General features: G+C 39.4%; 2 protein-coding genes across 3 annotated transcripts; both read left to right on the top strand.

Moving 5' to 3' along the window:
* Positions 1-29,537: 29,537 nt before the first annotated feature.
* Positions 29,538-37,636, top strand: LOC121863483. 2 transcript variants are annotated; one of them, XM_042362158.1, is made up of 6 exons: positions 29,538-29,823; positions 32,027-32,135; positions 32,732-32,946; positions 33,486-33,710; positions 34,450-34,597; positions 34,930-37,636. In XM_042362158.1, the coding sequence occupies exons 2-6, from the start codon at positions 32,035-32,037 to the stop codon at positions 37,175-37,177; spliced, it is 2,937 nt and encodes a 978-aa protein (XP_042218092.1). In that variant the 5' UTR covers positions 29,538-29,823; positions 32,027-32,034; the 3' UTR covers positions 37,178-37,636. The 2 variants fall into 2 exon arrangements, with proteins under 2 accessions (XP_042218092.1, XP_042218091.1); XM_042362157.1 differs by lacking the exon at positions 29,538-29,823 and adding an exon at positions 31,075-31,440.
* A 3,637-nt stretch (positions 37,637-41,273) lies between these two features.
* On the top strand, positions 41,274-49,477 carry LOC121863488. Its single transcript, XM_042362162.1, has 6 exons — positions 41,274-41,334; positions 43,795-43,955; positions 44,929-45,134; positions 45,354-45,578; positions 46,128-46,275; positions 46,626-49,477. Exons 2-6 carry the CDS (start codon positions 43,858-43,860, stop codon positions 48,919-48,921), a joined length of 2,973 nt encoding a protein of 990 aa, XP_042218096.1. The 5' UTR covers positions 41,274-41,334; positions 43,795-43,857; the 3' UTR covers positions 48,922-49,477.
* The last annotated feature ends 22,612 nt before the right edge of the window (positions 49,478-72,089 follow it).

Genomic DNA, 72,089 nt, shown 5'->3' with positions numbered 1-72,089 from the left:
GACAATATTGTTTTCTGGTTGATATTGTTACGTTTAATGATGTTTTGATTGGGTATAGTTCTGTCTATCCGTCTGTCCATCCCCTATCCATTAAGTTTTATATTACTGATGTTAATATAATGTCACCTTATTTGAGAACCATCTTACTACAGACGAGTCATGTGAAACATATCTGAGACATAACTCGCGTGTATTGACTACCATACTAACACAAAGGCTCACGTTGATCTCTTAATTACACCTCGTGAGCACCGTAATAGCTGGCAAACCTCTTCTTACCCGAACACACTCTCCTCCCCCTTCTCACTTGTATATGCGCGCTTTTCCTCATTCCCACACAGTCCTCTCTACCCACACACCGACACACTCCTCTCTCCACTACCCTACACCCATACACACTCACACGCTTACATCTCATCCTAATACCTCTACCTTCCCCTCCACCCCCCTCCCTCCCGACACTTCCCTTCGTCACCACTAAATTACTTCTCTAGTTCCCCACACGCATTTACCCCTTTCCCCACCTCTTCTTCCCTCTGCCCCTGACACCTCCCCCCATCTCTCTCTCTCACATACAGATACAAGGCCCGTGTTATTCCTCAAGTAAACACCACCATTTATAGACACGCGACCACCTATTGCTTTGTTAAGTTTGGAGCCTGACTGGTACAGGATAGTGTGGCCAGTGTAGTGTGGCTAGCGTAGTGTGGCTTGAATGATGTGGCCAAGGTAGTACGGTTAAAGTATAGTGACCAATAAATTATGGCCACAGTGGTATAGTAAAAAATAATGTGTATACAGTCATGACCGGAAGCGGATGTGACTTACCACACACACACACACACACACACACACACACACACACACACACACACACACACACATTAACCAACACCTTCCGACTAAGGGTCATTGGACAATATATATCACCAACAACAAACTATGACACGAGTAAACACCATCACTTATCCAGAGACTTTCAGGTATTGATGACCAAGACGCTGAACACACACACACACAACACCCAAGGTAAGTCTTCTCTCTTGTTTATCGGTTTATGGAGGTGTAAATATCCCCTTGAATGCAATTTCGGGGTGCAGTCTTATCTATTGCGAGTCGTAGGAAGACAAAGGAGATGGAGGGAAATTTAGTTCTAGGTTGAGGTCATGTTTGGTCACAGGGTATCAATTTTATACCTGGTTACAATTATTAGATCCATACTACATAATAACTGGTACAGCACAGTCCACCTTGCGCCCGACGTTATCTACTCATCGCCCACTCTAGACTGGTCAAAGGATTACCGCCAGCACGAGCTAACAACAACGCCCGACGTTTCACACTCCAGCTTTTCATGGAAGACTACACAGAAGCTACATCACACGATCGTTGTCCAGACTTGTGTTTGCAATGGTGGGATTTTATGACTTAAGCATACTGCAATACATCCAATCACGGCTGGCGGAACTCTGGGAGGGGGATGGAGGGACAGAGGAAAAGGGGAGGGAGGGGAGTGGGAGGGAGGGGAGTGGAAGGGAGGGGAGGGAGGAATGAAAGGGAGGGAAGAGGGAGGGAGGGAGGGAGGGAGGGAGGGAGGAGGGAGGGGTGGTATTGGATGTACCAAAAGGTTGTGTCTCACTGTCAAAGTTGCTCCCTCAAAATTGTTTTTATTTTCCCGGTGAGTGACATGGGCCGTTTGTTTTTCATCTGAATATGGCATAGTGTACCATAGTGTCTGCACCATAGTGTGTACCATAGTGTCTGCACCATAGTGTGTACCACAGTGTGTACCAGAGCATAGCGTGTACCAGAGCATAGCGTGTACCAGGGTATAGTGTGTACCAGGGTATAGTGTGTACCAGGGTATAGTGTGTACCAGAGCATAGCGTGTACCAGGGTATAGTGTGTATCAGGGTATAGTGTGTACCAGGGTATAGTGTGGCCAAGGTTTAGGGTGGCCAGCCTTTAGTGTGAGTAACGTGTATGGATTTGTATAACTATTACGGTTGATTTATATCTTAGTTGTGACAGTGAGCGTTACTATGACCTGTGCCTTCTGCTCAGACGAAACGCCAGGAGCAGGGGGTCTTGTTGGCATCTTCCACCTGCTTCTTTGAATCCCAATAATTCATGTTGTCTGCTCGCGCCTGGAGGATCTCGTATACAGTATTCCTTCTCCCAGGTCATGCATTTTCGGTCAAAAGTATCACCTTTACTGCAGAAGCTCTTGACAGCCATACACTTGCCCTCGTGTACACCAACATGGTCACATCGGTGACATACAGCAGTATTCCTGCACGCCCTCCCCTGTGTCTGTATTGTTGACACTCCAAGCTTCGTATGTCTTCCAAAGGGTTAATTGTCACACTCCTTGGTCAGTCCGCCAGCGACCTAGGTGAATCGTAATGTTCAGTTTCTATAGCATCCTCTTCTCTACCAGATGAAAAGGGCGTAGTGTCTACAACAGTGCCTCTCCACAGACGAGTGGAGAACTTAGCAGCAGACGTTGGAGCGACCCCACATGGGGGCTAAAGGTGGGGTGGTGAAAAACCACCTCTCTAAAAACGACTGAACTGTGCCTGACGAGGAAAACAAGACCTTTGAATCTGTAAACAAGTGTCACCGTGAGGGCCAGCAATCGGACCCCTCCCTGGTTTGTTTATTCACTCACAGGTTAACCCCTATATGTGACTCACATAAAAGGGGCGTCTGTGTGCAGGAGGAGGGACACCAACCGTGTACCCTCCAACCGTCTACCCTAGCTACACTACCTCACTACTGAAGTCCACCTTCTGGTACCTCCCGAAAGGGTTCAGTTTCATTAATTAAGTATACGGTTAGTGGTACTGAAGACGGCCCGGGGCAAGAATGCTCCTTTTTGTCCCTCTCTCTCCACGGTGGCGAAACGGCGGATCTGTTTGTGTCTTTGATGGATGAGCCACTCGGAGAGCTTCACTAAGTCAACTCAGGGCGGCAGTCACGTAGGCCTTGGAGATGAGTAAATACTTCTTTCTTTATTAACCAATTATTTGTGTGACCACTCTTGGGCATATGGTTGAAATACTACTCAAAAATTTATGCAAATCACACACAAGCACGTAGATATCAACACTGATCACTGACTCCACGAAGAGAGGATGGGAGTGACTTAAAGAGGGGGGCTGGCATCAGTTTTAGTTCATCTCGGTTAATTTTCTTATTGCTGTGTTAATTAAGTTGCTCTCATTAACGTACACGTCAGTAAAAGACACTGAACTTATGAAGTCAGTTTTAGGGAAGTTTAGGTCATTAATTTAACTCTGTCAGGCTGTAATAGCGGATGAGCCAGGTGGAATTAGGTCAAATTAACCACTTTAATTTTCTCAAAAAGTCATATCTAGGGCTGGTCATGCCATTCCAACTGTATAACTTAACAATATTCCAACAACCGGTCACCTGCCGGATACCAGTAACATTCCAGGGAAAGTCCTATGACTAAATGATCTCACTTAACCTAACCTAACCTAACCTAACCTAACCTCACCTCACCTCGTAATGAATAATGCACAGAACAATGTTAACCCTGACCTGAAAATGTGATCTCATTAAAGAATTATGGCCACTGAGAGATGATCTACTCCCAAGTAATCTAGCTTTGGGGGATATTAATTAAACTTGGTATGTACTTTGTGTTCGAGACGATTATGAAGCAGAGTGATTCTATCCCTGTGTATATATAACTACGCTAAGTGGTCATTAGATAAATGTTTATTCCTATTGAGATTACGACACCGTGTGGGAATTGCTGTGGATGTCATTTATTATATGGGATCTGTACTCGAGTATGTTTTTCTAAATGAGCGTTCATACTGTAAATCCGTGTGTATTTTCTTTTAGGACATTTTACACACACACACATCTATTTTAAAATAAAGTTCAAGATAAAATTCTCAAATGTTCGTGCGATTAATTTTCCTCGTAAATACCAAACTAAAGTAAAAAAAAAAATTAATAAAAATTCACTTGTAATCTACCTTAAGGAGATACGTTTTCTTGGTATCATTTAAAAGTCAAATTTAACGTAGAAAATTCTTGTGTTGTCCGGAACGTGACTAACGACAGTGCACCAGCCCTGGCCGCCTGGTGTTGTATTTCCAGTTATAAAACACTTTCAGCGTCACGTGTCCGTTTTCATTTATGTAAACAAATAAAAACTGGCAGGGAGAGTCATGACAATGTCTACATACAGTGTTGATATATGACCGCTGCCAACCTCCGCTTGAGGCTATGCTATGCCAAAATGTTCCCTCACTGGGCATGACTTCACTCTATCTGACGTTTCTTCGCCTGACTTTATTTAGCCAGACCTAACCCCAAAAGATGTAACTCTACTTAACGAAACCCGAGCCAGATGTCACTCCGCCAAAATGGTATTTCACTTGGCGTTGTGCATCTCCACCAGCGTTACCTGACCTGACGCTCTGCAGGACTGCAATTCTCTTGACTCTACTTCACCAGACGCTCTACAGCCCACCTAACGTCACAAAAATTTCACAGCCTACGATGGTTTAGAACTTTAGGTAAAGTATCGAGGTTCAAAAAGCTATTTCAAGCTGCTGTGAAAAATTGTCTTGAAATAATTCCTCGAAATAACACGTAAATATTAATGGTAACAACCTCTACCTGCCTCTTCGTTTCCCTTCAATGAAATTATTCATTGAAAGTTGTTACGTCTGTATGTGTAACTAACAGAGGTAATAGAAGGGGAAAATGGAAACATTTCATTTACGTAAAAGTAAAGGAAGGAAATGAACGAGATAACATGAAAAATATTTCTTCACTTTGACTAGAAATAATATACATATTCCATGGATTTACTATTTTCCACATTTAATTGTATATATTTTGTTAAATTAATGGTTTCAACGGGGAATATACACTCACCCACAACCGTGTATATACAGCATATATAATCTCATACGTCAAAACACATCCTTGAATAAAATATGATTCTCGTGGCTTTGGTGACTGGCAATGTTTATGTTAAAATCACACCAAAACATATATCTACTGTGTTCTCTCTTTCCAATGTAGGCTTATGTATAAGTTTAAGCCGTGAGTCGATTAGTTGTTGCTGAACACGTTCTTGTTATTATTATTATTATTATTATTATTATTATTATTATTATTATTATTATTATTATTATTATTATTATTATCATTATTATTATTATTATTATTATTATTATTATTATTATTATTATTATTATTATTATTATTATTATTATTATTATTATTATTATTATTTAACACACGTCCAAAACATTATCACTATGCACAAATATTACAAAAAAGAAATTCGTCTCTCTAACATCGTGTGTGAGGTTGGGAGCAGACATTAACGCGTTCATGAATAATGAATTAACACCTAAACCCCATTAAGTAAATCTCACGGTACACAGAGCGTCGACTGTGAACCTGAAATATTTCCTCGCGTGGTAGAGTATTCATGTTTCGCTCTTCGAGGTCACTGTTAAAGCTCGAAGCCTCGATTCAAAAGGTTTACGTTGCGTCATTACCACCAGGCTAAAATTTAGTTCTATTAATGTCTTAGCGGCAACCTTCTGGGACGGTTACCAGTCGGGCTCCTTTCACACTATGCGGTTTCTCGCCGCATCTACTGTAGATGCCGGACATAGCAGTCGACTCATACTTCTTATGTACCTCTTCACACTATGCGGTTGCGGCGAATTCGCCGGTCCGACGCCGATTGCATGTGCGGCGTCCCACTGGACATTCCCGGTACCGTGCCCGTACGCTGCAAACTGTGGATAAGAGTCCAAAGTTGGGTCGCTGTACGCGGCAGCCGAAGGAATGTGCGGCAGAAAACCGTGGTCTCTCAGGTGCGGCGACCGCATCTAGGTGCGGCGAAGAATCGCATAGCGTGAAAGAGGCCTTAGTGTTGTCTGGTCGTCCGGGACAAATAAGATGATGACGTCTAGAACGGTTTTGTTTTGAAGTGCATCTCCTCTCAACAAGTTAATTCACTGCTGTACTGTTACTTGCACTAACAGACTAAAGAAACTCCAGACGGCATCATTCTAACGACAGTTACTCATTACACAATTTATTTTTCTGGTACGTTTGCTAATTGTATTCAACTGCATCACCCTCGAAAAATTTCAAAATTATCCTTAATTGAGAACCGTTTGTATAATTGGAATTGAAATCTGTACATAAACGGAATGGCGCCCAAGAACTTAATTTATTCACATAGAACATTGTTTGTATGAATCCTGTCAGCAGGGTCAAGTTCTAGTCTCTTTAGCACCTTGGTGAGACACGCTCATCTCTGCTGTTTGAAGAAACTAAGATGCACATATAACCCACAGTGGTGTAACATATAAACACAAACTTGTCATCATAACAAATGTAAACACTACTGACAAAATCTGACTTTTCCAGACAATCGAAACTAAAATAATATTTTTGTTTACGACACAAAAATCTAGAAATAGAAACCAAACCCACTTGTGCACAAAACCTCATAAAAAAGGGGGGGACAGCATGACCTGGTAATAGGTCATGTCATTTAACCCACATTTACGATTTACAAAGCAAAACGGATTGTAGGATTAAGCTGGCCCGCTGACCCGCCATCTCACAAACAAGCGATCGTTCTCAAAATGTTTCATAAACCGAGACTACATCAGGTAAATGGTTTATTGAGGTTCGTAGAGGTAAAGTAAGTATATGGGTGAGTCCTAAACGAAAACTTTAGCATACATGGTACATCAACAGCGGCTAAAATAAAATGGTTACATATCAGTGTCCCAGAATATTCTAACAGGCATCTGGTGTTAATGTGTTTGTTTGTATTGGCAGAACGAGATACAACACGTTCCAGCCTCCCACACATATACACACACACACACACACACACACACACACACACAGTTCAACCATAAATAATATTAATAATAAAATATTTAAATTCAAATCCATTAACCGCATTTTTAATTATATTGTTCTTTATCTCTTTATTTTGTTCCTTTTTAATTACTTTAGGTTCAAAGTCTCATGAATTATTTTCTGAAGAATGTGTATGTCAAAAAGTATACTGAAGTAAAGTGATGATGGTGATTATAGTGATGCAAATACGTCAGGAGAGACTTACGTGTGTGTAGAAAGTATATGGTGGGGCGTAGACTGTGATGGCCCCGACACCTTCAATGCTGTGGTTTTCTGTCACAACACGGTATAGTGTGAATTATGATGCAACAGTAGAATAACTTCAAGGCTTATAAGAAAATTTTTTAACTAATTAAAAATATGCACAATCTCCTCCCAACGCCCACCCCCCCCTCTCCACCTCTGTACATGACTCCTCCCGTCTCGTGTCTCGGCAGCGACTTCCGCCTCCGCTTGATACCATCAGGCCCCAGGCAAGTTATCCCTAGTTATGATACAAATTAATTTGCGTCTGGGAGGTAATCAAGGCGAGGGAACCTGCTGGTCTTGGACGAGGATTCCCAAATATCCTTACGTTAAATCCTACCTCCTGTTCTCCCGCTCCCGTAACTAGGGATTAGGGAACATAGTTACGGTCGAGTCTTACAATTTGGACATCATTTTGACCGCCAGATGTGTCGTAACCTAAAAGAGGAAATTAGGTGTGTTGTTACATCGCCATCTAGGGGTAAAAATGAACGTGCGATTCCCTGAGCATCTAACGTGAGATGGTCCAGGGGGTTCTGGTCGGTTTGGGTGGGTTCTGGGTAGGCAATCTGGTGGTGCTTCTATTAACAAAGTTATAATTACCCGCAGCGTCTGTGTTAAGCCTAATGCCCACATGTCACACTCATTCTCATCTCTAATCAGCATCATTATCTTATCTGATGTTGTGTAGTGTAGCGAGGAACCTGCCCTGGCGAGGCGGGTAATTAGCGAGCAGTGTCACGCTTTCCGTCACCATCTCAACCCACAGCTCCTTCGTACCTCACCTCAGTAATGTTTTCTCCTAACTCGTGACGTGAAAAACTCTGATCACCATTTTTTTTGTCACAAGTTTAAGTAATTAATGTATACAACTTTTTCGTTTCTCAGGACGACACAAATATTGGTTATGTGAGCCAGACAGATACCGTGTTAGCATCCCGGTAAATTAGAAAAAATGTTGCGTGGGTATTTTCTGGTTTGTTCCACGAGCCTTTGTTTATCCCGGAGTTAATACTACTGTGGGCGAGAGATGACGTTGAACAAGGATTATTCTCACACACACACACGCACACACACACACACACACACACACACACACACACACACACACACACACACACACACACACACACACACACACACACACACACAGACACACACACACACACAGACACACACAAATAGTTTTTTATGCTTTTTAACACAAAACTATTTCATATAATAATAATACTAATAATAATTAATAATATAGCAAGAAGACCTGCAGGAGACACCCAGGTAGACAAGACGCCTCACAGGGGTTGAGGAGTCGCTCACAGACACAACTGACCAGAGTAATTGCCCACTTTCCCTCCCCTTCACTCCTAGTTGACCGCGCGCTAACGACTTGTGATCACTCCCCTGGGTGGTGGCGCAGGTGGTAGTGTAGGGCCCCTCGCCTCAGCTGGTGCAAGTGGTAGTCCCTTCCAGCTGATGCAAGTGTGTCATCTCTTTCATGTGGTGCAAGTGTGTAACATTCCTCTCAGGTGGTACAAGTGTGTAGTCATCCCTCTCAGTTGGTGAACGTGTCTCCCTCTCAGCTGGTGCAAGTGTGTCATCATCACTCTCAGATGTTGCAAGTGCTCATCCCTCCCAGTTGATTCTGGTTGATCTATTTGTGTTTTAATTTTTCTCCACCAAACTTTTCACTCGTTAAAGTTCCCTGTTGCTTGCCCCTATTTCGTATTGTATAGATGGTAAATTATTAAAAACGAATATTTCATCTTTAAATCACTAAGTCTAAGCTTACATTCATCGCCTTTTACCATTAATCTGTGCAAAAAAACAAACATTTAATTGAAGTAGAACGAGTTGTCGGATAATTAAAAAAAGAAAATAATGATAAATTAAAATCGTAAAAATCACAAATTTATATAATTTGATCAATTTCCATCCGCCCTCATTTTACAAACCCACAATTTTCCCACTATTGACCTTTTAACCTTTGCACAATCGTAACAAAACCCCAGAAAAATCTATATTTGTCCTCGTCTGTGGGAGGGAGTTGCCAGGGGGTATTTTTAACATTATTTCTCGTCTAAATCGGCTAAAAATTGAATGAAAGTTAAGCCAAAAATCCTCTCAACTTGATAGTCTTCTCGTGACCTTTTACCCAATGCAACAAAATCATATAAATTGTAAAATATGTTTGTGTCAGAGCCAGAGAGCAGTCACCAGTGTTTGGGTCAGTGAAGAATACAGAGGAACGGTGGGAGTAAAATAAAAAACACACTATACTATTTTGAGTGTTTACGACCCCGAAGAAACATCTGAATAAAATAAAATTCACAGCCGTATGTCCAGACTGAAGGAAAATGAGTCTCTAAGCCAGGTAGTGTTAAGAGTAGTCGACAGAAAAGCAAAAATTAGGTGAAAAAAAAATAGTTTTCATTTTTGGTCACAATAGATTTAATTAAAAATATCGCAGGTCTCAAATATGTTTTTCCTCGAGAAACACTTGAACCAGAAAGTATCATTGTGAACTTTTTCCTTAACTGGGAAATAAGCGAGGGAACTGAAGGCAAGATACGGTTTTAATGGTCTTTTACCTTTGACCTTTCACGATTTGACTGTCAGCATATGAAAGACAAAAATAAATAAGTGCTGTTAAAAGGTATTTAACTAAGGCATCACACTATTTCTTATATTATAATTATTGTTATTATTAATGATTTTATTTTTAGATTTTTTTCGTACCATTAACAAAATCTAATATGTATAATTCCTTCGCTCTCCTTTCTTTTGCAATGCCTGCGAGGTTTAATATGCTTAACATCTCTATTAAAAAAGATTTATATGTCGCTGCTACAACAAGTGACCTTCAGCTGCAAGTTTTAAAGTAAAAATTATGAGACAAATACTGCATCATGGAATCATATCTGTTACCTCTCTCTCTCTCTCTCTCTCTCTCTCTCTCTCTCTCTCTCTCTCTCTCTCTCTCTCTCTCTCTCTCTAGCTCTAGCTCTAACTCAATTGACAAAATATAAATAGCTAAACGATATCCCAGAGACATGATAAAAATCAAAGAGAAAATTAACATATTTATTTTCCAAGCCAAAGTAAATATGCAACCGAAGTTAGACAAGAGCACTGCAAGCAAACACCATAATATCGCCACATACACGATGCAGTTATGCAGACTCTACATTAATACCATACATAAACATATTTAACCCATTATCTTTTACTTTCGTTCAGTACTAATCACTAAATATCAAATATACACTATCCCAAGTTATCTGTTTATCTTATTCATTTACCCGTGAATAAACCTTTCCTCTCATTCCTTCTCATTTTTCCACCTTCTGTATAAACTCTCGTCTTTCCCGGAACCTGAAACTCTGTACCAGTGAAAAGAAACCACTCAAGCACTGACCCACTCACGTGTTACGGAGATATGACACAGGATCTATTTCTTTACGCCCAAGAAAACGTTAATATCATCAGTTGAGTTGTGTCGAGTGTCCAGCAGTCTCACACCCTTCACTTTATTGCCAACAGTTTTACAGACCTAGAAATGTTGGCCTCTCTTTCATCATCCCTGGTCATTCTTCAACATTTCTCTCCCTCCTCCCCCCCGCCGCTACATTATTTCCTGGCAACACACAGTCAGTAGTAGTAACTTGGTGGCCGCTGTAAATCATTCCTCTCTGGCCCAAACTTCCCTCACTTACCGTCTAATTAATCTTCACACCTTAACCAACCTGTCTTTACATTTTCTCAGGTCTTACACTTTTTAATTATACTTTTATATTTGCCTGTGAGTAAAATGAAAAGTATTTGATTTAATAGTTTATTAGTTTTGGTACGGGGATTTAAAGGACCTTCCAAACCCTCTTATATTTTACAAGACATTCTCTGAGTGACCTGTTAGCGTCATCTTTCATACCTGACGACGATGTTTCCAGCGTGATACAAGTGTATCAAAGTATTAATTGAGTTATCCACACCTGTCATTATTTAAGTCTTTTAAAATGGTATAGGAAGGGAGACATTATTACTCTTTTAATAAACGCACACAATCACACAAGGGGGAGGACTTGTTGATGTTATCTCAAACTTAAGGAAGAGGAAGACGGGGGAGGGGGGGGGAGGGAAAGGGGAGGGGGAGGGAGGCGTCTGGCGGCTATATGTCTCTCACCTGGAGTTGGTCGATTGCCTAATTGACTCAAATTTATCACCTGGCGTCACAACAGCTGGACCAATGATATACACCTGTGTTCAAGTTCCAGAAGGTGTTGCCTCAAACACAAGTATGTAACTCAGCTACTGCAGCTCCAGGAATAAAAACAACAGACACAGGTACAGCAAATTCAACATTAGACCAACGCAACGCTCCCAAACAATACCATCAAAAGCAAAAATGAATAAAGAAACACCAAAAGACAACAAGAAGAACAGTAAAAGTCCTCGCAGAAAGAGCAGCAGTAGGAAACGGGGCATGAGAACACAGCAATAAAAAAAGAGAGACAGCAAAAGAAAGTAACAAAAGAAAACAAACCAAAAGCAGCACAAACAGCAACAGTTGGCCAGGGTTTAAGACCAGAGGATAGGACAATGATAAGCCGTTTATATGTATAAGCCCCTTTATACTGAGTTGATCTGCAGGGCGGTGCTGGCAGGTAGGGGAGCCGCCTCTACTGCCTCCCTCCCTAAGGTCACACTACCTCAAACTGTGTCAAAAGTTCTTGGATACACATTTTGTTACTTTACTCTTGTTTGTGAGCTTGTGATGGTTATATGATGTGGCACCGTAGTTATTTGTCTTCATGTCTATAGTAGATATGAAAGTATATTTAGGTTTTTAATGGGTTTGTGTGTGTGTGTGTGTGTGTGTGTGTGTGTGTGTGTGTGTGTGTGTGTGTGTGTGTGTGTGTGTGTGTGTGTGTGTGTGTGTGTGTGTGTGTGTGTGTGTGTGTCTCAGCGACGGTAACTTGTTAAAGGACCACAGATAAGAGCAGGGAAGAGGTCGATGTTAAATTTTTAAAAGTTCTTATTCCAAACTAAACCCAATGAATTTCTCCTTGCCTGTATGTCTGTACCTAAGTGAAGGATACAATTTTCACTCTGTATCGATTAAACAATGATTATACCCAGAGAGGGAAATAGAAAACTGACCCACCGTGAGGAACTGAGAGTAATAAGACCTAGGAAGAGAGGAAGAAAGGAAGACAAACGGAGTGGATGGAGGGAAGGAAGGAGAAAGAGGGAATAGAACGACCCTCTCTCTCTCTCTCTCTCTCTCTCTACGCCTCACAACAACCATTATAGCCACTAAGAATCACAATGGCTCCGTGTAAGGCAATTAGCTTATGGCTGTTGATGGATGAAGCGGCAGGGTGTCTCTGTGACCAAAGCGACACGTCCAAGGAACCACATAGACGGAGAGAGAGAGAGAGAGAGAGAAGACTCATAAATAGGACAAATAGGATGATGAAGAACAGAGAAAGGAATAAGAGAGATCAAGAATGATTAAGATGAACATAGAATCACATTATTTCTAACCTAACCTGACGACTTTGATGGAGATAAATCAAAGAATCAATAATCAACAAGATGATTTTAGGAGAATTTAATACTATATGAAATAAATCTAAAACCATTACTGAAAATACAAAAAAAAAACTAATTTAACCAATGCTATTAACTCAAGAGAATTTATTTGATTTTTAACTGTTTATACAATGTTTTCAGAATGCAAAAAAAATAATCCACAGAGAAATATTTTCCTTTTTTATAATTTTGGGAGTAATTTAACATCCCATTAGTGTACCCATTAATTTAACATCCCATTAGTGTACCCATTAATTTAACATCCCATTAGTGTACCCATTAATTTAACATCCCATTAGTGCACCCATTAATTTAGCATCCCATTAGTGCACCCATTAATAAGCCAAGGGAAGTAAGTGTGTTCCAGGAAATGATGGACTTTATGGCGTGAATTAAGAAACGAAGGGTTTAGTCTTGACATGTCTAAATAAATCTCAAGTCAGTTTGTAATATGTATCTTTCTCCTACACCCTGAGGACATTAATATTTTATAGGATGCAAATGTGACTAAGAAAAGGGGAGACCAAAGGAGGAAGAGAGAGAGAGAGAGAGAGAGAGAGAGAGAGAGAGAGAGAGAGAGAGAGAGAGAGAGAGAGAGAGAGAGAGAGAGAGAGAGAGAGATGGAAATGGAAACTAGTGACATAAAGAAAAGGGCAAAAAATTAAAACTTAAAGAGAGTGCAAGGCGTGGATAAAATAAATAGGGAAGGGAGGGAAGGAAGAGAAGAGGTAGCCAGGGAAAAGGAAGAGGAGTAGATATAAAATGGAAAGGAGGAAGTGACATACGGGAAATAAAACCTGGAATCAGAGAAGAATGATGAGATGGAAGAAAATAAATAATGTTTTGAGTTAATACAGTATATTTCTTCTCTTTTGTTATGCCTTATGTTGAGAGTTGTAATGTTGATGCCATGTGTTAAGTGATGTTCCTCTCTTCATTTTACAACAGAATGAATCACACTGTTTTTATTCGAATATTTTCATGACCATATCTTGGAAATGTTTACACAAGCATAACATTATTAGAAAATACTGTCCCAAGGAATGTTTATAGTTATATACCGCATATATCATCCAGGGTATGTTTATACACTAATGTTTATGAATGCTGTACCTAGAGACAATTTTATACTGTGTAAATGTAACATCTCTTCCCTTATCTCAACTCTGCAGACCGGGAAGAGAAAGAGAAATTATAGTGTAAAACAGAACACTCGCGAAAACCCATTGAAAAGCTGGTATATGTAATTTAATAGGAAAGCTAAGGCCCAGGGGAGCGGTAAAGATAATTGGAAACCACAAACATCTTCACGACATTTATAGTTGTTGAGGGGATTGGAGGGAATTAGTAGATTCTTTATAGCCTGACCAATACAGGAGGCAAATTGTTCCAAGAAATAGTTACACGGGGTTGAAATCTTTTAAAACAATTCTCCACACGTGAATTTTTTATTTTCATCTTACCTCCCCTATAAATTCTTGGAGATTATTGTGAGTATTTATTATTGTAAAGAGATATCGTACTCCAGAAATGCTCAGAACTGTATACTTTCTCTTCTATAATAATATATATATATATATATATATATATATATATATATATATATATATATATATATATATATATATATATATATATATATATATATAATTTTTGTTTTTTTGTTTTTAAAGTAACAATATGCTTCATCAGCCAGTGAGGTCTTCAAGTCGTAAGGTTAGTTTTGGAAGATGTATAGATATTGTTTTTATGTTAGCTGATATAGTAGACAATATTAGTTAATGTATTAATAATTAGTTTTTTTAATATGATGTTAAGTGTTGTTGTATTGTATTTGTCTACTGTTAACGATTAATTAAAGTATTTAAACATGTGTACTCGGCAATTATATCCTAGACGATCATACCCTAGACGATCATACCCTAGACGATCATACCCTAGACGATCATACTCTAGACGATCATACCCTAGACGATCATACCCTAGACCAGGGGTCACCAAACTTTTTTCACAGTGGGCCGGATAACTGAAAGAATGACGAGCGCGGGCCGCATAATTCATTCTGTTCAATACTTGCAAGCCAGAACGAAAGCTCTGGTAACGTCAGAGCGTAGGCGGAGCTACCAAGAGCCGGGGAAGGACTTGGGATCCGGGCCGCGGGCCGTAGTTTGGTGACCCCTGCCCTAGACGATCATACCCAAGACGATTTGACTAACAAGTGATAAAAATACACCAAAAGAAACCGAACCGAACCGAACTTTGACGAGTGAAAAACAAAGCAGGTGACAAAATGGTTTCATATGTTTCTACTATTATACTTATCTTAATATAGCAAAATTTTAACTGTATTTGTGAATTATTTTTGTCTGTCTTTGTCCCTAATCTATTTGTTAACCTAGCGTCTCATATCAGTAAACAGTGAGGCAAAATACACGTGTAGGTGTTGTAGTGACCAAAGGCTCCAGCTTACATACATCTCCATACGCCTCTCATAGTAAATTCTACCGCGATATTTCTTGCAAGTTTGAGCTGTAAATCGCGAGGTTGGTATAAAAGTGGCAGTGAGCGCGTGAGAAGTGGACCAAGTAGGCGACACCTGCACCACCCAAGAATTCATTACTACTCGCTGTCCACCCAACTTTCTTGTGCCGCTCACTGAGTTACTGTGGCTAGGTGTAGGTGTGTGTGTGTGTGTGTGTGTGTGTGTGTGTGTGTGTGTGTGTCACTGAACAGAAGCATCGTATATTTCGACCACAACCTCGGGTGGTCTTCAGGGAGAGCGACAAGAACAAGAGAGGGAGGATAAGTGAGAGCATCTAATCTGTTTTGATTGAAAGAATACTTGAGCGCTTAGGACCAGACCTTAGCCTCTTTCATTTCACCTGACGCTCCCATTGACCCTCCTTCTATAATGTTCTTATCCCTCTGCTGAAGAATAATGCATAAATAAATAACTCAAAACAAGTAACTGATTACAGCAGACTCTGATTCCTGTTTACAAAATGAACTGGCAGCAGGTCAAGGAGGGGGTACTTTGGTAGCAAAGTTAAGGCAGTATTTTGCAATTCAAGCAAGGCTCCCGACATTCACCAAGTTTAAAGAGTTGTAGGCATTTTCGTAGCTGAAGTGAAGGAGGATGCAGGGGACACCAGGCCGGAGGAATAGCAACGAGGGTCACTTGTGTATTCCGGAATGTTTTCACAGGGACTACCAAAATAAAGTTGATTTGAGAGTCTTCCTCGAGCTACACGCCTTGTGCACCTGAATTTTTCCAGGAAAGGTTGACGATTTTCTAGATAAATTATGGATAAGAGATACCATGAAATAGTACAAGCTGGGAATTGTGTATTAAATGTACGAAACACAAACACATCAATAGCAGACATGCATCGAGTCACAATTAATATCGATCACATTGCCTCCGTTTACACTTCTTGGTGATCCTCGATATTCTAACTCGCGTTGCAGTTAAGTCCTTTGAGTGATTTTTTACTTTTCCATACTCCAGTTCTTGTGGAGGCATGTCAAGGATCGTGTCTAACCAGATCTCAGTTACTGTTATTCAGGCACTTAATACAATACGTGGTTTGTAGTGGAGTTCCGGGTGAATAACCACGGTTCAGATTTTGAGGTGCATTGAACAACATATAAAATTCGATTTATGTGTCAACAAAATACCAAAAAAAGATACATTATTTTTTATGTAATTTGACATTATTGTAAAAAGTTTTTAAAGGCGGAAAAGTACCTTGTGGATACCTGTATAGTACCCACAAAAAAATAACCAAATTGTACTTATGTATCTGTGCAATGACTTAAACCTGGTGTTGATATTTGAAAGTTTAATCCCTGTGAACACCGACTGAGTATCATTAGCAGTAACTGGTGTAGTTTTTAATGAGATTCAGTCTTATGTACACAAAGTTATCAAAGCCTGCATTCCCCAGTTCAAAAATAAAGTATGGAGATACACAATGGCACACAAAGTACACCGAATTATACTACTAAGAGCGAGACTTTCCCAAGAAGGACCTCCCGTAGATCTCCCAGCGTGCACAGTACACGAAATAAAATGATGTGAGAGGGAGTAAAATAACTCACTCGCTGTGTTCATGATTTTCCTTAACAATGACAAACTCATTCATTGCTTTACGTTTGTGTTTGTAAGCTTATGAACCAACAAGAAAACAAAAACATTCATTGGGTGAGAATGAGAACGCAGAGGAAGTAAGAAGAAGAAAAGAAATTAAAACAGAAAGGAATAAGAACAGCAGTAGTAAGAGAGTCTAGGGAAATCAATATTATGAAAAATCTAGATGAAGATGTAGGATGTGTGACAGACCACCAAGATGAACTGCAGTGTAGATGCTCTTGTTATCTCAGTGTTGCATTACCGATAACAACACACTAACCACCCTATCTACCTACAAATTCACAACACAAAATACACAAGTGAAATAAAGAATAAAACATTGAATTTATAATTTGTCTTGAGGGTAAAAAAAAAACACAACAAAAACACGAGAATAAGAAGAAAATCTAATTTATCTTTAATCCGTGTGCGAGTTTCCCTCTGGACTCTGAAGCTTGAATACTAAAACGCGGTCACCTCCCAGGACGCCCTGCAACTCGTCTAAGATTATATACCCAGTGGCCATATTGATCCCTGATGAACCCACTAGCACATTATATCAAAGGGGAAAAAAATTTACGCGAAAATAAGAGGAAATACTTTGATGGTTGGTGGTATCATTATCTCAACATCGCCAATATGCAGATATGAGAGAGAGAGAGAATCATTTCATCGAGTAAAGTGGACAGAGATACGTAATGGAGTGAGGAATAATGCTGACGTGGTGTGAGGGAGTGGAGACGTGACACGAGAGGGTCACCTACGGGAAGACCACCTACGGGAAGACCACCTATGGGAGGACCAACTAACTTAACCTGATGAGAGATACTGATTAAGGAATAGATTATTAGAGGAGAGACAAAGGAAGAATCGTTCAGGTGAGGAACTCTGTATCTCACTGAGGAAATGCTAGGAAATGTAAGACGCAGAGCAGGAGGTGGAGGAGGAAGAGGGGAAGGGGGAGGAAGATCGTAGACTAAACAACTCCTTCCAACTTTAAACCGATGTTGATGAAACGAGGAGGAAGAGGAGAAAGAGAAGGATGAGGAAGAGGAGAAGAAGAGAAGAGAAGGAGGGGAAGAAGAGAGAGAGGGTTACGTAGGCTAGTTCCCAGGGGGCAGCCCACATTAATATATAATCCTGAGGCTCTGGGCGTGTAGGAGCTGCTCTCTCCCTCCCTCCTTCCATTCCATCCCTCCCTCCCTCCTTTCCCTCCCTCCCTCTATTCCATCACTCCCTCCCTCCCTCTCCCCATATAAGGTCGTAGTTAGAAGAAAGACAGTAATTAAAGTATGTAAAGGAGGAAGTAAATTAAACAAAACAAAACAAAAAGGTTAATGCGAGTGAAAAGGTAGTTAATGTTAAGTGTAATGAGGACATTGAATAAATAAGAACATGAATTAATGAAGAAATGATACATAAATTCAAAGAGTGAAATCTTATACAGGCGAATGAATAATTAAGAGCTAAATGAAGTAAGGAAATGAATAAGTCATTAATTTATTATGTAACTGGGATGTGTGTGTGTGTGTGTGTGTGTGTGTGTGTGTGTGTGTGTTATTTTCTATACTCTCTTCAATGTACATAAGGAATACCGTGATTAATGACATAAACAGTAATATATGTTGCCGCAATGAAACTCTCTCTCTCTCTCTTCTTCGCCATCCATCCACATACTTACAGTTCTTTCACAAACCCGAAAGCCTCACAAACGACATCAATCTTCATAACAGCCTCTCGTGTCGTTCTTTTCATCCTGTTTCCTCCATTCTCTGATAACCGCCTAAACATCACTCCCACTGTCAACTTTAATTTCACTCAAGTCGCTCAACGGAGAAACTCAAATCGTATTATGTTTAATGCTTCTAAAATTCAAGCATTAACCATCCCTAACACACAGTCATCTGTCCTTTTCAGTGCCACTCAGACAAATCTTCTTCCCATACCAGTATTCTAATATTTAGCAGGAGTTAAATATTCCAACTTTGATTAAACAAATTTGTAAATCTGTAAAAAAAAATATATATATATATATATTATCAGAAAATGGCTTTATACGTCTTCACTCTTATCTTGATTTATCCATGTACAGTATCCTTGACCATCCTTAGGTGTGGTGTTATTCTCAAATACGAGAGAGAGAGAGAGAGAGAGAGAGAGAGAGAGAGAGAGAGAGAGAGAGAGTTCTCAACAGAAGGTCGTGAGGCATCATCATCTACAGGGACCACCAACTTCTTTAACTGCATCAACACTCGCGAAAGAAACCACTGTCAAGTTTTAGACATGTTGAATTCTTTTTTCACCTTCTGTCTTTTTCTTTCACTCTCTGCCAGTAGTTTTGTTGTAGTTTTTCTCTGCCAATTTCAAGTTTCGCAACACAACTTCCCCGACTTACGGAGGAAAAAACACACACACACACACACACACACGCAGAAAGCAATTTGACTTCCCATCCTCTCCACCGGGAATTAACGAGTTTCGCTTTGTAAATTTTTGATGAAAAAGAGCTCTTGTTGGGAGCCTCTGTTTTCCTCCCATTGGCTTCTGGTGCATTGTTTATTTCAACTGGGTGTCTTGTTGACTTTTTTTTTCGACGGGATTTTATTGTTTTCAAGCGTTATCTCCTTCGAGGTTTGGGTGATTCTCTCTGTCACTCCCTCTCTCTCTTTCCTTCTCTCTCTCTCTCTCTCGTTACCTCTTCCACTGCCCCTCACCCATCCACCATTCGTTGCTCCGTGCCAATATAGTCCGTGTGTTGAAAGCAGACGCTGACACTTACGAACCTTGAACACTATGTCAAGTATTTCTTAAGAGTTTGTCAACCCAGCAATACTCTTTTCTCTGTAACTGACTAACTGGAGAAAGAACGTCAGGAATACTGGTATGAGACAATTGCCTGGCAACACTGTCCAACCATCCACTGGAAACTGCGACAAGACGCACTCTGTAAACACACACAGTCCCTCCCACGTTAGCGGCCAGCTGGATATGTAAATGACCTCTTAGGCGTGTTGTCAGCGCTGTTTGAATACTAAATTATTCCGTGGTAAATCGATTTTAGAGAAGATGGGCAATGTTGCAGATTTAACCGGCTCGCAAAGTGCTCGAAACATGTATGCCAGATGGGTTAGGTGTCATGGTGCGGTGATACAGTATGTTTAAGTGGGGGAGACTTGTGGTGTAGAGGCATTAAGGACGGACGGGCAATAATTTGGTCATCTGGTGGGAATTCTGTCTCGTTTTATATCTGGAATTTTATTATAATTGTACCTTTTGCAGAAGTAAAAATGCAATAAACAGTTGAAATCCTGCGATAATTATGACATAAATGGAACACAAAACAGAAGCCATAAAACATCGCAGGGTTTAAACGGGAGAGGTATTTCTGGAGGTCAATGGTAGAGGTAGAGATGTTCCTAGCTGACTCGCCCCGCCGTTCCTAGGTTATATTTTCCTCTCTGATGGATGTGAGAAATGATTAACTATTATTATTAGGATTTTTTCTGGTAGTTTATTAGTTAACTTTATAAAATGGTTACCTAAAATCGACCAACTACTTAATTATTAATGGCGATGAAATGTTAATATTGCATACCAGGGCAAGGCTCCTCCCTGAACCAGTCCTCGACACAATGGGACGTATTCAGGACTTCCTCTAGAACCCTCTCCTGCCACCGACTGCGTAGCCCAATTGTTCCAAATATTCATGACACGTGGACAACATCAGTTCTTGGTACAAATAGCATGCAGACAAAATTATCATATAAATTGTGGTTAACAAATTCCTGAACTGACGAATATACAGAGTGGTGTTGGTGAGTCTTCGAATACTTTAATACCAATATTTCCTCCAGATTTGTCTAATTATGATAATATGTATTTCTTACAATTCAAATAATCATATCGTATTAAATATGTCGACATCATTGAAGATTCCGTCTTGCAAAAGTCAGCTGTCGTGTTGCTGTGACGTAAACAACTTGAGGCTGTCACTGTAGGCAACCTTAAGCTTTTATGTTTACGGTGATACATCTTGGTAGCTTGACTGTTCCGGAAAAATAGAAATGTTATTCATCAAAACTACAGTACACAATAATGCAACTATATAATACTGACAAAGAATATTTTCGTTATATATGATTCTAAACGGCATAAAAATAGGTCTTGTTAAATATGCTTTCGTCGCTCCGCTTTCTGGCAATCCATTAAAATAATATCTATGTTAATGAGAGCCCATACAGGAATAATTATCACATCAATATAATCATCAAAATCTTATATAAATTAAAATAAATTTGTATCAAACTTTAAACGGAAGAAACTTTTTATGAAAATTCGACTGCTAACGCCGGAACCTTTTAGAATACAGGACACTAATCCTCGAGCCCGGAACAACAGCTAAACCCAGTGTCGCGTTAAATTTGTTCCCGAGTTAAGTAAGTTAGTTGGTCTGTGTGAGGACTAACGTTCACTATAAGTGTAAATGAAGTAAATGGCGTCACAGATAATCAAGAACTCTCTCTTTAAGTCTGTTATGTGTTGTATAAACTAGATATACTTAAAACAGCACACAGTAGACAGTACGTGGTAATAAATGAACAGTCTAACGTGAATAATTAAGAGTTTGAGATGAATGAAATTAATGGAAAGACTTAAACAAGAACTTTATTTTGTTAGCTGGTGAACTCAACACTTAGAAATCCTATCTGTCTTCATCTTAGCTGTTGTCTTTTCCTTTTATAGCTTTTCTACTTTTATTGGTTCTGCCTCACTTTTTTTGGTCTAAATCCTAAATATGGACACCACCTCAAAGCTTAATGTGATTAGAAATATGTAAATCTTTTAATTAATATTTCCCACAATATTTAAACCTTTTTATGATCTTTGATTATATCCAAATGCTCTCTTTCTCTCTGTCTGTCTGTCTGTCTGTCTGTCTGTCTGTCTGTCTGTCTATAAGTATATTTAGTTTTGCTACAAGAGACACAGGCCATAACAATATATCCGTTTGATTAAAAAACGGAGGAGTTGCGTAACTGTATACCTGAGTGATGAAGAAAGGTAAAAGATAAACGCCTACCACTACAGACCTACATGCTGGCCACACTGGTAACTCTCAACCCGAGGTACACTATCTGTCTACGATGGTCAGTCTCAGTATACTCTCAAGACCAATTAGCCGTCATCTGTGTGTGTGTGTGTGTGTGTGTGTGTGTGTGTGTGTGTGTGTAGGGTTGTGGTAAATAGTTCATTGAATAAATTATACAGGAAAATCTGTTGTCGTGGTGATGTACAGTATACGGGTGACTTCTATCGCTATAAACAACTTCACTACTGGAGTTTCCTTCACCTGTCTCTGGTATTAGTGAAGTGGTTGATAATGGCTTCATTCTGTAAAAAAAAAATATATATATATTCCTGGTTGTTTAGGCTTTAATTCTGATGTCAAATGTCCAATCTTTTCCATTAAATCTGATAATAACCATTTTAGATCCATTTATTTTCGCTGTAGGGAGGCTAAACCATAAGAAACTGCTGATATTTACCCAGCATCACTCTGGTCTTCATCTCGCCAGCCTCTTGAGCTGAAATTTTAAGCACTGGCTCATGAAATATATAAAGGCAATTTTATGAGGCCTTTCATATCACGATGAGAGCAAACCCTTCCAAGGTATTTTTCACAGGAGTTTGTTTACCGGCCCAAACACTCCTCTACCTGACGCATTTTTCTCCTCCCTGGGCTATATCTGATGCTACCAGTGCCGAAAATTCCCAGTAACTTTTCGTGGGGATATTAAATGGAGAGTGGAGGTGAAACTGTTCACTCTGGCCAAGTAAACGCCAGTGTTTATCTGTAAGTATTTTTTTGATCGATTGAAATTTGGTAGGATGAAGGATCAGGGAGTAAATGGTGTATACCTGTTTTGTTTATAGTAATCATGGCTGAGATTGACTGAAGGCTTCAGCACGGGTTAGATTAATTCAGTGTGTTTACATAAATTAGTTGATGTGAACTCCTTAGACCCCCCCCCCAAAAAAAAACAACAACAACAACATCTACAGATTAAAAAGCAAAATATAAATATTGCCATTTACCTAAATCTGGTAGGTCAGTGAGCCAGTAATGCAGAATAGGAAACTAGTGGTTTAGATAAGTGAAATTCGTGATATATATAAGCAGGTTAGGTTAGGTTAGGAACTAGTGGTGTAAATAAGTAAAATTTGTGATATAGGTAAGTGGGTGTGGTAAGGAAGATTAAATAATGTTATTGTGGTAACGAGCGTGTGTGGTAGTCTAGGTGTGGTGATGATGAGGAATTACGTGTAGTAATTGATCCTATTTCATTACAACATCTCAAAACAACTTAATTTCATATCTCTTATTTGCTATCTTTATTTATTTCTTCCTTCTTTATCTTTGCTTGCTTCTCGTAAGTTATTCGCTCTCTCTCTCTCTCTCTCTCTCTCTCTCTCTCGTCCCCGTAAGAATAACAGAACGACAGTTTTTACCTGCCGAAGGCCTCGTACAAAACACACCCAGGTGTTTCACTCTCTGGACCCTGCACATGTGTCCCTGCCTCCCAATCTGTCAATCTTCCTACCTGCCTGCATGCCTGTCTGTGTGTGTGTCTGTCTCTCCGTCTGACTGTCTGCCTGCCTACCTACCTGTCTGCCTGCCAGTGATCGTAACATCTGGTAGCTTGTGTAATCATTCCCCTGGTATAATCACACACACACACACACACACACGTTGCTCTGCCTCATCTGCCACACTCCTTTGTTCCTGTGTGCTCCCTGAATGCCACACAAAGAGCTACAATATAGTACATGACATCTGATATACCTGAACATATAGAGTATATGACTGATATACTATTGACTACCTGGACTGTTTGGTGTGATGGTTGATGAACGCAGACATCAAAGCCTTCCTTCCTTCCTTCCTTGACCTCCCAGAGGCCTCATACTCAATTAACATCACCACCTCCAAGAACCACAGCCCTATCTGATGCAGTGTTGCCAGCCCTCTCTCTATATATAACACACTAATACAATATTGCCAGACATATAACACTCTATCTTTGATGTAGTGTTACCAGCTTCATCATCATCCCAAAACACACACACACACACACACACACACACACACACACACACACACACACACACACACACATCTTTAACCAGCAATGAAGAAAAGGGATAAAGTAAGTTATCACACATCATCCGTCACTACCCATTCTATCCTCTCACTCAGTCGTCATCCTTGTCTTGGGGCATCAAATCACAGTTAGACTAACCCTACAGAACTACCATCATCACCATTACTATCACCATCAGTATCATCAACTCGTCACAAGAGCCCTATAACAACCCTACCCAACCCACTCTATAAAAACAGACAAAATACACAACACCTTTCCCCACGTAGGTCCTCTCCACCACCACTACCCACCACCACTGGCCCTGTAAACCCACCACTAACACCATTACTCTCCGCCATAACGTGATTAATGAGGGACAGCCGAACCTCAATACGATGACATTAGTGTTTCTCAGACTTTCGTAACTCAATATCTACCAGTTTCATCATATTAGCTTTGTTTATGCTCTTACTCATTGTGTTTACTAGAGGGTTGAGTTTAGCGGGAGACTCTCAGAGACGATGGAGACGAAGAGAAAGGTGGGTGTAGAAGAGAGGGTGTTGTATGTGTGTTAGTCGGGATTGTTGTTGATTATTCCGAGTATGTCTGCATAGTCTCTATCTCTATCTCTCTCCATTACCCTGCCTTTCCCCCCTCTCTCTCTCTCTCTTCCCTCTCTCTTTCCATGTCTGTCTCTCTCTCGTGGTACGGTAACTGCACGCTTCTTCCTAACCTTGGCCAGTCTAGTGTCGCCGGGATCTCACCTGAACTTTTTTCATTAACGTCACGCGATCAAAGGGGCCCACGTCCTCGGTTCCGCATCCCAGCTGCTGTTAGTGCGACGCGGCAGAAGACCTGAATATATGTTCGCTAGGACTCCTTCTGGACACAAGGAATAAAAAAAAAGCAGGAATATTACCTCCTCTATAAGTTCCCTGTTTTCATTTAGTCACTGCTTGGTTCTTGCTTCATATGTACGATGCAGACCTTCTCTTTATCTGTCATATCTTCGGGATTCAAAACAAGAAGCGGGTAAGGTCGAAATTCCACGAATGTTCTTATGAAGGGAACGGTTTCTGCTAATAGGAGTGAGTTAGCGGAAAAAAAAGTGTCTTGTATCGGACTTTCGAAAAGAGCGTCATAGTGCAAATGCTGGTAGGAGGGGAAGAGTTCACACTATGCATTATGTTCTGCAGTAAATGTATGTGGGTTCCAAGAAGCTACGGTGGGTCTTGATTACGAGTGAAGAGTTGGAATAGTAATTGAACGATCACTATGTTTTTTTATTTATAGTTTAAAGCAGCGTTTTCTACCACAAAAACAAATTTAGGTTTTTGAAGACGAGTTAAAATTTTTCAAAGCCACTTCAGTCATTCTTAACTTTTCTTTTGATTTTGCCTGAGTGTTTCTCATAAAAGTGGAACGTTCATAACTTTTTATTTATAATCTTCTTATTCTATTAAGTGTCAATTTGTGAAGCTGTTGAAGGTTATTACTGAAGACTAAAATAAGACGGAGGCGGCGTATCCAGACTGATTTATTGAGGTTTAATATCGAATACAGATAAACAGTATTCATGTTTAGTACCCACACGAAAATGCTGCTTTTGTAGTAATAATGAAGTAAACGACATATTTTCTTAACATTTAGTCATATTTTTTTCTAATCTATTTTTTTCCCCGGGAAGATAATAACGCTTTCTAAAACACTATGATATTTTTTCCCCTTGGTCTTCATCTCACAGTAAACAACTCAGAGGAAGCAGCGGGGTGAAGAGGCTCGGGAGACCATGAATGTTGGAGTATACATCAGCAGCTCACAATACCTTCGTCAACACACACCCTGCCGTGCGAATGCCAAGTATATTTTTCTTTCTCTCTCTCTTTCCCTCTCTATCAGGTTCTCTCTGTCTCTATCAATCTATCTATCTGTCTGTCTGTCTGTCTGTCTGTCTCCCTTGGCGCTACTTTCCTGAGTTTTAGGAGTTTTGTTTCCCCGTGACCTTTAAAGAGAGACTTCAGGTTACATTTCCACCGTTTCTTGACAACCCTTGACTGCAACACTGATTTGTGCTCTCTTTTTTTTTATCTCTAATAATGCATACTGATCCAAGTTCTTGTTGACCTTTGACCTCCCCAACTGTTTCTCCCGTAAGAATTTTCACTCTCAGTATCCGAAGACTTTAACGACTATTATTCATCACTCAGAACAACCTCCTTTTCCGCTTCCACCCCTACCCCTCCTACCCCCACCCCCTCCCCCACCCCTTCCCCCACCCCCATCCCCCACCCCCCAAAAAATAGTTCTTTGGAGCTGGCTTTTCGTTCAGGCATTGAGCGACACACCCAGGTATAGTGACGTAAAACTGTCTTTAATGTCTTTCTTACGGCTTTCCATGGAGTCGGCGTAAACAAACTAGCTTAACGACTTGATTTTATGGTGTTCTATAGCCTATAAAATAATCAGGAGAGAGAGAGAGAGAGAGAGAGAGAGAGAGAGAGAGAGAGGTAAGGTTGATCCCTAGAGAAATAGACTAAGGTTGTACTGTAAGTCTGTGTGTGTCTGTGTGTGTATGTGTGTGTGTGTCTGTGTGTGTATGTGTGTGTGTGTGTATGTGTGTATGTGTGTGTGTGTGTGTGTGTGTGTGTGTGTACGTATGTGTGTGTGTGTGTGTGTGTGTCTAAAGAGAGACGTTATACACTATGTTAGAGACAAATGTTAAGGAGTCAGTGTAGGATGACTGACCATTAAGAGATCCAACGCTACTCGGTAAGTGTTTTAGAGTGTTTTCTTTTTTCCAACAGTCTGATAAAGGTGAATCGTGATCCTTATGTGAGTTATTGTCATTATTTTTATCTCCCCACTAACCCTATCTACCACCCCCCCATCCCTTGCCCTGCCCCCTACCTAGAACATAATCGACTTTTTTTTTTATGTCCTTCCGATGTTTTCGCTGCAACAAGCCAGTGAGTGACCTTCTCTGTGGTGTCCAAATTTAGTAAACATGTTATCGCCAAAATGATGGGTCGCGTCAAAGAGCAGCCACCATGGTTAACGAGGCCACTTACCTGTGTGTGTGTGTGTGTGTGTGTGTGTGTGTGTGTGTGACCTGTGAACGGCTCAAGAAGTGAGCGTATTATGTTATCTTATGGTCTTATGTTAATATCGTGAATTTGTATGTAACGAACTATGTACAACAATGACATTAATCTCTTTATCTCTCAAGACATATACAACACGTAATAACTGAATACTTAATCCATCCTTCTATTGCAGTAATACTCAAATTTCATATTAAATTTTCCATATAAAATTAATATATAAATATATATTACATAATATTCATGTTTTATATTCTAGTTCTGGTTTCATTCATGATCAACATCCACGGGAGCTTAACCTGTAGATAAGGCAGCGTGACTCATGTGTATACGTGAGCTACAGGTGGTGGTGTAAGCGGTCGCCACAAAACGTTGCTGCTGGAAACGTGAGACTAAAGTAAACTGACGGAGGAGGAGCTGGGAGTGGTGTAAATATTTAGTCCAGAACAGATGCATGACGACACTCTCTTACAGAAGCTTAGACGATGATTATCATTTACTCTTCAAGTGAGGAATTCAACGGTTAATTAATCTTGTGGAATCGGTGAAAGAAATAATAATCAGACATTACTCAGTGAACGTCTTGGCGAGTTACTATCGACTTATTGTACATCTTTCTCTTCTAGGGGAACAATAGGTGCTGAGAGGCGGACATCTCTGCCATCACAGGTAACCAATGACTGTACATGAAACACTTTTAATTTACACCTGATCACTCTTACTATCTTAATAGTCAAGGTTAATGTACACTATAACAGTGTTATGATTACTGTTCAGTGTTGTAAAACGATTCTGTATTGCATGGGAGTGTATTTAGCCACATGTTTAATGACTAATAAGTCTTTAAACTTTGATTCAATTCTCAAGGAATTCACGCATACACAACAAAATTACAAAGTCAGTATTAATGTACAATGGAGAACTGAACAGTGAAGAGCCTCGTAACTAGTTTAGTCTTGTGAACTTAATGTAGTGAGTATGTTTGTGGTTAGTGTTTCCTGGCGACAGGTTAGTAAACCACTCGATATTCAGCAAGGTTGCTAGACATGAACAGAGCAGAGTTGAGAGAAATACGGTACAACAGATAATTAATTTATAGTGCTTCTCGAATCTGCACTGCCAGACGTACAAAGTCTTATGCGTGTATTCTTGCTGATAATTTTTTGTACACTTCATTGTCGACAGATTCATTTACCCCCAACCTAATCCAGCTTAAAGTAACCACCGCGAGTACTTACCCCCACCAAGGGAGGCTTTCTTAGTGTTCTCGAGAAGCTGTGTCTCAGTGGACAGGGAAATACAATTAATTATGGTTCACACTGACGACTTTTTTCAAGATATAAGTGTTTATTACGCTTTCATTCCTGGCTTTTACGTACTAGTAAACTCACATATCAGAGTGAGCACCACACTACCTGAAGGAGATTATGGTTGTATCTTCTATTATGTCTGCGAGAAAGAAACACCCTGAGATTATTGTTTAAGTGTTTTTTTTTCTCTGCCTTAAAACTGTTTTGTGTAATGTACTGTATAAATCATACTCATCAGTGTGTTCTGATTAATGAACATGTCATTATTTTTATGATATAGATTGAACGAGAATCATAACCCGTGATGCTAAAGATTACGATTATGAGTTCGATACACAGACCTGACACCTTAGTTCAGTACACTCGACCAAAATCCCCATCAAATAATATCAGTGAGGGTTGCAAGTGATAGGAGTGTCTGGCAACTCAACCGACACTGAAGGCGATGGATTGTCATATGCCACTATTTTCTGCCGCGGACATAATTGTCATAACTTTACGATGGAATGTGAGACAGAAATTTATAATAGAAAGAGTGGTAGCAGGAACAAGGTATTAAATGGATACGAGAGAGTCGCTATTAACTGTAGCTCAGAGGTCATGACGCGCGATAACGTAAGAGTGATTGATAATACAGTAAGTAATGTGGAAGAAAAAACACTAATCAAATACACAAACTTGTAAAATAATAAAGTAATGAAAGAATACGAAGATATGAATTAAATATAAAGGTGATATAACGGCACAAACAAAAAGGAGGAAAAACAGTGAAATGTAATAATTCGTATCGACAACTGTTCAGAAACGTTTTATGCAACCGACGTCGTCATCCACAACCATGGTCTATTACGTATTGCTTGTGTTGCGTCAGACTTGTTGCCTTCCTTGGTTATGGAGCTCAAAGTTTCGTTGTGTTGTTTCTTCGGGCATCAGTAATTTAGTTAACAGCTTTCGTGTTTCACTCAGGTAGGAGAGCGGTATCGAACATTGGATTGTAGAAGAGGGGGGGGGGGTGGTGATCCGCCAGAAAACGCTGCAAAAACGTGCGGAAACGTATTGGTAGAAACAGTTGGGACGCAAGCACAACCTGTAGGAATCATGACTCTCAGGACGCGGTATAAGTAGTGGGGGAGGCTAGAGGACGACCCAAACTAATTCTAAACCTGAAGGGATACACTCAGGTTATTCTGTCTGTGTGGTCTCTGAGGTGAACAACTTCGTGTGATAATACTAGCTACTAACTTACAAACCGTTTCTCAGTCCACTCTTATAAATTGTACAGTTGTTGTGGTTTGATCCTGTTACCAGCTGCTACATCAACTTGTCTGCCACCACCTATACTACAGGTAACTAATATCCGTATTTTAAATTGTCCCACTTCACACCTCTTGCCTGTCTGGAGGTTATTACAGGGGACAATTTTTTTTATAACTACACTGTCGTGATCTAGGGTCAGGTGTGAAGGGAGGGTTGAGGACTCCCCGGACACACCAGCTGAACTATAAGTTATCATCACTATTATAGTTTTGTAAGTTCATGAAAAGTTTAGATGACGACAGTTTGTTTTTCCACTACGAATGGCTTAATGTTGTGAAATCTCTTATGGTTGTGTTCACGCTGAGTGTAGATGCGTGTCCATTACAATTATCAAATATTTTTTGTTACTGAACTCGTCGATATTTTCATAAAAAAAAAACTTAAAACAAGGGTCAGATCAGTGCGAACGATCGACAATGATGTGAAGTTGTGATGGGAGTGTCAGGCAACTCTTCTAACCTTGAGGACGTTCATAGAGAATCTCCGTTTTCTGAAGCCTCTGGTTGTCAAAAGAGCGTACAACAATACACCGTATACTAAAGAGAGAAAAAAAAACACATATGGATTGCAAAGTATCAAAAATATCCAACACACACATATAGTTGTTAGACTCGTACACACATCGACATACACAACCAACGTACATACTCACGCCTCTGTGACAGCGACAGTGGTCAGTCAGGAGTACTATGGAGCGTCACCCAGTCAGCAAACAATATACATATTCCTCGTTTTTGTTTTTTTTTAAGTTTTACGTCGAGTCTATTGCAGAAACCGACCTTGTGTTCCGTGTTTAAAGACCTAAGCGACGAAGCACGGTTATACATTACTACTGTACTCTGTGAACAACTTGAAATATAATTTTTTTTTTCTGTCGAGAATCTTGTTTGTTTCCCTTTAGTTATTTTCACATACACATTTGACGGAGGAAAGAAAAAGAGAGAAAAGAGAAAGAGATTCACTGCTGAGGAAAAATTAGAGAGAATGAGTGAACGATCGAACAAGAGAGTGAAAGCAAGCACACGTTCAGTACAGTTACCCTTCACATGACGTCAGCGCCGCCCTCACCACCTCACCACTGCTGCTCGCTGGTGTTGTTTACTTCCCGGCAACGATCACAGTTCTTCGAATTAAATTGTTGTCTAATTTAGATAATTCATTGATTGCATAATGTGTATTAAATACGAATTTGTTTAATTATCCTTGGTTATCTTCATGATCACGCGCCCGCATTATAAATAGATAAGATAGCGAGGTTCAGTCACAGCGGATATCAGATATGTGCGGTGCAGGTGTTGGTGGTGTCGTCAGCGGCCGCCACACAAATACGTTTGGTGCAGTAACTTAACAAGATTCGTTCTGACGGAGAGAAACGGGAGCATAACAAGTAGAAATCATGTCACCCGAGACGAGGCATAAATACGTGGGGTCGGCTGACGGACTACACATTCTTATACTGAAGCGAAAGCGATACACATCAGTGAAGCATACAGAGGTTTATGCTAATAGGATTACAGAGAACTTGATTATAAAACAAACACATTACTCTACGTTGTATAGTTAATGTGTTGATATACTACCAGATCTTCTTGTGAAATAATTACGTGTTGATCTGCCTACCTGACCTACCACTACCTTCGCCACAGGTAAGTAATGATTGTTCCCGAAACTATCCTTGATCACACCTGACGTCGCTCCTCTGGTAATAACACTCCAGACTTATAGTAAACAATATAGTGTCATAATCACCTCCCACACACCCAATGTTACTGATGTTACGATAAATTGAACAATCATAAAATCCTTCAGGGATATATCTCTTGCCTACTCGTCAAATCATACCGTCTTTCTATGTCTGTATTAACAACCTTTTAAACGTGTCTGTAAATACACGAAAATGCCCAATTTAGGTGCTGTAGTACTGCTTTTCATCCACCACACACCTCTTCATAACACCGAAAACTGAGTCAGCGGTAGTCAAGAAAGCAGACAGTGTTAATGCGTTTATGTATGCCCCGAGTCAGCCAGAATCCGTTATAAATGAAACAAATTTAAGTCGATTTCTTTTATGCAGAATTAAGTACCAATATTAATGGAGACGGCAGATAACGGAATTTGTGGGAGGTATATATGTAGTAAATATAGACCATGCCTGTATAATGTATAAATGTGTGTGTGTGTGTGTGTGTGTGTAGCCATAACACTCTTCACTACAGCAGTCCCATTTTTCAGCCGTGATAATGGTGGGACTATCAATGGACACGGTGGGCTTACGTCAAGCCATCAGCCAGGCCCTAAAGACCACAGCCCGGGACACACTCGCTCTCCTCTATCAAAAACTGTGAGTATGTGTGAGCCTCACCAAGCTTATAATACACTATAATAATCCTAACATTTCATTATTATATAAAATACTAGATTGAGGAATATTAACAACTTAAAGTATTACCACAATATTATCATAATACTGTACACGGTTCTAATGGTAACAGATTATCGTAATGTCGTAATATTGTTTTATTAATATTAACCAACTGATATATTACTGTTTTATTGTCGTGGTTTAGGGTGAGTTTACCAGTCTCCAGTAGTGTTTTAACACATTCTAAAGTTACACTACCTTATCGAGCCAGAGATAATTTGTGATAGCATTGTGTGTTGTGGAAAAATAACCCTGGAAGTTTAAATCCATCAATAAAAAGAAACTGATCAATGAATGTTAGAATTCTCAATTTTAACATTCTTCTGTTGTAACAAATAAGACAAGGCCCACACTTAATAATCCTGATAGTTGAAGAACCTAAAAGTAAAGACAACAACTTCTTAACTTCATACAGCGGTGTCAACACTTAGAACATACCACAGGTGTAGATGCTGAAGAAAGACTGCTGTGTCTCTTTACTATTGGGCATTAACATGTGTATTTTACCCCCAAAGGTTCAGTGAGAACTACCCCGGCAAGACGCCTTACGAGGTCGTTTCTGCAGACAAAGGAGCCTCTGCTTACCTCAACCAGAACTTCTCGCTCAAGAAGAAGATTAAAGCGAACATACCGGGTAAGCTGGACATGACGGCCCTCAACCTGCTGTTACGGTACGGGTGTGGACTGTCAACGAAGAAGAGCTCATGGAAAGACCTTACCCGGTTAGAAGGTGAGAGATACACTAATACGATGAAAATCTTACCTCACTCGTGTTTTCGGTGCTAAGTATGTGATGGTGGTGTTTTCGGTGTTCAGATGAGGAGGAACACAAACTTGAAAGCATTTTGTAACCTTTTTACAAGTTCTGAAAGGTAAGGTAAGGTTTTCAAAGGTTTGTTTGGTGTTCTTTTTAGTATTTTACCCCACATATGTAGGTCACTACATATCTCAGTATAATTAATTTATGCACCTGGAAATAAAGGATCATTCCTCACCAGGCCCACCGTCAAGTATCGAGTCACTCTACCAGGCCCGCCCCTTACGGCCTCATACTGATTTTCAAAGTCGTTTTGAGATATTCTGTTCAACATTATTTTGGTGGTATTTACTGTTTTTTTTCTTTTCTCTCGTTTATGTAATGTGATCTCAAGAGAAGCAAAACAACAACACCGCTAGATATATCCTCCACTCTCTGTATTGTGTTCACTATTAGGTATTAAAGGAGATAATCTGACTGTGACTTATAAAATATTTCTACCATAATTACAGGCAACATTGAAAATCTGCGAAAGATAAGGAACGAAGACGCCCACTGGACAAAGGAAGGATGTCCTGACAAGAACCTGGAGGACACCTGGCAACAACTAGCTGAGGCCCTTACCAACATTCTCCAGTTGGCCGGCCTGGAGAGCCACCTGCCCAGAGTGAAGCAAGAATTGGGGGACATTAGAAATCCCAAACAGGAGACTTCATCCGACATCAAACTGCTTCAGGGTAAGTACTGGTCTGGTTGACAAGGTGGTGTAGCTGGTTGTGGGCAAGACTCTGGGGCTCCTATCGTTAAAAAGTACCACGGTAAACAGAAAGAGGGCGAACGTTCGTCTGACACAGCTCTCAAATACGTTTCAGTATTGAGTGAAAATATGCCAACATTTGCTCAATGCTTCTGCTGCTGCTCGTTTTAAGGTGTGGGATTTATAGGTCTTATGGAATACTGGAGTATATTGGCATCACTAAGTTTTCATACGTTTGTTTACGAGATAACGTGTGTCACAAGTGCGAGATTGTCATAATGTGACCATGACGACACTGCTATCAATACTAGTTTGTTTCAAGTCCGTTACCTCTTCCGTGTTTGACGCACTAGTTAATGTATCACGTATTCATTACACGGTGAACATACTATTGAAAGTTATTTTTAATTATGAATTTTTATTATTGGTCATCGAGTCATAATATTTATAGACCATTAGTTAGCCTTTTTACTAGTTGTTACGAGTCGTGCGTCTCTGCCCCATCAAGCTCCTCAAGCTTGTGTCTTTTCTCTAAAATCTCAGTTTTAATATATCTCTCCTTATACTTCTAAAATCTATATCCTTAATATTTAAAAAAAATCAAGGGAAATAACAGTCAAAATATAATAACATGAAAAATGGAGTTTGTAAGAAAAATTGACTCAACAAATGTCTTTATCAATTGATCTTCAATACAAAACGAACTCACCTTTTCTCAGAGAGCCTCCAGAATGAGCTGAAAGAGTTGTACAGAAGTGGACGCAAAACGACGCTGATGCCCATCGTGTGGGGAGGGAGGAGCTTTAGTTTCCACCACCACGTGAACAAGACCTACACCAAGACCAGGCTGACCGTCCTCCATGACGGGTGAGTAGCGCTCTCTTAAATTCACATTTTCTTCTATACCTCACAATATATATATATATATATATATATATATATATATATATATATATATATATATATATATATATATATATATATATATATATATGCAAGTAAATCACTGTGGTGATCCAGGTATATATTAAGGAAAAGAAAACACGAAGTGTTTTTTTTCCTTATTATATATATATATATATATATATATATATATATGTGTGTGTGTGTGTGTGTGTGTGTGTGTGATACACTTTAATTTTATTTTATACATATTATTAGTCTTCAGTGTCTAATTCAGTATAGTTCTTCGTCCACAGATTGGAAAAAGAAATAGATTCTGAGGAACTGTTGGAGAACTTTGGGTCTTCACGGATTATCATACTTGAGGGAGAATCCGGCACCGGGAAAACCTCGCTGCTCCGTCATTTTGCTGACGCTTGGGAAGCTAAAACACCGACCAACAATCTAGCCCTCAGTTACGTCGACTACCTCATCTTCCTGGACTGTACAGCCGTGACTACCAAAACCTTCACCCTCCCTGATATAATCCAAGAAGTTATGCCAAACGCCTGTTCCAGGTCGAGACCTTCAGCCATTCTCAATGAATTGTCAAAGGCTGAAGATAAAGTGATGTTTTTAATTGACGCATTTGACGAAAGACTTAAAGCCTTCGTGAATGCTTTTAAAAACCTTCAGAGAACGTGTTCGAAAGCTTTCTTCGTAGTTACAACAAGGCCTCACTGCACTCAAGCAATTACTGCCCTCTGTCAGAAACCAATTGTGGTAACAACTCATGGTTTCTGCCGCAGAAGTGCCCTGGCCTACGCTACCAAACTTTTTAAAGTATCTGGGTCGGAAAAAGTGCAGGAATTTTTCAGTGTGATGTCTTCGTACGATGAACTTATTACTATTCCACAACTCCTGTGTTGGTGTTCATGGTTCTGGATTGAGAAAGAAGCTGAAAATTTTACTGCAAGAGGGAAAATATTTGCCAGTATAACAGATTTTCTCCTCAGAAAGTTATGTCACATAAACGGGAAACGAATCATAGCCGGAGAGTTGCCCAGCGAGGGGCAACGCTGGCTTAGCAAGGTAGCTCGTCTCGCTTACACTGAAGCCAAACACAACTACCCATTACTTAGTGAGAGTTCCAGTGAAATAAAAAAACTATCCATTTATGCCCAGCAACTCAAACTTCGTCCTCTTGAAGCACTTTCCACTCTTATGCAGTGTGATAGTTCCATGACAGGAATGGGGGAACACAATGTGTTTCAATTTGCTCATGAATCCCATGCTAACTTTCTTGCAGCTTACCACATTACAGAAAAGCTTCAAAGTAACAAGAAAGTTAAATTGAGTAATATTTTGAAGGATTTACAAATGAACAGACAAAAATCAATCATGAAATTTCTCGTAAGTCTTTTGTTTGAAAAGAAAGAGCGAGTAGACACCCGGATTATCCAGGATATAGCAAAAATATCCAAACGATATGTGAACTTTTATGATATAAATTTCTTTTTGGAACTTCTTGAAGAAAGCAGCTACAGCAAAGACCTCGCTAAGGCTCTTGCCAAGCAAATTCCTGGAGATTCCCACGGAGCTTCACCTTCCCATACTACAACCGAGCGCTCGATATCGCCTCCCCAATTCAATAATCAACTGTGGTTACGACCAAAGGAACTACGACACAATGAAGCCCTTCTTCTGTTACTCTCACAAGCTCAGCCAATGCGCCTCTGGCTTAGGCTGAGTGAAGGTCCCCACGTGGACGAGGACAACCCTGTTCGCGGCCACCAGGCAGTGGGGGGAGATGCTGCCGCAGCGTTGAAGTTAGTGAGTAAAGCCTACAGGCAATGTGTTCTCGCAGACCTGAGGCTGACTGATGTGGCAATATCCACTTCTCTGTCATGGCCTAAGTCTCTCTGGTGGTTATCACTTGAACGATGTAATATTAAAACTCGCCTTGCTCTCCCTCCAGGGTTACTGAAATTAAGGCTAACAGAGTGCACTGGTCTGGGGAACATTATATTTCCTGTTAATCTGAAGAGCCTGGAGTTACAGAATATAGATTTAAAAAAAAATTATTTTCCCATAAGTGTTGAAACTCTGGTCCTAAATACCTGTACAATCAATAATCTGCCGTGTTTCCCACCTGGGATAAAATCTTTGAAACTTATTCAGTGTTCAATCATTGGAGAACTGAATTTCCCACATACCCTGGAACATGTCAAGGTATCTGCCACTTCAAAAGATCTTCAAGAAGGTACACAGTCATTGAAACTAATCCATTACAGTGAACAGTTAATGCTTAAGCTGAAAGGCCCCACAACAGACCTGGAACACCTGCGAAGTCTGACCATCACCAACGTCGCCCTAACACCTGAGGCCTTTCTCGACTATTTCTTCGACTTTGAAGAAAAGAATCCAAGAAGCCGTCTGATGGTGGATAGTATGTGTGCACTGAAGGACAAAAGTAACGAGAGGGATATAATCGTGTCCAGTGTCCTTACCTCCTCCTTACCGAACGTCACAGTCAAGTTCGGGAAGGATGTGTTTACAAACTAGACTAACACGAATGTCTGACCTGCAGGGTAACGTCACACAATGATTATTTTAACTTGTGTGATAAGTGACAGACCGCAGTTGACTTAGTGTTGGATTATGATAACAGGATAAAACTCATGGATGTTAAATTGCATTAATTTAGAACATCGTCTAGGATACTGCTGAAACCTTATGATGCTTTGAATCACATCTATAATGTCAACAAATTACAGAACTCTATGAGGCTCACTTTCTGTAACAGTCTGTCATAATACTGTGATTAAATATTGTGATATATGCATTGTTGCCATATTTTCTATTATATAATTATTAAACGCCCGTATGACACTTTTTATGTCGTTAATGATTACATTAGTATTAACGCACTTTTGCGAAAAACTATTCAGCTGTATTTATAACTCCCGTATATTTTTGTATTGTATTTTTATAATAAATCTGACATTAGAATGTACACTCTTATATGCCTGTACTGTCAATGTCCTCAATGTCTTTCTCTAAAACAGTAAATATATAAATTACTGAAGAAAAAATAAACAGAAATGTGAGATTTGTTGGTAGATTAAGTCAGGTAATGTTGGCATGAAAAAGTCCACTTAGATGAGTGACTAAAAAAAACAGAAAAAAATGCCAAGGAGGATACAACCTTATAAATCAGTGGTCAATATAAAACAAACTAAACATTCGATAAAAAAAGGGGGATATTAACCACTTAAAACTGAAAAGTGAACAGTAAGCGTGGAGGAGCAAGAGTAAGTGACCCCTACCACGTATCACTGTTACTGCGTAGAGAAATGTAAAAGATCCCGTTAGCAAATTCTGAGAGCCGGAAATGATAAAAATAAGAAGAGCTGTCGACTATGCCATCCAGGGAGCCTTGTATTAGTAATAACAATCAGCTGACACATGTTCAGAGTATCTATCAGACCAGAGATTGTATATACGAATAATAGCTTTTATGAGATAAACTTCAACTGTATTCTGGGAGATTTGGTGATACTGTACTTGTAAATAACCCTTTCACTGCTCAATGACCTCATTTAGGGTTAACCTGAAGAATTGCCCGCAGCTTAACTCTGAAGCTTAATCACCCTAACGGCATATGGGGCTTATGTTAGGTTATATTAAATTAGGTTAGGTTAGGTTAGGTTAGGTTAGGTTAGGTTAGGTTAGGTTATGTTAGGTTAGGTTAGCTTCGCTTCAGGATGGTTAGTCGTCATGTGAAAGCAGTGTGTGGGGTTAATAATGTACTGTACATACGAGCGTCTGGTAATATTGACGTAACGTAAACGACCAGGAACAGGATGCAAAATAGCAAAAAAAAATAAAAAAATAAAAATAAAGCACGAAATAAAACATTAAATATATGACAAAGGTATTAGTGGAAGATGACATCCATGTGCTACTGGAGAAAATTATCCCATGTTTCCTGAGATGATTAATTTTTAATATCTCTGAATGTGAGAATCTGACCCGAACTAACCACAGTTGGTACTCTCTCTCTCTCTCTCTTTGTATACGACTAAAAGTAATATGTACGTAACTTTAATTATCATTCTACACAACCCTGAATTTAAGAGTCCCTAGATTACTTTTTTCAATCGACGAAAATGTCTGAGTGGCACCAAACCTATAATTGAAAATCTTGCTTCAAAGTTGATTATGGCAACATACACATTCACCATGATTCCTATAATGAATGCATTTCTAGGTTTCTTCAACAGTCGTTACAATAAGTTTTCAGCTTTTCGCGGCGGCAGGCAATAATAGTATTAGCCAACTGAGCCAACACAACTTGCTCGTTGCTGCGTTGACGACTGTGATATGGATTGGTGGTCGTTGGCAACTTATCGTGACTTATTAACGTACATCGTGCACACAAAGAAGTTAATTCACAAACTAAATACCTAGATAAGATGACATTCAACTAGTTAAATATATATAGTAAGGATTCTTGATGTGTTTGTTACCTCGTTCACCTAAATTTTTCACAAGGAAACCAGAAAATCGGTTACTTCAAAATCCGGATATTACATGTTAAATCCCCAGTGGTCGGCAACTCTTTCTCCGGGTACCGTATCTGGGAGGAGTTACCGCCAGCACTAAGGTAACCTGTATAGAACGCGACAACAAAATAACTGCAAACAGAGAACTAAACTTCCTCACACACACAATAGTTTAATACTTAGACACGAAGCACCTCGACAGCGTGTGATCAGTGTACGTAGGGTGTCCCAGAAAAATGTCCCTGCCTGCCTCCCTCCCTGCCTGCCTGCTCCCTGCTTCCCTGCTTGCTCACTGCCTGCCTGCTTCTTGCCTGCCTGTTCCCTGCCCCCTTCCAACTCACAGTGTCTCAGGAAGCAGGCAAGGGAGGCAGACAGGGACATTTTTCTGGGACACCCTATATCGTGTGTTAATCTGAGAAAATGTTGATAACAAAATCAGAGAAAGAGCGCTGAGATGTGTAAGCTGCAAGCTTCTGCTAGTAAATACCGATAGTATTGACCCGTGTACAGGTAATCCCCTCGACTGAAGCCTTCACCTCCACCACATAAAGGTAAAATATACTCATACTTTCAAAAAATAAGTTCCGCAACACTCACTCAAATACTGAGCTTTGTTGTAAACTCGCCACTGCTGTATACTTTGGTTATTTTTTTATTTTTTTTTATTTTTTTTATTATCATTACGGGGATTTGCCCACCCGGGCACAGGTCACTGACCCACATCGGGGCCTGGGGGGCGAAAATGTAATAATACTAATACTAATAATAATAATACTAATACTACTAATAATAATACTAATAATAATAAAGAACCATAAATATATACAAAAATTAAAAAAGGTCAAAAGTGAGAAACAATATGTGTATGTTGTGTTGTCAATCGTAAGACAAACAATCGAGACCCTGCAATTGTGTGTAAATGAAGCAGAAAGTCAGATGAGCAACCTGGGACTCGGTCACAATTTTCATGATGCCATATGGCAGCAGGGTCTACCATAAACGCATTATGCTTCCAATATCTTCACAGGCGGTAGTACCTCCCTGTTTGGTAGCTGCGTAATACCTACTACCTTAGTTAGGTTAGGGTAGATTGTTTGTAGAATATCAGTCACTGAAATAAGGTGATAACTGAAGTGAGGTGGTCTCTTTATTTAGGTCGTTGATAGAGGAAAGTGGTCACCCGAGTGAGGTGATCATTAGAAATATGTGGTCTCTGAAGCGACGTTGTCACCAGTAAACATCGGATCATAACTGTTGACCTGTGACCTTGACCTTCAATGGTAACTTAAATAAGATGGTGGCAGGACACATGTGATATCTTACACGTGTGGTATTTTGTAACGATCTCTGAATAATTTTACAAGTTTACTAGATGAGTGATATTAGTCGATAAATATTGACCTTAACTTTCGACCGTTTTTTACCATTAAATTCCAGTGCTTTCACTACTACACAGGACAAACAGTAGCGAGATTTTCATAAACGGTGGATGGAAATTGTGGGCTGTATAACGCGAAGAAACCAACAAGCCGAACAGGTAATATACTTTGATAAATCGTTAATTTTATAAAGATTGTTGAGTGTTGACAAACATATCTTGATTGATATTTATTTTTATCTTTATAAAACAGTATTAGTACAAACTAATTATTTGGGACAACTTATTCACATGAGAGCTGCCGAGGGCCTGGGTGATTAACAGTGTTCCCAAGTTGTGTGTAATGATGACGCGTATCCATACTTGTAACCTTACTGTCAATAACATCTTCTCTCACGTTGTCTTTCTTGGGGATATATTTTGCCCCTAGCAATAGACATCTCCCGTCCATATAATAGAGAGAGTTCTACAGAATCTCTCATAATATTTAATTGTTGATGGAATAGTGCAATTACTGACCTTCTTACACGCTTAAAAACCTTAGATGTTGAAGCGCAGTCATAACATATCATCAGTGCCTCCTGTTATCGTTACACTTCAGTCCTATCTGTTCTCATCAATTTTATAAACAGCAGTAACAAATAGAACGCCACCACAGATCTAATCAGTGGTTTTCTCCTGATAACCAAATCAAGATTACAGAAAGGTGGAAATTTGCTAATTCAGTGCGCATTCAGCAGCTCATTGGTGTGTTTGAAAGTGCTCGCTGCTCTCGGGTGAGTTCCGGTCTTCGTGGTGACATACTTATAATCAGACCGTCACTATTCGTGTCAGGAGGTAAATGGTAAATACTGGTACAGAAACCGTGGAAAAAGTTACCAAATAACATCATTAACACAGTTAGGTTGGTTAGTTTCACTCTGGGAAAAGTAATATGTGGACACTTTCTACATGCTGGCGGTCCAAGTTACGCTTGCCAACTCTCACCCCACTCTTGCACCGCTCCCTAACCCCCCAGAGTGGTGTGGGCTACAGACCAACCATTCCAGGACAGCTTGGTTTCCACAAACAGCTGATCTACGGTTCTGAAGAACTTCGGAACCCTTTGCCAGGCATTCTACCACATCTGTTTCCTCTTCAGTTTTATGCTCTAGAATCTAGATGGAGTCGCAGCCTAAGATGACATAAAATGAAGAGAAGAGCTCTCGTCCACTGTAGGTAGAGCCGCTAAAGACAGTACCTCCGTAGGACACCAGAGGAATTAGATCGGTTCAATATCATCTTCATTCTTTTCATCTAGTGGAGAATAATGTGCAGGAGAGTTTAACTGCCTTGATATCTGTTCCTCCCCACACCACCAGGATAACAATAACGTTTGAATATTTGTTTGAGCTCGTGATGAATTCTTCCTCATACTCTTGTAGTGATGTTCAAGTTGTGTCATATGTGGTTGTGACGTGTCGCTATTTTACATTGTTACCTGTTCAATACGTGTTCCTCACAGAGTCATATCAGTATATCTTATCGAGAAGTTAGAGTTATCTGCAAACACTTATCAGTTCTCAGAAGTCAAACAGGTCATCAACACATGGATGTGGGAGAACAGAATGGGTTCAGAGGGTTTAAATATATATTGTTTAGACAGAACGATAGACTAGAGGGGTAAAAAAAACAATGGGGAGACACCCAGCCTCTTGCAAATGGGGGGTGGATGTGTTAGTACATGAGAGATGTTCCCTTAAGACGTGAAGATAATGGTGTGATCTGGTGACTTTTTGCTTGTTCGAAAAAAATTAAGACCAGTTGTGACCTTCCCGGTATTATCGCTCTCTTGTTTAAACTTTGTCATTAAGATCAGCAACATTAGGCGAACGAAAGAGTAAATCTGGCCTTCTTGTCCATGCGGCCACCCCCTTACTGGGAGTTTCCAGAGGGAGCATTACATTTGAGGTGAGAGTACAAGTGGGTCCCAGTGAAAACTAAGCCTTCGGTACACAAGCAGTCAGTATAGTAAATAATTGCGGATGTCAGGCATATGGATGATGCAAAACCAACAATTTACTATGGTTAAAAAATGCTGTTGAAAGAAATTTGAAAGATCTGTGGATTACTCACTTGCATGCTAACCTAAATAGTACATCATTATGTAGTAGCTATGCCACTTATATAAAAGTATTTTCAAGTTAGAAGAATATTTAATAAGGTCACCAAAAAAAACTCAGATCTATCTTGTGTAAATTTAGAGCTAACAATACAAGATTACCCATTGTAACTGGTAGATATCAAAATATTCCAAGAGAAGTGAGAATTTGTATTAAATGTGGTTATAATGTTATTGGAGATATATATAGTATCTTATTCTATAGTGTAATAATCAAGATGTCAAGGAAAACATGCAAGTATATACCACGATTTTGTAGAAGTCATCCAAGTCGTTTGAAATTGGGTAAATTAATACAACAGACTAATGTAAGAACCATCCGTCGTAACCAGACTGTGTTAGTGAAGTTTGTAATATATATGTTTAGGTAGATAATGAGATACGGTAATTCATACCATCATATATGAGAAATTACTGAAATCATTATAATTGTTATTATGAAATGAAAGTGTTGTGATAAGGAGCTGTGCTCAATACTTTGTAAAAGTCTGAACCAAATTAATTTGTCTGTCTGTCTGTCGTTGGCCAGTTGAGTCAGAAAGCGAGTGTTATAACCACAGGGCTGCACACCCATGCGTCAGAGGTGCAACAAAGATACAGTAAACTACAGTATATTACTATATATTATTAATCGACAAAACATTATAGAAAATGCGAATTCTGAAGAAACTCCCATAACATGAACAATAAAAAACTTTTAAAAAACTGTTATTTAAGAATTAAATATTCTAAAAACTTTATCAGTTACTATTACATTAATACAAGACGGATGATCAGAGATACTCATGAGGAAGTTCAAGCTCCTCCTGCAACCCTAGAAACCCTCTCTCTCTCTCCCTCATGGTTGAGTCAGTAGACGAATCCTTCTAGTATCACAGTAGAACAAACGGTGTATCTCAGGTAGCTGAAGCATCTAAAACACAAAACCATATGACTATACATTCGCCCCAGGCCAAAAGTGTATAGTATTGTAATGAAACAGGAAAACACTGTACATTTATTTGCAAATATAATTTCTAATTTACATTATACTTTTCGCCGTGCTGTTTAAAGGTAAGACTTCATATTTTTACAGGTAACTTGTCCAATATCTTTGGATCACCACGATCTCTGTTGCTGCTAAATTATACCTAAAACGATGGCTGCAGTCACCGCTGACGATAGTTTGCGGTTCGTCATTAGTCAAGCTCTCAAGACCACAGTCAGAAAAGTGCTGTTTCTCGTTTATAAGAAAAAGTAAGTAGACTCTTCCTTCCCTTTCTCTTCGCCGCAATGTTGCTTCACTCTCTCTCTTTTACAGGTACTTTAACGGGCAATATTCGGTGGATTTTGGCATCCTGTGTACAGCCGGCAAGGCCGTAGGCTCGTAACACTCGTCTTGCCCGCGGTGCCTACCGTTTCTCTGTGGATGTCGGTCACACTAGAATAACTCGTGATAGTACAGCCATCTTTCCTCACACAGCCAAACTGTGGACTGATCTGCCTTTTTCTGTGTTTCCATACTCATACAATCTGTCTCATTTCAAAAAGCTGGTTTTCCTGCCATTCCCCGAAAAAAAACCTGTTTAGCAGCACGTGTACGGGTGTAGAAGGGAGGTGCAGAAAATGAATAAATCACATTCTAAGTGTCCTACAGGTTGTCTATGTGATCACTGTATATACACAAATACTACTTTCTTTACCGATATCACTATAGGTTTTATCTAATATTTTTTTTTGTGAAGTGTCACGAGCAAACAAGTTCATTGGTGGTTATGTTGATAACGTTACTAGTCAAGACGGCACAGCACGGCTCAAAGATACTACATGGGAGCTACTGAATTCTTATTTATAAGATGTGACACTGGAAGACAATTTACAATGACGTACACTTAATTAATAGTTGCTTGACTCACAAAGATCAAAGGAAGTGATTCTTTTCAGGCACCAAATTACATAATAACCCCTAATACAGTGTTGTGCATTGACGGATTTACTAGAATTCAATGACATAAATTTAAAGAAGAAAAAACATTCATTGCAACATTATATCCACAAATACAGTAATTCGGTAGTCTGGTCAGCACATAAATACTACTCCCTTAACTCAAACACTGAGGTTAAGTGAGATACTCCCAGTTAGTTGTTTCGTTTGACAGAGATCATCAGTGAGACTATTGAATATATCCCTGAATACAAATTCCTGTTATAATTAAAGTACTTTCCTCAGGTTTCCGTTGACAAATCCTGGAAAAAAACCTCACGAGGCAGTGAAAAAATGTGCTTTGAACAATGCGATACATGCTGAACAAAAAAAAATAATAGAAGCAAACCAAGAGGAAAAATTCGACATAACAACCCTGTGTTTCCTACTGAAGCACACGTGTGGACTTTCACGTAACAGTAAAGTCTGGAACAACCCCCAAAGGATAGAAGGTGAGTATTTTAGATTCATTCACTCCACAAGGATGTTAGGGAGCGAAGATGATGTCTGCTGATTTTAACACATAATAATTGTCAATAATTCATTTTCACAAGCATAAGTGTCTTCCAGTGTTTGCCTTCTTCTGACTTGATTAAATAGAAATCTTCCGAAAGTTGCTCATCTTATCAAAGGCAAGAATCACGGGCACATAAGTACACCCATTATTACAGGCAACATTCAGAAGCTAAAGGACCTGCGGAACAAGGATGCTCACGGGACGCAGGAAGGATGTTCTGATCAGGATCTGGAGGACGCTTGGAAACAAATGTGCACCGCAGTCACTAATGTCCTCGACCACGCTGGCCTTAAAGATCACCTTCGTGAAGTGGAGCAGGAGTTGTGTGAGATACAAAAGCCTTATCTTCTGTCCACGTCCAAACTGCAACAGGTCCGGGGTAGGTAGCAATTACGTTGCGGGTGGATGACTTCTTGTTGTAACTGTTACATTGTTACCCAGATGTGACAATAGTTCTGATAACATGTCACCTGTTATCCAACATAAACTACACAGATTCTATCCCAAAAGCTGATCCGCATTGTCCTCGAATCCTTGTAACAATATCACATTGTTTACACGAAGAAGAAAGGTTGTGTAACTGTTCTCTCACACAACATTCTTTCCAGGACTGTGCAGGTACTAGTTCTTAGACAATTGCCGCACCGCCTCCCTGTGTACCAAAGGCTTTGCTATTTAATTAGCTGTATCCACATTAACCTAAGTGAGCCTACTTAAGAAGTTCAACTTTAAGTATCTTGATAAGTGCCTCATGTATTATCGTAGATTTCGAGCCACCAGTTACCTGCATCCCTGTACAGTATGTGTCGCATTTCTATTTCTATTTGCATCCTGTGAAAACAAAATTATTACAAGTTAAATTAATTTGTCGCGATGCGTAACACTATTTAACCTGAATTTTGTTGTGATTGAGTGTTATTATTCCCAGAGGGCCTCCAGAATGAGCTGGAAGAGTTGTACAGGAGTGGGAGCAAGACGACGCTGATGCCCCTCGTGTGGGGAGGGAAGAACTTAAGTTTCCACCAACACGTGAACAAGACCTACACCAAGACCAGGCTGACCGTCCTCCATGACGGGTGAGCATAAATATCAGTAATATTTCATAACTTGTAATTTCATATAGGGAAATAAAAATGCATTCAAATATGCGAGTCGCCAGTGTAATATGAAGTACAGGTATCCCTTCGCCTATAAAACGATTTTACATTTTTTCTACCATCGACTAAAATAGATATTAATAAATGCGTCAACGTGTTTGTGCTTCGTTTTCCCAAATACTAATTTGGAGAATTCAATGTGCAACATTAAGGTGCACACATGAAAATCTTAGACAAGATATAGCTAACTCATTTATACAATGATTTATGCGTTTTTTAACACGAGACAATCAGTATTTCCAGTTACTATTAAACTTATTTATTGACAGCATTGAGGAGGAAGTAGATGGTGAAGACATCTATCGGAAAAGCGGATCGTTGAGAGCGATAATACTGCAGGGAGAGTCCGGCACTGGGAAGACCTCGTTGCTGCGCCACTATGCTGCCAACTGGAGACCTAAAGCCTCGTCTCCCATCCCAGCTCTTACCTCCATTGATTATCTAATATTCTTCGACTGTACAGTTGTGGGCAACAACGCCTTCGCCCTCTCTGACATGTTTCAAGAAATCCTCCCCAAATCCAAAGCAAATTATAATTTCAACATGATGAGAAATGAGTTAACAAAAGCTGAAAATACTGTCATGTTCATGATAGACGCTTTTGATGAGCGACTCCAAGATTTTGCGAATGCCTTTAAAGAGCTGAAAAGGACATTCCCTGATGCATACTTCCTTGTTACATCACGACCACACTGCACACAGACCATTAAAAATTCTTATCTGGATGAAGCTGTTGTTGTCACAGCCCATGGTTTCAACAAGTCCTGTTCTGAGGCGTATGTAAAAAAATTGTTCAAAGCAAATACGAAGGGGGATACTGATTTTCATGAGTTCTGGAACTCTTTCTCAAAGTATGAGGAACTTGTTACAATTCCTCAGTTACTGTGTTGGTCTTGCTGGTTCTGGTTAGACAAAAAAACATATCATCTGTCAACTCGAGGAATGATCTTTGATAGCATAACAGACTTTATGCTCAGGAAGCTGTGTCATATACACGGTAAGAGGATCCTCGCTACAGAATTGCCTCAAGAAGGACAACAGTGGCTCTACATGGTGTCTCAACTTGCGTATTCACAAGCAAAACATGACGAAACGTCATTTAACGAAAGTTCACCTGAAATTAAAAAGTTATATGAAGAAGCCAAAATGCTTAGATTTCGCCCCCGGGAAGCCCTTTCTAGTCTTATGCAGTGTGACAGTTCTCAAAAGGCCGAAGGAGAATACGTTACTTTTCAGTTCCTTCATGATTCACATGCAAACTTTCTTGTCTCTCATTATATGTATGAAACTCTTCAGAAAGATAAGAAAGTCACACTGAAAAAACTTTTCAATAATATCAAAGAAGACCGAAAGAAGTCTGTAATATCTTTTCTTGTAAGTCTCCTTTATCAGGGGAAAAGTGTCTTGCAGCTTAATATCATACAAGAAGAGTTGGTCCAGATTTGTAAACATTATACGAGATATTTTGATATCAACTATTACTTGGAGCTCATTGAAGAAAGTCACTATAATTCTACATTGATCAAGTGTATAAGTCAAAACATTCCTGAATACCCAACAGAGAGTGTAACAACTTTAAAGAAACCTAGTAGATACCAACGCTATGGGCAGTTATGGTTGCGGCCGAAAGAAGTAAGACGCAGTCAAGCCCTCCTTCATTTACTCTCACACGCCAAGCCAGTGCGGCTCTGGCTTAGACTGTGTGAAGGTCCCCATGCAGACAAGCATAACTCTGTGCGTGGTCACCAGGCGATGGAGGGAAACCCTGTCATAGCAATGGAGTTAGTAAGCAAAGCCTATGTTGACGATGATCTCGCTGAACTGAGGCTGACTGATGTGACAGTGTCTGCTGCTCTCTCCTGGCCCACGTCGCTCTGGTGGCTTTCACTTGAACGATGCGATATTAAGGTTGACTTCTCCCTTCCTAGTGGGTTACTGAAATTAAATGTGATGGACTGCACTGGTTTAAGAAATATTAGGTTTCCCCCAAGTCTCAAAACACTGAAGTTACAGAGCATGGACTTAGAAAAGCTGAGCTTCCCTAATGTTGAAAATCTTGTGATAGATTCTTGCACAATCACGAACCTGACAAGTTCACCATCAAATATAAAATCATTAAAACTTTACAACTCTGTAATAGGTAGACGTTTCAGCTTTCCTCTCTTTCCTCAGTCCTTAGAACATGTCACAATATCCGGCATGTCAAGTTATTCAGAAGATGGAGAAACACGAGCTTGTGTTTTATATAGGGAGAATTATATGTTCATACTAGACCAAGCCATACCAGTACAACATTTGCAAAGCTTGACCTTCACTGAATTTGTTCTGTCGCCCGAAGCCTTCATCGACTTCTTCGTTGAGTTTCAGGAAAAGAATTCTAGATGTCGCCTGGTGGTTGAGAGTGTGTGTGAGCTGGCCGACGAGTGTGACGAGAGGGAAATTATCATGGCCAGCATCCTCACCTCTCCCTTACCATTGGTTACCGTCAAATTCAGGAATGAGACTATCACTAACAGCCATCTCACTCTACCAAGGAGAAACAAAAATATTCTTCATATTATGTAGTACAAGATGTGGAAGAATAAAGGAACTGATACGCCTTGACTTTTTATGAGAGAAAAGAGCTGATTAAGGTAAGTGTAAATTTGTCGATACTATAATAAAACATTTGAAGAAAAATACAAAATAGTGTTAAATACGAGTTTGATTTTTTTAACAGTGAAGACAACACTATCCCCCCCCCCCAAAAAAAAAGAGAGAGAGAGAGAGAGAGAGACAATTTTGTGTTAACCGAAATTAGAAACTTTTGTGGATGTTGATTTATTATTACTTAATTATATGCTTTTACTTATGGTTTATAATGAAAAATGTACCTCATATTAATACACAGTAAACTTGTATTCTATGTTTATTTTAACTTGAAAAAAATATCTACCACAGTATGTTTTATCTAACCTTAAAATTCTTTGTCTTTTACATTTCACCCGATATTGTAAATGTCGTGTTTACCTCTGTCTAGTAGATGACTATTATGTAAGAAGATTATCATGTTAGCCATAGTCACAACAGAAGGGTCTATACCTAAAGCTTCTTATATGTTATATGTGTATGAATAAATGTTTGTGGGTAAATATAAAACTAATTATCTTTTATTTTACTTGAATGGTTGTTAATGGTGGATAGGTGAAGCGTATTAAGAGAGGTAGAGTTCACAGCAGTTAACAAAGATTATTTTCCTTGGACGAAATTAGATCAATCACAGACTTGTACCTCAAGCCACTGTTAAACTATTTAATGTCCGTATAGCCAATAACCCTTCGGAAACCGATGAGAGAGAGAGTTTGAATAGCACTGACCTAGTTTATCATTGTTGTTATACGATTTTCCAATTACACACACACTGGGATGTTTACACCACTCTCATCTCAATGTTTCATCTCTTTCTTCCGCTCCCTTTGCTATCGTTCATTCTTTTTCTTCTTATTATGGCTTCTTTCAAGTAGATTTTCACCTGTCCTTCTCACACTTGTCACTATATATTCATCCTTGTCACGTTCATCACTTTCATCACAACACAATATTCTCCGAGCTCGTCTTTCATCACGACTTGTATCTTATTTATGCTGTACAAATTATGAGTAAGTGGAAGGTAATTTATAGGCTAAGGTAATTACTGTAAACATGGGAGACTAAGTCATTTAAGTATTCTAAAGTATCCGAAATACTTTACATGTTTAAATTACTTGCGAGTCAACAAGTGTCATACGTAAACATAGATGTGGTTTGTGCTTTAACCTTAGACATGAGATTGGAAGTCACGCCTTTGAAGCATCGACAAAGAAGAAGAAGAAGAAGAAGAAGAATCACGGTTTCATTTTTGTTATCCAATCTTCTTTAAAAAAATATATATATTTATATAATATTCCTGTTACTCGAGCGGAGGGATAAACCACCCACAAGGCCATTGAGACAGTAAACAACGACTGAGCATAAGATAATTTCTCCTTCAAAGCCTCCTGTGGTTATTGCTGGGGAGGTATTGTTGATATTATAACGAAGGGAAGGCCACAAAGCCCCACTACCTTCCTTCGTTCCTCTGGGTGTTGCAGGAGAGAGACGGGCGCGGGCATTAGGCAGGGGAGGTCGTAACGGAATCAGTGAAGGACTGCCTTTATGTCGACCAACCAGTCCAGCAGGAGATAGGAGACAGGTCTTGGCTTTAATTCTCTTCCTTCCTCACACCCCTCTTCTCTCTCTCTTCCTCTCTCTCTCTTTCTCTCTTTCTTACTTTCTCCTATTCATTATTATCTCCATCCCACTTCCTATTGTATCTCTCCCACTTCCTCGTTTCCTTGTCTTAATTTTCTCACTCCTTTCCATCGTAAACAAAGAGTCAGCGAACCAAGACTAGATGTACCGTATATACCAGGACGAGATGTACCGTATATACCAGGACGAGATGTACCGTATATACCAGGACGAGATGTACCGTATATACCAGGACGAGATGTATCGTATATACCAGGACGAGATGTACCGTATATACCAGGACGAGATGTATCGTATATACCAGGAGATGTACCGTATATACCAGGACGAGATGTACCGTATATACCAGGACGAGATGTACCGTATATACCAGGACGAGATGTACCGTATATACCAGGACGAGATGTATCGTATATACCAGGACGAGATGTACCGTATATACCAGGACGAGATGTACCGTATATACCAGGACGAGATGTACCGTATATACCAGGACGAGATGTACCGTATATACCAGGACGAGATGTACCGTATATACCCACCGAAACGACAAAAAAATAATTTTATAATTTCACAAACTACTACTACTACTACTAAATAATAATAATAATAATAATAATAATAATAATAATAATAATAATAATAACAACAATAAAATGACACATTATTATAAATTCACAGTCTGAAACAGCGTTAAATAGGGAAGTTTAACATTGTAATATAACACATAATCACGTTGTAAAAGATTTTAACTATGGTACAACAAACACACACACAGTAATACATACGACAATACGAGATTAGAATTTTCTTACAGTGAGATGACGCAGGGTATCACATATCGGTGAGAGAGAGAGAGTTGGGGGGGAAAGGAATATCTGTGTAGGCAAGCGAGGTATATGATGAGGTGGTGGCTCAGTATGGCAGCCCTCAGTTGGGGGCTATGAGAGAGGAGGGGTAAGAGGGAGCAGGCTAGAGGAAAGAGGGAGGAGGAGAGAGAGAAGGAAGAAAGAGAAGGGAGGAGGAGGGGTAGTAAGATAGGGCTGGATACCTCCACTGCTTTAGATATCTGCATGAGACGTGGAACGGGAAAATATCATGCAACAATTTCAGCGAGTTTCCTCAAGATTTCGGGACATAATTTCTCGTTACTGCTAACAACGAAACATTGGGAAGATCTTGAGCAAAACTGTAGCTTCTGTTAATGTATATCATGACTAAGATGCGCTGCCGAGAATACTGCTCCCTTTGAATAGAACAGAGGACAATAGTACCTAACAATGCAGGTGAAGGAAAAAGAACAAAAAGTTCACAAAAACGTAATACTGTAGGTCATTATCTCCGAGCTAGTAACTATGTATTCTCACACTCACTCTAGACTGGCGGATGAATAACGTACAGGCTGGAACTGGCCGGCATATTGGAGCTCGACTGAGGCCTCAATAATATCGCCTCTCTGCCGTCACCAGTTACACCGCCCGCCAGATAGAACATTCGCCTCACCTGAATAATAACACGAGTTTCGGCTCTCACGAGTAATCTCCCATTCTGCCGTCTGAGCCACGATGGGGCGGCAATATCATCTTCACTGGGGATCCTCTGTATACTATGACGCCCGGGGATTTTCGACTGTAAAGGATGGCCTCCCACAGCTCGCTAACGCCCCCAACAGCCCATTCCATTGTCGTTCATGAAAGGGGTCAGAGTCGTCCTCTCAGCTTTTACACAGGACGAGCACAATGTAAGATTTCATATCAGGACGGGACAAATACTCAGGTCCTCGCCCTGACGGAGACGTCGCCAGGGTTGTGTCTCTGCTCGGCCAGGTTCTCCCCGCTTACAGCCTCTTATTGAGGTTCAACACCCCGTGAATGAGTGCTCTGTTTATTACCAACTCTTCAAAGGGGAAATAGGAAATACTGTATAAACTTAACTTTTTTTTTCCTGTTGAATGTCTGTGAGAGTTTTCGTAATCGATATATTGTTTACGATTCGTGCGTCTGTTTTCATCTGCGTCTTTTTATCTCTTCTTATAACTGTCTGTCTGTCTGTCTGTCTGTCTGTCTGTCTGTCTGTCTGTCTCTCTCTCTCTCTCTCTCTCTGTCTCTCTGTCTCTCCACTCCTATAAGTCTGTTTTCTTGTTCTTTGTGGGTACTTGTCTCTGCTTGTCTCTCCCTCTGATTTAGTCTCCACCTTTCAACATCACTCTTACATTACAAAAACAAAATAAAGAAATAAAGAGCTAGAATGAGTATGGGTAGCTCGCAAGAATGGCTCATGAAGTAATAAGTTCATCGTTAATCTTAGATCAATGAAAAAATTTATTGTTCGAGAAATTATTAAGTTCCAGACTCTGCAATTAAGATAATATCGTGGTATTTGTCCATTGGTGTTGGGTGGTGTTCGACCTCGGCACCTCCCCTAAGACCTTTGAGAGCGAAGTATCATTCAAGTGACAGAAGGAGTCTAGTTAGGTGCGGGACATTATGTTCTGGCTCTTTGTTGGGAGGCTAAGAGCTCTCTCTCTCTCTCTCTGTCTCTGTCTCTGTCTCTGTCTCTGTCTCTGTCTCTGTCTCTCTCTCTCTCTCTCTCTCTCTCTCTCTCTCTCTCTCTCTCTCTCTCTCTCTCTCTCTCTCTCTCTCTCTCTCTCTCTCTCTCTCTCTCTCTCTCTCTCTCTCTCTCAACAAGCTTTCACCCCACCTTTCACGATGTTCAGTTAGCGTAAATACTGTAGATGCGTGTATTGGATATCCATGCTAATGAGAAGGACAAGTTAACCTGAGTCTTTTAAAAGAGTCATAGAACCTCTTGTGTTCATGGGACGTATCCGCTACCATAGCTGAGGCTCTCACTCATGTCATGTAGGTACAGTGATGCTCTCCATATGTCGCTCGATCCCAAAGTCCTTGTGAGGATTTACTCAAGTAATTGAATTATGCTGAAGATGGGATACTTCTCTTGGAAAATGTTGTCTGTTTTGCATGACTTTTACAGTCTCGTCGTTATGAGCGTTTTCTGGGTTAAATATTAATTGCTACTAAGTGTGTTGACTATCCTCTCGTGGGCAGGAATGGGTGAAAAGTCTGTCTTTTGAATAGACAACTACAGGTGGCAGCAATGATAAATAAAATACTACAAAATGTTCCATAACTTTGGACCAAAAACTGACATCTGTGGCAAAGGAGCTTCTGATAGTGGTCTTACAGGGTTTATCATTACAACTGTGTTCTACTGCGTACACCCCACCATGAGGGATGACCAGAAATTCTTAAGATTTCCACTGAGCTTAACTCTGGTGCCTGTCACGTCTAGAGACTACCAGCGTGTTCACTCTATTGTCAAGCACATTCAATTTAGCTTTAGACATCAGATCCACCAAGTCATATGTTAATTTTGATGTCGAAATTGTAAACTGTTACAGTACACAAGGCTGTCAAGGTCCAAGTGCCTACGTATTATTTCTACTCAGATTTAACTGATTACAAAAATAAATGATACGAGCCAATAGCCATATATATTTTGTATTACGTTTTGAAATCTGTCCATGTATACAAAAATATCTTTGTTGCATATATATATTGTCTCGGTGTGTCAGTGTGAGGGGGATAAATAATGTCAGGTGTAAGAAGCTCCGGTAATATTTTTTTGAACCTTGGAGACAGGTGGACGGATTCAAAGTCTCTCTCGCTTCTCATAGTTCCACTTACTGAAGCAACTTCTTGATTCGCTCAGGGGTAACATATATTCCTCTAGACCCTTGTTAAAACGTGCTTGGGTGAGAGAGAGAGAGAGAGAGAGAGAGATTCCTATGTAACTAAACAGCTGATATTCATGTTCTCACGAAACGAGGAATTGCGTTGAGTTTGGAACATGTTGTGAACCAGTTGCTAGCCAGCTAGCCAGTATACTGCGCCAGTAAACTACTAACCTTATGTATAGTAAACTAGTACAGGACGCTATTGAACCAGTATTGAACGTGTATCGAATGAGCACCGACTTTATGAAACACTGCTGATTGCTTTAGAAAGTTAGTAGAGTTTAACGAACGAGGTCAGTTGGTGTGTGTGTGTGTGTGTGTGTGTGTGTGTGTGTGTGTGTGTGTGTGTGTGTGTGTGTGTGTGTGTGTGTCTTCTGCAGGTTGTCCGTGTCTGCTTTGTTCGTGAAGATCGTATTTCACTCAGTTCGTTGTGACAGTCCGTTATAATCATCTATTTGTGCTATCTACGGACACCATCCATTTAAACTATCCACTAAGATCGTCCGTGGAAACCGTCTATTGAAACCATCCATAAGTACCAGACACATACACCCCCTCCGTTGTCTAATTAAATATCTGTCAGTCACCAAAATCCCAGATTGAAAAAGATAAAGAAAAAATCCTGGGCTCATAGTATCCTCAAATCATGAATAATTCAAATAACCAATTAATTATTTAAAAAAAATGGTGATTACTTTCTTTAAGCCAGATATGGATAATATATATATTTTTTTTAAACACGTTACTATTGGAAATTTGTGTTGTAGTGTCCTTGAAAGTCAAATGTTACACTTCCATTAGTAACAACACAAATGTACACCCATCCACTAAAACACACACAAAAAAATTTACATGACAAGTAATCTTTTCCCTTAAACATTGATCTGCTGGTCTCAGAAACAACCGTACTTTTCTTTAGTGTGCACCAAGAGTGATTGACGTTTACTCACTATAACGGAGGAATATTGGACCGGAACGAAAACGGTGACAGACGGACGGACAGACAGGTCGACAGATGGACACAGAAAGATAGGCGAGGGCAAATACTTGATGCCCTGAGCTCACGTCTACTACAACACTCCGTATATGGTACCTGGAAATACCAAAACCCTCCCACGACCTGTACTAACAATAAAAGCATTACAACATCTAATTTTACTTCCATACTTCCAAACCATCCACTTGTGTTACTACCATATAACCAAAATAGGTTCACAACCACAAACAACCAAACTACGTAATGGCTATATAATAATAATGTATATATACTCTTGGCCGAAGCAGCTATTACGAATCATTAGTTCTTGCACACGATGCTGTGACGGGTAGTAACAACCTAACCTAACCTAACCAAACCTAACCTAATCTTACCTAACCAAACTTCTACAGTCGTTCACTTAGGTTTTAACCGTGTATCTCACAACCATCACCAACACTACAAAAATCACGATTGTTAGGAACACCACAACTAGCACAACAACTAACAACATCCCTTCTACAACTACCACAATCACCACTCAGCAACAATCAATCACCACCAATACAGCAACAATTAATCACCACCAACACAGAAACAATCAATCACCACCAACACAGCAACAATCAATAACCACCAACACAGCAACAATCACGCTTACAACCACCATCAACCCTATACAACCAGAACAACCACCACCAGAATTACAACTAAGAATTAACAATTACTCTCACGTGTACTGTATATAAAAAAAATGATTAATTCAGCAAAAAAAAAGGAAAAAAAAATATCAACTTTTTTCCCACAGTTTAAGAATAATTACCAAGGGTGTTTTTTTTCCACGTCGAGAGAATTATGCACGATTTCTGCCCCTACACAACAGGGAATATAAAGTGTATAGAACCACTTAGAATATCAAATTTTATATACACACGACTTACGGTATATATATTTTTTCCCTTTATATCCCGAAATTATTTTATTTTCCATCGAACTAAAACAATCATTTGTCTTTTTCATTAGGTGGATCGTCCAACTCAACAGGTGTCAGGTGTTCAATTTCATGATCTCGAGGTAATTGTGTCTCTCCAGGTAATTACAGTGTTAAATGAGGCCTCGGCGAACAAGAATTCCACTTGTGAAACAATTTTGCTTGATGTATCGTAGGTGTGGTGTGTTTGCATGAGCCCACAGGATTACACTACGTTAAAGTTTTGTAGGCAACGGTGCAGTGAATTCATCAACATAGATTTTTCTTTCGTAGGAGTACAAAACGGGATTAATGTGAAGTATTTTTTTTTACCTTCATTTTCATATATAATGTATTGTGATACTGATCTACATCTTTTCATTGTATTATGTTTTATTATCATTATATCTCTAATACTTAACCACTATGATGTAACATAACCAACACACCGCCACTGACAACCCCCCTCACACAGGCCTCCAACACTCCAACATGTATATATCAAATAAAGAAGGAGACAAATTTCCATCCTATTTATTTTTCCCAGAACTAGAATGAATTAAGCCATAGCAAAATTCCTAACCCAGAAATTATGAAATCATCAAAACATTATATTACAAATTTTACAAATACCTTTAAGCATAATATTCTCCCGGAACTTCATTATGCTCTGTGTGGAGTTCGTTTTATTCGACTAAAAGTTGAGTAAAACAAACTACTGAAGCATCATGCGTTTAATTTCATCATTGTGGAATTATGTCACCATGAGTTATAACACGCTTAGTGGACTTACAAATAAAAGACTCGATTGTGTAAATTACAAAAAAAAAAATATATAATAATTATTACACCGGAGGAATTTTTACCCATAAACCTTGCCAGATTAAACAATCGTAATGTTTTGTGAAGTTAACGATAATGAATTTGTTCTCTCTTTTTCATGTGTGTTAAATCTGGTTTGGTGTAGATAAGAGCTTTTATGAATATGTTATGTGCGTTTTGTCTTAACGAGTGGGTAAGTGATATAGCGGCTCTCTCTCTCTCTCTCTCTCTCTCTCTCTCTCTCTCTCTCTCTCACACACACACTTTATATATACGTATACTGTATTAATGTGTATTAAGGTTATAGAGGAAACCTTTGATATTAATGACATATAAGTTATATATTAAAAACCTTAACTGATCACTCGCATTAGTGTTGAAGTTATAAGGTGTGGCAGGTCATATTAACTGTATCACTAAAGTTTAGGAAGTTTATGACACAAAAGAAGCCATCCTGAGCGACATTCTCCAGGTCTCTGTTGGTCTTCGATGACAAGTAATGTATTGGACTTTGTAATTAACTCTGAAGAATAAGAGTCAAGAGTGCTGGTGCCCAAGTTGGCAGTTACCTATTGTGTTATAGAGTTTATGAATCCTTTGTGGCGTCTATGATTCCCTCTCCCGCACCCTAACTTTTCTCATTTGTGGGATCGACGCCCTTGTTTAGGAGGGACGAAAGAGCCCCCCACCTCCCACCCCCCGAGGGACATGGAGCCCTTACCGAGAGAAGTAGAACAGAGGTGCGTTCTTGTTTACACTGTGGGACTTTATTGTGCTGTTTGGGTTACAAGTCAGCACTGTAAAGGCGAGGGACTGACCGTTGTGATGGATTGGGGCTGATCGTTATGTAGGGACTGACTGTCTTATAAAGGCTGACTGTGATATGAAGGATGATCATTGTGTTGAGTTGGGGGTTGACTACTATACGCGTATGAGGGGTGACTGATGCGTGGATAACCAGCTGAGTGGGCAAGGGGTATGTAGGGACTGACTGTTATAGGGGGCTAACTGGTGAGAGGAACTGGTTACTGAGTCAAGATGAAGAACGGCAGCAGTACGACACACACACACACACACACACACACACACACACACACACACACTCAACTGACTCTCTTAAGTTGTCACCTTACTGAGGACGCCAGAACAGCTCCAAGTGATTCATTTCAGCAACGACATCAAGGCAGGAAGGCTCATTAGCATCGAAATTGCATCGACTCTTCCGTAACTAAGTCCAATTAGCAGACAGGGGGAAAATATAATAGGAATCGATGTAAACCTTGATCTTAATGACTAATAAGAAGCCTATAAGACATTACGAATATTTAAGCATTTATATAAAACAATGAATGCCCATAATCTGCCCAAAATCTCCCGTAAGGTTAAAAAAAAAAACCCTCATTGTACCGTAAGGCTCAAATTACGTATGGAAATCCTCTCCTAAAACACTGTAGCCGCGTAGACACCAGAACAAAGTATATATGAAAGCTCCCTGGCTGTATGAACGTGTGTGTGTGTGTGTGTGTGTGTGTGTGTGTGTGTGTGTGTGTGTGTGTGTGTGTGTGTGTGTTGGAAAAAAATACATCCTCCTCTTTCTGTTGATTGTTCACAGCGTCATGTCTCTCGCGCTTTTACTCCCTTCTACAGCACCGACACAGACGAGTTTGAATGGTGTTTTTATGTCGTGTCGCCTTCAGTCGTCATGTTACCAATTATAATACGTCATAGACTCTCGCTTTCCCATTGCTAAGTGGTATAAGTAACATGTGCAGTGCAGTCGTAATAGCTTGTTCTTATGGGTAGATTACGGAACGTAGTGTATCGGGGAGGCACAACACCAGAGCCAACCCGATCAAGCAACCTTGAAGTCTCATCACAGAAAACGATTTCATCATCAGAGGTGACTAAACCGTACCGAGAAAGAGAAAGAGAGAGAGAGAGAAAGAGAGAGAGAGAGAGAGAGAGAGAGAGAGAGAGAGAGAGAGAGTTAATACGTAATGAAAGGATTTGTGTCTGTATATATTCATGTGCCTATAGTCAGCTATGTAAGTCTATCCATCTGTGCCAGCTCAGATGCAACACACTATAATAAAATATCCAAACCTTTGATAAATACATCACTCATGAATAACATTATCCGTGAATCATCCAGTTATTTTTTTATATATTACACCTTGTGACACTAGACACAAGCAGACCGCCCACAAAAAAACACCAGACTTGTTGTATCTAGAAAGCAGTTAAGCTATAGTATTTATCCCGTGATCTTAACCATAGTCACTAAATACTTGTCACTGAAATTGTGTTTCCCAGAGAACCAGGAAAAAAAGAAGGTCGGGATCACGTGTAGATTAGGCACCACAGTTAGGTTAGGTTTGGTTAGATTTGGTTAGGGTGTTTAATTATCAAGTTAAATAAGCTGGGATGTCTAATCTTCACATGATCAAAAGCACTTATAAAAGAGTTACTATTTCTCACTAGTAAAGAGTTAGCTGCTATTTGTTCACCGGTTACGATGCATCAATTCTCAATATTTCTCATTTCAGCTTCGTTCATTATGTCTTAGCATATCCAGCTTCGACACAGATTCACTCACTCACTGACCAATTTGATTATCACCGAATCACCTCATTATGACACCTCCCCCCTCAACTGAAGCAAACTGGATTAAACTTTTTAACTAATTTACTTACTGACGGAGAAAACATTATCATATGCCTTTTTATCTTCATGTTGACGAAAAAAAAAAAATCAAACACACACGTACTCGTATCTATCCTTACCTTTCCAGTTACATGTCCAGATTCTTTCATCGTCGTTTCTAAATTATACGTGTCGAGCCTCGCTAATGATCAATTACTTCCCTAGTTAAGCCACTTTCCTCCTCCCAACACCCTTAAAACTTGTTGACTGTCGACATCTATTGGTGTGATCCTCCGCCTTTTCCTGGTAAACATGAAAGTTATGATATCCTTCGGTATAGTTCCGTTAATTGGTGAGTACCTAAGCGATTTCCCAAGTAGTTCTGGTAAGTGATGTGTATCTTGAGAAACTTTCTACGAGATTCTTGTACTTGACATATATCCGAAGAATGGAAAAAAAAATATTCACAAACTTCTTTCATTTCATGTTTACCTGAGAATTTTTTTCATGACCATCTTTCTCTAGAGACGAGTGCACCTGGGAGTTTCTTTACCTGTCGTGCACCTTACTATAACGACAACACTGAAACCTTGATGTGTTGTGATCCCGAATCTTAAGTTTGTATTCCTATTATCGTTCTGAAATATCCCGTACCTGCATACTACCAACACCTTTCCTCTTGTTCCAGATTGATGAAAATGGGACGTAGAAAGCATCTTGTGAGCTGTTTACACATTTAGACCTCGGTAATGATTGGGGCACCTCACCTTCTCCTTCCTCCTCTTGTCATACCCAATGGTCTAAGAAGGGAAGCTTCCTAAATCCATCTCCGCCATGCTCTTCAGTCTTCCATTCTCTACCTGATGTTTAGCAAGTCTCTCTCATTCTCTCCTTTATCTCTGTTTCTCTCATTCTCTCTCCTTTATCTCTGTTTCCCTGATTCTCTCTCCTGTTCATAAAAAAATCAAGGTACAAATGAAAAAGACGAAAATCCATATAAAAATTCTTAAAATATACGAAAAAAAGTGAAAAAAATTAAACGGGAAAATACAAATACAAATATGGAAAAATGTCAGAAAAAAGAAAAAAAAAGAGAAAGGACAAATAAAATAAACAATAAAGAGAAAAATAATAGAAGACACAAGGGAAAAAACAACGAATCAAAAGTCAAAATAAAAAAAATAAAAATATATGTAAAAACCGATAAATGGGCTACTCATAACTTATCCCCACTCCCCATATGGTAGAGAGAGATCGGCAGGCCTTGGACCCATCGAGCGAAAAATGGCCTCTTCCCTCCCATTCCTCCTGCCATTAATCTCAAATTGCTATGATTGCTTCGTCAGTATGGGTGAAATGGTTCTTATATTGTCGGTCATTTTTTATTTATTTTTTCATAAGTTTAGAAAAATTACAGTAAATCTCAAATCTCACAGTTGTATTATGACCAAAAGGTTAAATAAATGGTTGATTTGAAGAGGCTAATGTAATTTTTTTCTTATTTTTTTTTTCTCTCGCAGTTTGGTGCTGCCTGTGTGCATTAGGGGAGGCCAAGATGCTAATTATTTGTTGTTGTTGTTTTTGTCTGGGAGGGAAACAGCAAAACACAAAAAGATAAGAGTTTTAAGATTTTCCAATACAGATATTTATGTTTTTGTTTGTGTGTGTGTGTGTGTGTGTGTGTGTGTGTGTGTGTGTGTGTGTCTGTGTGTGTGTGTGTGTGTGTGTGTGTGTGTCTGTGTGTGTCTGTGTGTCTGTGTGTGTGTGTGTGTGTGTGTGTGTGTGTGTGTGTGTGACAATGACGCTTTATGTAGATTGTAAAGCTATTTATCCTATTTCTTGCCAGAGTACACCACCACGACCACCACACGCCACACTACACCACACCACCACCACACCACACTCTACATCACCACACCCAGAGAGCCACACCACCACCACACCCAAAGAGCCACATCACGCCGCCCACCCGAAGTTAAACACAGCAAAAAAAGAAATGGGTTGTGTTATGAAGATGGTCGTCATAATTTCTCGTTATATTCACAGTTTTAGATAAAATAACGAAATATGTGGCACCTCGAATATAGATACAATTTATAGTAAAGTTATATAAGTAAATGTATGTAAACGAGCTTTTTCTCGTATGACAAAAGCATTAAGTTAGGTTAGGTTAGGTTAGGTTAGGTTTAAACTTTGTAACGTTAGATTGGGGAATTGATGTTAGGGTTAGCTTACGTTACTACACACACACACACACACACACACACACACACACACACACACACACACACACACACAAATATTAACCAGAGAAAGTTGAATGGAGTACTGAGTATGTATGACGTCACCACACTCCACATGCGACAGAAAAAAAATCAATATAGTTTATTTGAGCAGCAGGAAGAGGGGGAGGGAGAAGGGGGTGGGAGTGAGTAGGGGTGAGGAGGGGAAGGGAAGGTGGCGTAGTGAGGAGGGTGAGGAGGAACAGCGTAGGGAGAGGGGGGAGAGAAGAGGGGATGGGGAAGTGGTGAGGAAGAGAGAATTAGGGAGGGGGGTTGAAGGGGTATAGTGTAACCCTCCCTCTATGTTTCCTCCCCCCTTCTTTCCCCCCTTTCCCTTTCCTTCCTCCCTTTCTTCTTATTTCCCCTTCTAGCCTCTTCACCTTTACTTTCTTCCCTCCTCTCTCCTTACACATCTTTACTTTATCCTTTCCCTTTCTTCCTCCCCTATTCTTCATCCTCTCTTCCCCTTTATTTCCTCCTATCATCCCCTATTCCTTCTTCCTTCCTCTCTACTCCCCGTTCTCTCCTTTTTCCTCGCATCCCCACTTATCCCCCTCGTCTCCTCTTTCTCTCCCTATTCCTCCCTTCTCACTCTCCTCTCATCTCTCCCCTCCTCTTCCTTTTTTCTTTCCCTCCATCTTCCTCTCTTCTCCTCTTCTCTTCCTCTTCCTCCCCTTTCCGTTTCCTATCCTCCCTTTTTTCTCTTTCTCCCTCTTCCTCATTTCTCCCTTCTCTTCAGTCACTCTCCCTTACCCTGGGGCTCAACCTTTTAATTTCCCTCAGGGGTCCCTTTTTCTACTCGTGTTTGACCCTCAGCCCTTGGCCTTCCACCCCTCTAAGGGGGAGATATCGTTTCCCCTCTGGTCATCACAGAATTATCGCAGAATTATCACGGGCCTGTCATTAAATTATCACACGATTATCAATGAATTGCCATCGATTTATCACTAAAATATCGTCTAATTATCATGGACCTGTCGTCAAACTATCAGTGAATTATCGTCAATGTATTATAGGATTAACACTGAATTGCCATCGAATGTTCAGTCCCTATAAAAACATACCAGTTACGATTTAAAGGGTAATCAAAGGATTATCCTGTGTGTGTGTGTGTGTGTGTGTGTGTGTGTGTGTGTGTGTGTGTGTGTGTGTGTGTGTGTGTGTAATAATAATAATAATAATAATAAAAATAATAATAATAAAAATAATAATAATTAACGGTTTATTGAAAGAGCATGGTAGTCGGAAAGCTGAAAATATACAGTTACATAATTGACAAATAATATACAAGTAGCATAAGTATGTGTGTGTGTGCAGGCGTGTGAGCATTCCTCCTTGTGTACCTGGTGACACACACACACACACACACACACACTCCTTCCCAAACGTCTATTATTTTTCCCTCTAGTAACCTTTCCTTATCATAAGTTTGACCCCCTTATTTATCTTTAGATCATTCATATAATGTATTTATCGCTTTATCAATTATTCCTTCATTTGTTTATATATTTTAAATCTTTGAGTACATGAGGCACCAACATCGATATTCTCTTCTTGTCTTTTGTTATTGATTCCAGTGATGAATTTTACAACGTTAGAATCCCAAACTAAATATTTTCAACTCTTGCAAAAAAAAAATAAAATAAAAAAAAAATAAAAGTTGCTCCCCCACACACAAAAAAAGCTTTGCGTTTAATTGAAGAGGACGAAATTGATTCCGTCCGCTGAGAGTTGCAATAAACGGAAATTACGGGAATACGCTCATTTGGTAATTAGAATCTGCGGATCCTGATTGGCTGCCGCTGTTATCAACCTTTAAAATTGCCAGCTAGATTTTACCTTTATATAATTTGATTACCTGTGACAATAATAATAAAAAAAATCCTGACATGTTACAGTTAATCTTGTTGTATGGGAGTGTAAAAACAAAAAAATATCACACATAAATATGGTTTGTTTACCTTCATTATCAACAAAGAGAACGGGAATAAAAAATCTAGACTCATTTTCTCATAAACACGCAGGATTTAGTCTTTTATTTTGGTCACAACAGAGGACGAGAGAAGGTATCGAGTTGCAGTAGAATTTAAGTGCAAAGTCGACTCTTATATGGCTGCCATCACTGTGTTTTCGGAGGAGTAATTTAGTCATTGTGTTTTAATCTTCCTCACGAATATAGCTAACATACAAGCCTTTCAGATTATTTGTCCTGAATTGGGTTGGGTTGGGTTAGGTTAGGTTAGGTTTAGGTAGGTTAAATTAGGTTTAAATAGCAGTGACTATCCTGGTTACTCGCCACAATGTATAGGAAAAATCATCTTCGAGCTGTCCAAAAGGTCGCACCGGGCCCAGAAGATGCATGGTAATTAGGAGCTGCATCGTGCACTACCTTGTCCAATATTGACGTACCCGCCCGAGGTTGGAGGCTGGATTAGTTACTTGACGGATCTTACCTCATGGACTATCATGTTTATAAAGACTCATTACATGCGATAAACAACAACAACGATAATAATAATAATAATAATAATAATAATAATAATAATAATAATAATAATAATAATAATAATAATAATAATAATAATAATAATAATAATAATAATATAGCCTTGCCTCCTCACGATAATTACTATAATCCCTCTTATGAAAAATTAAAACTTATGTAATTTCACTCGAGAGTTAAACTTGATGTCTTGCTATTTATATCGAACAATATATACCATTACTAATTAGTTTTCCTTTACTTGCTTGTACCCACGTTGCTGTGTGTGTGTTAGCCGCCCCCCAGCCAGTATATGTGATGCTCCATAAAATTTACATCTTTTGTTTGGATTTTTTTCTTGCTCTTTACAGATTTGTCCCATCGTCTTCCCTACTCAACAGTTTAATATTATCTCTCAACTTGTTTATTTATTTACCTTGTTTTAACGATAATTTTATACTTCTCTTGATGTATTCTCTCCCGTTTTCTCTGTTTATATCATTTATCAATGTTATCACCTCCTCGTTGGATCCCTGAAGTTGTTCCTCTCCACGGTTGAAAATTAATTTCAATCAGAATTCATAAACAACTTTTTTTTTTTCACTTGGGCTGGGGAGGGACAAAGCCTGGCATTTCCTCCCGTTTGTAAACATGGGGAAACAAGGCAATTTTTTCCTTCATATTCTCTTTGGAATGAGTTTATACTTTCATACGCCTGAGAAATATAAAATAATTTCCTTTATTTGTAGTTGTTGAAAAATCTTAACTCTTTTCTCTGACTCCATTGGAGAAATTCTCTTCCTTTTAAAATCTTAAGGAGAACCAAACAATTTTTCTGGACTTGCTTGAGTTGGCTTCACATATTCAATACATGATAATAATCTGAATATTTTAAATCCAAGTCTTCGAAAAAAAATCCGCTTTTCTTTGCTACAGGAACAAACAATTATTTAATTTTTTCCCTTGCTCTTTGTCGATTAAGAAGGAAAAAAGCTGGATTTTCCCTCTTGCTCCCTCCTCCCAGGGTTAGGTTTTGTAATTGTATCCAGCGTTTCCAGGGGTTCAATCTGCCTCCGTGTGTTTGCTATCTAATCTCGTCCACGCTTGGGATTACGGCTTTTTAATTCTCCTGGAAAGGTACACAGGATTTTTTTCCAGTAGAGTGAGTACTTTGTGAGTCTAGTAGAGCTTTACCTTGATTTCTTTTACACTGATAATTTTTGCGTAGAGACTTTGAGGACTAAAGTGTTGGGAGACTTTATTGTCAGTTTATGATAAATTCAAAGAAACTGAAAATTGTCCATCAGAGTTAATAAGCGTTGTGTTTGTTCCTTCATGTTTTCGTTTTACTTCTAAATATACTTTTCTCTCATTCCTTTTGTTTCTATTTTTTACTTTTTACCATAGAAACTCCTTTTCCTCTTCCTCATCCTTTCCCTTCCTTCTACTTTATTCTTTCTTCTTTATCCTTATTTTTCCTCCCCTTCTTCCCTCTTTCTTTTAATTCTTCCTTCCGTTTCTTTCTCTTCCTCCTTCTACCTTCCCCTCGTTCTTGTAATTGCATCCCACTGACGTCTGGGGTCAACCGATCAGCTCACTACAAAATTCTCCATTTTCTTTACAAACACAACAGATGTATTCACCCCTAAAACGACTCCCTATGACCTATGATTAAGACGTCAGGGTTCTATTGTCTACGACCCTTGTGACCTTTGACCTCAACTAGATGAAAAAACAACACCAAAAAAGACCATAGAAAGATATTTAGACTTTCTTTTTATGAAATCATGAAAAATCTTATAAAATTCCAGCTCTAAGAATATCCCGTTTCATTTCTTCTTTAGTATCCATAGCTGATAATGACCTAAGATTCGTTAGTAAATGAAAAAAAAATAGACTAGGAAACCCAAAACAAAACCCGAGTCGTGTAAGATCAGCATTAGAAAAGACGCTGTTTTGTGCCCCACTGCCCACTACAAGTAAAATAACATTCAAATTTACTGAATATAAATTGTAAGTTTATTGTTATTGATTTTTTGTTGTGTGTGTTTTTTTGTGTTTGATTTTTGTCCCAGTGTCTACCAATACGACAAACAAACACTCCCAAACCAAGAGAGAAATTTTACAACTGGAAACTTTAACAGTTTGATGAATCTGAAGAAAAATGATGTCACAGATCTCGGGCGATGAAAATAGAGGGAGTCAGGCTGGTGGCAGACAGAGGGTATCTGTTGGATATATTGGCTCCTCTGATTTATTGCTCCCTGATGTATAGGTAAGAGGAATGTGTGTGTGTGTGTGTGTGTGTGTGTGTGTGTGTGTGTGTGTGTGTGTGTGTATATGTGTGTATGTATTAAGACCTGGTAATGTTGCGATGTATACCTCTGATGAAAGTTTAAAACTAAAACAAACATTGAGAATATCACGGAAAATAATCCTACGCCTGGCAGCAAATTCATCCAAGGTGTGTGTGTACATTCTGCCCACCATTTTTTTTTTGTGAATCATTATTTCACTCAGTACGTCAGTCATATGGTCAATCATACAGACAGTCAGAATTGGTATTCATGGAGCTGCTTGTGTAACAAAATCAAGCTAGAATATATATTTTTATAAATAATGCCTTTTAGTCATAGCCAACACTGGAGGCCTACAGATACTATGTAAAATTAACGTGAGTCTTATTTTATACGAGTACACTATGATGGAATGTAATAATGTACAGTCACGGACAAAACTACGCAGACACCGACCTTACTCTGTTGAGTCTACAACTTGTACTGACACATTCATGGAAGCAAAGAACAATTATTAAAGACCAGAGTTGTGTTTGTGAACGCCCATGAGCTTCCGCTGGTACAGAATTCAATAAAGCAGCTTGGAAATCTAATCAGGTAATCCAAGGATGTATACGGGATTGTACATTGATTACATTCACCGATTTTTTCATTATTTTTATTATTTTTTGCTCTTCCCTCGTCATGCACCCATTTTGATTACCCCTAAGTGACACCACACCTTCCTCCATGTGACACTTCTACCTGACACCCAACTGACACCCCTTACCTACCCCTAACTGACACCTTTTACCCTTGACACAATCTGCCCCCCCCCTTGTACCCACAACACTAAAATCGTTTATATTTCATTAAAATTTACCAACATTAAAACCCTCACCTTATTTACCTGTTGATTAAATTTTGGCTATCTTAAAAAATGATTAATTAAAAGATAAACAAAAAATATCTTAAAAAACTGGATATTTGTGTGGCATTTTCTTAATACAACTTGAATGGTACATGAACGGATGGACAAGGCGGATGGATAGAGAGACAGTTGGATGGAGGGACAGATACACAGTTGGACGGAAAGAAAGAGCAGTAGATAGAAAGACAGACGGACACGAAAGGATAGACGGAAAGGACGAAGGAACAGGTACAAATTAATTTAATTTTACATATGGTAAGGTGCAATAATAACAATAATAACGTCAACAATAAGAACATCACCCCCCCTAAAAATAATAACAATAACAACAACAAAAACAGCTACGAAAACAAAAATATTAGAAACAACGACAGAGAGAGGAAACACGGCCATCAGTACCTTGGCCACTTAAATGCTTCCCCTGTTGCCCTTCCTGCACTTGAGTCCTACCTGACCCACCACTACCACCACCACAACTACTTCAACCACCACTACCATTAACACTACTACCACCACCAATACATTCACCACTACCACAATTACTTCGACCACCACTACCATTAATACAATCACCACCACTACTAACACCGCCACTACCACCATTACCTAAACCACCCACCATTACCGCCACTACTTCCACCAATAACAACATCACCACCACCACCACCACCACCATCACCACCACTGCTATAACAACTACAGGTTCCACTATCATCACCATCACCACCACACACCATCATCACCATCACACACCACACCACCAACCCCCATCTACATAACCAGAACGACATACTGGTATATTACAGTAAAACCAAATGCCATAGTGATTTTTGCAAAGCATTCTCAATATAATGGTGATTACATGAAAAAATAGTGTCCGAAAAGGTGAAATAACACCGGAGTTACATTTCTGCCCCAGTTCTTCGGACAAATGAGGGAGGATATATAAGTGAGGGAGACTCGACCCTATACCATCTCCACCCAAGACTCATAATGACTTGTGCCTCGTGATGATGTTCCTGGCTGGTAGGTTGAAGGTAACTAGCGAAAGATGAGTTCACCAACCCACCCACCCACCCCCCTCCTTCCTTCCTTCCTTCCTTCTTTCCCTCCCACTCTATACCCACTTACGTACCTCTTCTTCCTTCTTTCCTACACCATCCACCGTTTTTTTCTCTCTCTCTCTCTCTCTCTCTCTCTCTCTCTCTCTCTCTCTCTCTCTCTCTCTCTCTCTCTCTCTCTCTCTCTCAACGCAGGGAGAGTCGTAACCAGGCTTTTATTACCTACGTTTTTCTCGTCTTAATTAAGGTGTTAATAAATGTATAGTTTATTACATGAAAAGTTCCTTAATACTGTCATTTGTTTGTTCTGTAATGTCGTACAGAATAACATTAAATTTTTTCCTTTCTCAATATTGGAATTAATTGTTTTATAAAGCACCGTGTATGAATGAAGACTAGAGGAGAGGTTTAACTTATTTTTTACTGACGATTAAAAGGATCTATCTATCTTTCTATCTATCTATCTACTATCTATCTATCTATCTATCTATCTATCTATCCGTCTGTCTATATAGCTAGATTCGAAGTGAATAATACCTGTCCTGCAGTGGACAATGTAAGGCTGAAACCTAACCTAACTTAAGATGGTTACACAGTATAAATCGACTTATTTATCGTCAAGAAAAGTGTAAGAGACGTTAGAATAATGTGTAATGTGCTATAGCCTTTATGGGGTGTGGTGGTGGTGGTAGTGAAGCGGCCCTCATCATGGTAGAAGTGGGGAGGAGCTTCTGGGATCAGGATTGCCGAGCCACTTTCATCACCTCACCCTCCACCACCCCCTCACCTTTATCTCACCTTGCCCTCACCTCCCCCTCCACCTCACTTCGCCCTCACCTCCCCCTCCACCCTCGCCTTGGGGTGCTCACATAGTCCATTCTCTTAAAAGGTTTTCGCTAAACTTCCTGCTGCTTGGACGATGCTTCCAAAGGTGCTTTATTCCCTCCTTCCATCCCACCATCCCTCCCTCCCCCCATCCCACCCTTCGTTCCACCCTCCCTCCCACCCTCCATCCCACCCTTCCCTTCCTCCCTTCTTTGTATGTTGTTGCCCGCTCTCTGTGCATCTGTTTCTGTATATCCCTTTCTTGTTTTCTCTCTCTTTCTGCTATTCATTCTTTATCAAGCCTCTCTCTCTTTGTTTCTCTTCATTGTTATTGTTTACCTGGTGGTGTTGTTTTGTGTTTATGTCTCATTTGTTAATTTTTCTTTCATCTCTTTTAACACACACACACACACACACACACACACACAGACACAGACACAGACACAGACACAGACACACACATACACACACACACACACACACACACACACACACACACACACACACACACACACACACACACACACACACACACACACACACACACACACACACACACACACACACACATACACACACACACGAGTCAATGATTCATCACCACTTTGTTTTAATAACGGCGAACTCACAATCTGACTGTACTAATAAAATCTATTCATTTTTTTTAATATGTTCCACAGCTTCCAACTTTACTCTGGGTGTGAACAGCGGGATGGTCTCATAAAGGGGTTAGCATCGTGAGCTCTAGTTGAATGTCATCACCTTATAAAAATGTGTTATGAGGAGAGGTAATTCAGAGGGATGCCAGAGAGGGGGGTAATGGGGAAATATCATTACTGCGAGTATTTAACAAGAACGAGGGAGGATTATGTGGATTGAGAGAGAGGTTTCAGATAGAATGTTAACCTTCATGAAATTACTTGAAGAAATGAATAACCAGACATAATTCATGCAGCATTTTAACATTCTTGCCTCTAGCAGAAAGGACATTTATAACTATATCCTCAAATTTTCAAGATATTATGTACAAATATTGAATGGAACAGTTAAGAGGGAGGAATTCTCGATCCTTAATAATCTGAGAAAAGACACATTTTACCCTGTGTATGTTTACCTGATACTTGAGTTCATTAAGATTCTGAACATTTGAACAACTCCCATGTGATGTTTTGAAGTAAGAATTTATCGTGATAGTTAAAGGATGTGTTAAACTAGTTCTTCTGTGGTTATCTGTTCTGTGTAACCCATAGCATCTGTAATATAATCCTGTCTATTGATAAACTTCTAATGTGATCTTTAAACGTGGTTCAAATCTTTGTAAAGGAGTCATAAAAGTGAAAGATCAATTCCATATGAAGCTCTTACTGTTGTGTTAACATTGTTATAACTATGTACGTGTTAGTTAAGTTAGAAAAGTTTAATTACTAGCCTTGTTGCCCTCTTAAAGACCTTAGTTGTTGAAGCGTAGTAAATAATATTTTAACAACTAAAGCAAGTCAGGGTATAAATAGCCTTTTATCACTCGTACTATAGATTATCTGCAGCTATTTTTCTTCCATAATAACTATCACTTTCATAGAACAAGTATAACAAACAAAAGTACATCTCCAATCTCGATGTCTGAGCCGATTCATGAAGAACAATCACATAGCGAGGATATAAGAAAATAAGAATGAAAGAAACTGAACAATAACATTTCCTATATATTTTCTTGTATGAAGATTGATAATGGCCAGCTTACCTGTGTGATCTATACTACCTAAACAATATTACATTTGTCTACACGATGATGCTAGAGTTTCCTTCAAGTGACAACGAGGAAGATAAATTTGCGAGCCTTAGCTAGTGATAGTGTGACCTTGACTTAGGTAATGACCTTTTTAAGATATCAGTCCACAAGAGAAGGGCCTCCCGGGAGATATTAGGGAGTAAAAAATCGATTAGAGGGATGGTTAAAGCTTGCTAGGTAGAAATTGCCGAAAATAACAGACCAAGAAAAGAAGAAAATACGAAAAATAATATAAAAAAAATTATATATATATATATTTTTTTTTTTAGGCATCAACATCACACATACAGTAGTTATATCAAATTTATGGTAATATACTGAACGTGAACAACCATTAGAGCGCATATATTGTAATTACTCCTCTATATACAAGCTAATATTTATGACTGTTAAAAATGAATATATTTCCCATTAACATCACCACCATATTATACATAAAAGTGATCGATCTAACTCCCACGCACCAAATATTTGTTGCTGTAGAGGTAAATATATGCAAAAGATTAGGTTAGGTTAGGTTAGGTTAGGTTAGGTTAGGTTAGGTTAGGTTAGGTTAGGTTACGTTAGGTTACGTTAGGTTAGGTTAGGTTACGTTACGTTACGTTAGGTTACGTTAGGTTAGGTTAAGTACTATCTCTCTTTTTACGAAT

The sequence above is a fragment of the Homarus americanus genome, unplaced genomic scaffold (assembly GCF_018991925.1).
Source record: "Homarus americanus isolate GMGI-L3 unplaced genomic scaffold, GMGI_Hamer_2.0 scaffold47177, whole genome shotgun sequence".
Lineage (NCBI taxonomy): Eukaryota > Metazoa > Arthropoda > Malacostraca > Decapoda > Nephropidae > Homarus > Homarus americanus.
This window is presented reverse-complemented; position numbering and strand designations above follow the sequence as displayed.

Coding starts and splice junctions, on each gene's coding strand:
- LOC121863483 (XM_042362158.1), top strand. CDS start 32,035: ATGGTGGGACTATCAATGGACACGGTGGGCTTACGTCAAGCCATCAGC. Junction 33,711..34,449: donor CGACATCAAACTGCTTCAGG/GTAAGTACTGGT, acceptor ACCTTTTCTCAG/AGAGCCTCCAGAATGAGCTG. Junction 34,598..34,929: donor CTGACCGTCCTCCATGACGG/GTGAGTAGCGCT, acceptor CTTCGTCCACAG/ATTGGAAAAAGAAATAGATT.
- LOC121863488 (XM_042362162.1), top strand. CDS start 43,858: ATGGCTGCAGTCACCGCTGACGATAGTTTGCGGTTCGTCATTAGTCAA. Junction 43,956..44,928: donor TTTCTCGTTTATAAGAAAAA/GTAAGTAGACTC, acceptor TACTTTCCTCAG/GTTTCCGTTGACAAATCCTG. Junction 45,135..45,353: donor CAACCCCCAAAGGATAGAAG/GTGAGTATTTTA, acceptor CCATTATTACAG/GCAACATTCAGAAGCTAAAG.